Here is a 60422-nt window from a genome sequence, read left to right as displayed (position 1 = left end):
TGGCATAACGTACTCAATTGAGCCTAGAATGATGTCTGCCAAGTTTCGAGAAAATCGGTCCAGATTTAGATATAGCTCCCATATATAGTTTCGTCCGATTTCATGTAAATGGTGCACCAAAGTCCCTATATATCCTTCGATTTGCATGAAATTTGGCATAACGTACTTAATTAAGCCTAGAATGATGTCTGCCAAGTTTCGTGAAAATCGGTCCAGATTTAGATATAGCTCCCATATATAGTTTCGTCCGATTTCATGTAAATGGTGCCCAAAGTCCCTATATATCTTGCACAAAATTTGGCATAACCTACTTAAATGAGCATAGAATGGTGTCTGCCAAGTTTAGTGAAAATCGGTGCAGATTTAGATATAGCTCCCTTATATAGTTTCGTCCGATTTCATGTAAATGGTGCCCCAAAGCCCCATATATCTTTCGATTTTCACAAAATTTGGCATAACGTACTGAATTGAGTCTAGAATGATGTCTGCCAAGTTTCGTGAAAATCGGCCCAGATTTAGATATAGCTCCCATATATAGTTTCGTTCGATTTCATATAAATGGTGCACCACATATATCTCTCGATTTGCACGAAATTTGACATAACGTACTGAATTGAGTCTAGAATGATGTCTGCCAAATTTCGTGAAAATCGGCCCAGATTTAGATATAGCTCCCATATATAGTTTCGTCCGATTTCATGTAAATGTTGTACCAAAGTCGCTATATATCCATCGATTTGCACTAAATTTGGCATAACGTACTTAATTGATCCTAGAATGATGTCTGCCAAGTTTCATGAAAATCGGTCCTGATTTAGATATAGCTCCCATGTATAGTTTCGTCCGATTTCATGTAAATGGTGCACCAAAGTCCCTATATATCCTTCGATGTGCACGAAATTTGGCATATCGTACTGAATTGAGCCTAGAGTGATGTCTGCCAAGTTTCGAGAAAATTGGTCCAGATTTCTACATAGCTCCCACATATAGTTTCGTCCGATTTCATGTAAATGGTGCACCATAGTCGCTATATATCTTTCGATTTGCACGAAATTTGGCATAACGTACTGAATTGAGCCTAGAGTGATGTCTGCCTTGTTTCGTGAAAATCGATCCAGATTTAGATATAGCTCCCTTTCATTATAGATTGAGTTTAAGTAATTGACGCACCAAGGAACCAATAGGAACAAAACGTTTAGTATAACCTAACCTGTGACAAGTTTGTTTGAAATCCCCTAATATTTGGATAGAGCTTCCATATATATTTTCCCCCGATTTCAAGTAAATTGGGCATCAAAGTCCTCATGTTAGTCAAATTGACATCAAATTTTGCACAACGTACAAAATTGAGCATAGAATTACGTAGTTGCGTTATCTAGAAGTACAGACATAGTCCAACGGATGACCTATTTATATTTGTTTGAAGTCGATTTACATACTTTATGGATAGATCTAGGTACATTCACATTTAGATAAATATCACATTTTTTATTTCATTTAATTTCATATTAATAGTCCTTTTAATATACCCATAGTGGTGAAGGATATCATATAGTCGGCCCGGTCCGACTTTACTACTTTCCTTACTGTTTTTTTTTTTTTGAAAGCTTTAATTTATATATGGTCATGTGGCCTTATTCGGCGGTTATGAACAATAATTGCAGGGCTTTCTAGTCAATAAGAACCAAACTGCCAAATTTTAAGTCATTTCAATATTATTTTTATGCCCTCCAACAAAAATTTGCCATTCCATTTGATTCTGGATCAGAATAAGATTCTTTGTCGACTTATGGGCGTCCGTCCATCACAATAGAGATAGCAAAATTTAACACAAAACTCTGCAGTTTTGCTCTTCAGGATGTTTGGTATTGGAAATAGAATATATCGATTTGGTATAGCCCCATATAACGTTACTACTAAAATGCGGGAGACAACAATTGGGGTTTCAACCAAATCGGCTGTATTTTTTATATTCTCATTTGGTGTCTCAGTACCAAAAATATTAATATTAACCAATATTTCAATACATATATATATATATATATATATATATCTCGCGTCTTTTTAATACGTTCTAGGTCCTATCATAACATGTGTATTTTCCTAGGAGTCCCCAATATTTTTATATAAATTAGTCTTATTTTGCTAGGGAAAAATTAATTGAATTGATTTGTAGTTAGAATATAGCATATACCAGTTATATTACTAGTAATTTTTCATTAAACCATGCTATCAAACTTTATTAAATCCATATAAATATACCCAATTTGTTACAAATGTCTACACAAAATTTAGTATTTTAGGAATTAAAGCAATATCTATGGAATATTGAAATAAAATATCGTTTCATTCATACACTTTCATTTTCCTTTGGGTATATCGTTTTTTTTTTAACTTTTCCCCACAAAAATAATTAAATTTATTCATTCATTTACACAGTTTTCATGACACACAATTTCCATTGATTAAACATTTGCCAAAATGTATCAATGGTAAATATGTGTCGTTCTCTTTATATCTCTGTATGTGTGCAAGTGAGTGTGCAACACCTACACAATATTTCAAATGATGTCCCATAATTCTATTTAAATTCAAACAATAAGAACTGCGCCATCGCCACAACCAGAAAAAAAGGAATAAATAAATTTTTCCCATTTTTTGCCTCTAACTGATATTTAATAACGCTTTTCATTGGTGAATTATAGTTTATGTTCCGTATATTAAAGTCATATTGATGTTGATTATTATGAAGCTTTATGCCGCATAAATACCACAAAAACATACAAAACCCCGTTGTTTCAAATAACAAATGTATGCATGCGTGTACGTGTATGTGTGTACATTTGTCTATAAAAGATATGAAAGCATAGTCCATAAAACATACACCCATACACAAACGTAGCAGGCTGTGTACGTGCATTCATATCAATTTACGTCACATGGTTGAGTAGTGAGTGTATAAGGAAATATTTACACAAACGTATTGGTATAATAGGATGGAATCATGTTTTATTGTAATTAAATAAATGTTGATACAATACAACTGGGAAATCGTGGACTTTAAAATGGCATATTTTCCGGATTTGGTTGTTTTCTAGAAAATTAGTTTTTGAAAAGCTATTGCATTTTTGAAAATGATAATGTATAAATATATGGTTACAATTTAATTTAAATTTAAAACGACAACTAGGCGACCCCTTCTTTATATTTTGTTTTTTTTTTTTATTTATGAGAATTATAAAACAAATCTTTCAAACGTCTTACCCTAGTGTACAATTCAATTCATAATGCAATTTCATCGTTTAGTTGAACGTTGCCGCTGTGGCTATAATTTATGATCTTAAACCATATTTCCACACACATATGGAATGGAACTGAAATGGAAAAAAAATCGTTTCAACGAGAACTCACTGAGCAACAAAAAAGAATAGCAAAACTAAAAGGCCTGGAAAAACATAAGCATGTTGCACTTGCATCACACGTTCTCACACAATCGCATAACAGCAAAAAAACGTCAAAGCTCTCTCATTTCATTTCATTGCATGTGTATGTGTACTCCTATGGATGTGTGACTAATACCATCGCCACCAACATGCTGTCCAACAGCATGTTCGTGACTAGTAGCGGGCAACCGACTCTAACCATGTTAGATAGCGGGGGGTTTGAAGCCCAACTGGTGAGAGTATTTTAATTGGAAGATGGTGGAGCATACCATCCACCACGGCAAAACGAAACGGAAAAAGTCCGGCCAATGACAAAGCTGTTGCCATACACCTCTAAATCCTGGCATTAAATACAAAAGCATGTTTTGTATTGTCTGACTGGTCAGATATTCATTCCATCCACACTCTTTGCACTAATCTTTGCTTTTCGGAGAAAAATTTTGCATTTTATATTTTAGGCGAACGTAACGCGTCCATCATTTATGCCTAGCCACCACGGCAAAAAAGGATGCCTAACAAGAAACACCATACATTGGATGGAAGTACAAAAACGATGCGTTCATGTCATTGTAACACCGCGTATCACTAGTCCCACCACTTTAATTTCCTGATCATTTTTCAATGGAATTGCTGCCAGCAATATCTGTATCACATATTTGCGACTACACGGAAAGTGTATGCCAAATTAATGAGTGGATACTTACTGGCAAATTAATACGCTATCCAATGACAGCCAACGGGAAGTATGAAACAAATGCTTATTATGAGCATAACATTTTTGGATAGGTTTCACTGTTCGGTTAGGAAAGTGTCTGCAAAATTAGATATGTTGCTAAAATGGTTGTGTTTAAATTAATATGAAGATGGAATCTATACTTGTAACCTAAAAAACTTTTTTATTGATTTTCTTGGGAAACTTAATGTAAGTCGATTTCATATATTGATTCGGCTTCGAAATTAATATATAGTCTTGTGGCCTTATTTCACGGTTATGAACAAACATTGCAGGGCTTTCTAATCACTAGAAACCAAGCTGCTCAATTTAAAGTCACTTCGGATTAAAGTTAAAGTTAGGAGCTATTGCAAAATTTGGACCGATAGTAATAGTCTCTTGCTGGAAGTTAATCGACAAATCAAATGTCATTAGACTATGTCAATAAAGGATCAAGGAACTAGCACTAACTGACTGACTTAACAATTCATCAAGGCCTATATGAAACGGCTTAACCTGGAAATTTTGGGTGAGGGTCACTTTTGGTCCAAAGGTGTCAGACAAGGCTAGGTTTTTGGAAAATCGTACTTGAACGGTACGAAGTACTCAAAAGTATCATTTGTATTTGACGAACTGTAGAGCTAGAATTCTTAAATTTTAAATGGGCGTCACTGATGGGTTTTGAATAGATGTAGCAAAGTTGTTTTGGACATTCAAACTATAAATATACAAAAAGTAAAAAAATGTACTAAACATGATACAATTTCGAAGCATGTGAAAGGATAGAGCTGTAAACTTAAAATTTGGAATGCGAATCAAGGCTGAGAAGTAAGGTCGATATAGGCAGTTGGATTTAGAAGTGTGTTAACGAAAAGTGCTAAACTGTACTAAATTTGGTACAATTTGAACTTGGTATATTGTATAAACGGGTGGAACTGGAATCCAAATTAACATATGTAGGCAGTTTTGCAAATTTGTACTTATGTGTATGAAAAGTACTAAATGGTAAAATATTTGGTACAATATAGATTAGAGTGAACTGCATTTTTAGAATTTAGGTATGTTGATAGTTTGGGAAATTCGTACTTATGTGCACTAAATATGGTACAATTCGAATTTTGGGTGAATTAATGGACTTGGAATTCTGAATTTTGGAGTAAGGATTTTGATACGTAGGAAGTTTTGGAAATTTCAACTAATGTGTACTAAATTTAGTACAATTGAAATTCAAGTGATCTGATTGAGCTGGAATCTAGAAGTTTGGAGTAAGGATTTTGATACGTAGGAAGTTTTGGCAATTTCTACTAATGTGTACTAAATTTAGTACAATTGGAATTTAAGTGATCTGATAGAGCTGGAATCAAGTGTATGTGAGTGTATATGAGTGTAGTTTTTGAAATTTGTACTTATGGGTACAAAATGGTTCTAGTTTTGATACAATTTGAATTTAGATGAACCGGTAGAGCTGGAAGACTGAAGTTTGAAGGTATTTTGATAGTTTGGAAAATTCGTATTTATGTGCACTTAATTTGGAACAAATTGAACAAATTGAATTGAAGGTAAAATCTAGAGTGAACATCTAAAATTTTAACTCCAAAGTATAGCAGAGAACTCCCTAAGGTGGGATAATATCACTGAAACTACACTTTTTATATTCAACACCATAAAGTAGAGCTTATAGTAAAATTTAAAACACCTCGAAATATTCCTCGAAGATAACTAGAATGTTTGGTTTCTGTTATTATATGTCCATGTTTTGGTATATTTCCTATACTGCCAAATTTTCGTCATTTTGAAATTTTTAGTCGTATTTTCCGAAATTATTACAATTTCGTATTCAGAATTCGCAGTGGACAAAACACTTATTCGAAAGATATTGTCTATTACTATTACTTTTGGCCAATGAGAAACGTAACATCGAATTATCCGATTCAACCTAATTTGAAGTAAAGACCGCCTAATAACTTTAGAATAAAATTTAAGACACAAAACGATTTCTTAATATATAGGCATACTCACATTTCAAACGGTACATCATTCATTACACTCACCGCCACTACCTTCCATTCTAGATGGCAGTCTGACGTTAAAACATTCAATCAATAATTACCTGCATCCAAGCTATGAATCCTTTCAAATCATCCTTTGACAAACTGTAGGATACTGTAGATTAGTAAGGACAGGCCAGAACAACCATATCCACTTCCAACTAAATATTTCGTCATTGTCTGTCATAGCTTGCGATGATGACAGCTGCAGGTTGTAACGGCAGTAAATTTTAGTAGCAAAACATCAAGTTATAAATGATGTCAGTGGCAACAGCAACTGCAGCTCTATCACATACATAATCTTCCTCCCTCCGCCTCTCTCTCTCAAGCACTATGGTATCCCCTCGTTATGGCTTTAACAAAGCTGGCTGTCGTTGTTATTATTTTTGTAGCCATGGCTAACTAAATAACCCGAAAAAAACACTACAAATGAAAGCAATTTTCCAGCAATATCTGCTGAACGAAACCAACAACAGCAGAAGCAGCAGTGGCAACAACAACAAAAAACGTGGAAGTGAAACATAACATCATCGGTAGACAAAATAACAACCAGCAGATGCCACATGGCATGATTTCTAAAATGTATAACAACGTGCCCAGTGACAATCATGATGATGACGACGACAACAACAACTACGACAGCAGCATCAGCAACAAAAATAAATGCAACAGCAACACTAACTACCAGGATAACAACAAGGATATGGATGATTTTATACAATGGATTTTTAGTAACATCAACAAAACGAACAGCATGAACAACAACAACAACAACAACAACTTTGAAATGGGCTAAAAATCGGCCAACTAGCCAACCATCCAACCAGACAGATGCAAAATGCAATATGCCATTGATATTGCTGGATACTGCCGGCCTCCCTGCCGTTGACCAGGATGCTGATGATGACCATGATGAGACTGACAAGCACACCGGTTGGCAAGAATAACTTTGTCTCGTATATGTACATACATATATGCATGATTTTTAGGAGTATATATGTGTGTGGGAATGTATGTATTCCCGTGTTGTTAAGCCCACCGCACACACACAGACGACGTTTATTTAAATCCTACACAACAAGTGCGGCTCATCACAAATCCCCGAGTGAGAGTGTGGTGATTGTTATCCAGGATATTGCAGCACGGACGTGTATGTAATTTGATAAAGTCTGTTTTGTGATATTCCATACACAATAAACATGAGCAGACAATAAATATCCATGTAAGTCCCCCCAAAAAAAAACAACAAAAAAGAAATCACTTCCACTGACCCATTCGCCAATAGTCCAAGCTAACCGACTGACAGACCTATCAACCATTCGGGTTAAAAAAGCAGAACAAAAACATCACACAAAACACGAAATTTGTAATGTGCCATCATCACAGCAGCAACGACATAACGACAACACGTATGACACTCAACTCAACATATTGAGTTGTTACCGAGAATTTTTGATTATTTTCGTTTATCTGCAACTAATCCAATGTACATAGTCAGCCAACGTAATAAAATTATAAGAGGATGGTAAATTAAATTGGTTGAAACACTTTTGATAGCTAAATATTCGCTGAATCTTGGAAGAGGTGTCAAATTTATAAAAAAAACAGTAAGGAAAGAGGAAATGTCGGTCTGGGTCGACTATATGACTTTGGGTCTTTGCTGGAACATCGTGCAGTCGGATATAATATGTTTGGGAGCTATATATTAGGTTGAGCAAACAGAAATTGATTTTTTTTTTTTTTTGGAAATGGTTTAAAACAGTTATGGTCGATTGTTAGCACCCGGTCGATTTTTAGCTCCCATGCACACCACTCACAATTTTAGCCGCTTGGCTTGTATTTTCGCCTTTCCTACAATGAGAAATTACGAGGTCAGAATATGTCTCTTGCAATATTCGCTTGTTGAAACCACAAGTCGGAGAATTGACGACGACAGTCACCTTTGAACCAAAGAGCGCACCAAACAGTGTAGTTTTCTGAATGTAGTGGCCACTATTTAAGAACCTCAAATATAACTATTTTTGTTATTCGCAAACCCATTGAGTATGAAATGTGTTTCATCGCTTAAGAACATTTTACCGACGTTGATAACGGTTTCAGGTTTTGCGTGAGTTGGACGTTATATGGATATCGGTGTAGACCTAAATGCCGTACAGTGCCGTAATACAGTCCTTATTACACTTATAGCAGCGATACTTTCAGCGGAATGAGCGAAACGATGATACACACGCCTTACACTATTTGTAACCAATCCAGTATCTTCCAATTTATTCACTAATCTGCCAGTTGATTATGTCTTTGGACGATTATGTAAACCATAATATCTTGTGACTATGGCAGATTCGGCATGTTTCTACCCTCAGCCTTATTACTTCCAAACTTAGTTAAAGTTCGAAATTTGGGGATATCGGTCTACTAATTCTGGACTGGAGTTTCACAAATAAATAAATAAAAAATAAACCTCCTCCACAAATTAGTGAAAATTATTCCAAAAAATTATTTTGAAATATAATGCAAACGGACTATACGATAGGTCATGTCCGAAAATGGTCCACTCCTTCTCGTACCTCCCCCACAAAGGGACTGTGCACATCGTCGTATTTTTACCAAACCTAAATTAAGTTAAGAAATGGGGATGATCACACTACTGCATCTAGTACCCCCTCCCCCACCCGACAAACTGTTAAAAATTATGCTAAAGATTAATTTTATAATATAATGCAACAGAGTATCCGATTTAAATTTTGTACAACATAATATTTTAAACACGCATGTATAATGTTGGAAGATGAGACTTATCGGTCCACTTCTTCCAGTACGTCGCCCTTCTAGTATCTCTAGTACCATTAGCGATGTACAAAATTTCAAAACTTGAAAGGAATATCCAATACCATTAAAACATTACTCATGGTTATACATTTATCCTACATGTATCATGCTTAAAGTTGGGACTCGTTCGACAACTCCTTCTGCTACCTTTTTAAGATTCCTAACAAATATTATTTATAAATACATACAAATATTTTATGTTTAGTTACATAAAATATCTTTAACAAATCGACGTCTGTCTGATATATTTTTACATAAAATATAAAAAATATGTAAAAAAATTTTATGTAAATCCATCAAAAAAATATTTTTAAAAATTCACGTCACTTAAAATCCTGAACAAATAGTCCAATACCTTTGAAACGACGAAATGGATAACCATTTTATATTGAAAATCTCCAAATATATCAAACCATGGACCAAGGAGCATTATCAATGTATCTGCCAAATCACAGAGATTTTTATTATATTATCGAATGTTGAAAGTAATATTTTTAGGTTCTTACAGCATTTTGCAACCTGCTATTTTAGGCCTTCCAGTTTCTTCTAAGGCAAGGGCTTCTTCACAGAAAATGTTCCGTATAGCTCCGTGTTGTGATATAGCCTGAGTTTTGTAATCCAAGTGGTTGTAATTTGACACTTAATTTTTAATTCTGCATACTTTTCGATATAATTTCCTACCTCAATTTCAAAAGTTGATCCTATAAACAAAATTACAGTCGTACCTTGTGCCGTATACGTATTATATTATTAATGAATATATACGCAAACTTTGCTCATACGCAACCGTAATCAGTATCAATTAAATTTTAAAATCATCAAACATACAAACGAATTCTAGAACAAGAAATTAATTGGAATTTTTAATGTAATTTCATACTTAAGCTTTGATTTTTGCCAACAATTATAAATTACATGTTAAATCATTAAAGACATTCATCAGGAATGTGCATTTTATATTGAAAAACTCCTCCAACCAATGCGGCCATAATTTTCAATATATCGATAATTATCAAATATACCAAACTATGGACCAAGGAGCATTAGCAATGTATATGCCAAATCACAGAGATTTTTATTACATTATCGAATGTTGAAAGTAATATTTTTAGGTTCTTACAGAATTTTGAAACCTGCAATTTTAGAACATCCAGGTTCTTCTAAGGCAAGGGCCTCGTCGCAGAAAATGTTCGTATAGCTCCGTGTTGTGTTATAGCCTGAATTTTCCAATCCAAGTGGTTGTAATTCGACACTTCATTTGTAATTCTGCACTGTGAAATTTTACAAATAATTGTTGGTCGAAAAAAATAAAATCAGCATATTTCCTATTTGTTACGTTCGATTACATAGAAAACTCCAATATTTATTATAATCGGTAGATGTTCAAGATATGATATATGCATACAGTTTTGATCTGTAATTTCTTCGAATCATGTGTGCCGAGATGGGTGCGAAATTAATAATTCCCTTGAAATAAGTCAATATTTTTCACAAACGACTTTGTGAGTAGAATAATTAATTCTCAACTACTTTGAAGAAAAGCGTCAGAGAAGCAAGAAACATTGGCGTGATGGCTACCATGCGAAAACACAAATTTTCTTTTATAACAAAATCCACGCATTGTTCCTGTTCTACAAATTCAAAACGTTCTCACCCACAAATTGTGTATGGTATCTATTCCTTATTGACCGATAGTCTATTGTATATCTCCTTTCTCCAATTTGAAGTTCTCCATTATAGTTGCATTGCTTTTCTCATTCTGTTTTGTAATAAATACTTAAGAACATCAACATGAAGTCTATTTATTACCGTACAATTCCATATAATATTTACTAAATATAATATTGTGGATTAAATTTGTATACTTTTCGACATAATTTCCTACCTCAATTTCAAAAGTTGATCCTATAAACGAAATTACAGTCGTACCTTGTGCCGTATTCGTATTATATTATTAATGAATGTATACACACACGCAACCGTAATCAGTACTCAATTAAATTTTAAAACCATCAAGCATACGCACGAATTTTGGCAACAAGAAATTAATTGGAATTTTTAATGTAATTTCATACTTAAGCTTAGATTTTTGCCAAAAGTTATAAATTACATGTCAAATCATTAAAGACATTAATGAGGAAAGTGTATGCACACACACACAATCACACAAATAAGGTATACATTACCAATACGTAAATACACACAAACAAATTTATAGTATATTATTCAATTAAGTATCTTTGCATGATATTCTTTAGATGAGTACGACAATAATTGCATATATGTATATCGCATAAGATATTGCAAAGTTGTATTTCAATGATTATTGTGTGTGTGTCAATGATTTACTCGTGCATTTGATGTTGTACACTTTTTGGGGTTTTGCAATAGAAAATATATTAAATGTCAAACGTTCCAGAACAGGCAATATTATTTTAGACCGCAAACATTTGGTTGCATCATTGGGGAGAGGGAGACGAAGATAGAAGACTGTAGTTGTCACCAATGACTTTTATTAATGTTAGTTATCAATTAATGGAAAAACAGATCAGTGCAGCCCTGTAGATGTTTATGTCAATTGTTTGGTAATGCCTAACATGCAAACAAGCTGCAGCAGCTGTTGCATAAATGGAACAGCAAATATTTTCATATTATTTCTATATAGCTTACTTGAAAATTGTATTTTTTGTTATATAAAAACTCTTTATTAATGTAGGAACTATCAATATCTAAATCTGCTGAATTACATATTTGTTTATTTCTGTTTTTGATATTAAACGAAATTAAATTCAAACGAATTCGATTCACGAACCACAAACTTTGACAACAATAATAATAATGATAATTACAAAAACAACAAATGTAATTGTTGTAAGTAATTGTTGATATGTTGTTTGAGAAAATAAACATTTACCACAACAGCAGCAGCAACAACAACAAGTGTATGTTCAACCTGAACATTGACACAGATGCCAAGTTATGTGCAAATGCTACCCACATCCATAGATATACCGACAGCGCATACATACCCAATGAACGAATGAATCTGCACATTTACACATCACAAATTATGCACATTTGTAAAATTGCATAACATTTGGTAAATGTTTTTGAATATTTCATTTCATATAAGATATAAGGCAATATAACAAAATGAAAGGTTGAATTGAAAAAAGAACTACATATTAATTGTGAGAAAAATGTCAGTGACAGTAGTTCTTTGATTTAAGGCAATAAATCTAGAGGACAGGTGACACGTGTCTAGTTTTCAAACAGTTTTGCATAACATTTGGTAAATGTTTTTGAATATTTCATTTCATATAAGATATAAGGCAATATAACAAAATGAAAGGTTGAATTGAAAAAGAACTACATATTAATTGTGAGAAAAATGTCAGTGACAGTAGTTCTTTGATTTAAGGCAATAAATCTAGAGGACAGGTGACACGTGTCTAGTTTTCAAAAAAAGAAAAAAGAATTAAAAAATTAAGTAAATAAATAGAAAATAAATTAATTTATTAAATCATTTTATTTAAAAAAAGTTTTGAACAGTTGTTTCAATAAAAAAAGTTCCCAGAACTGCAATCATATTAAAAACAAAAGTTCTGTCAGTATTGCCTACAGACATATACCATCAACCTATGAGATATCTTGGTGTAATATACACTTGTCCTGACTCCTAAATGGGAGGTTCCAGCGCCCTATATAACCTATAGTTGCACTTCAGTTTAATTCGGAAACTTAGTGGTAGATGTAAAAAAGGGATAGTGAAATATGGTAATTCAAAAATTTTTATAAAATCAGACTTTCTTTTTGTTTCATATGAACTCCTTTCAACATGTTTGTTGAATATTTTAAAAATTCTTAAAACCCCTTTACAAATTCAAAAATACAGTACAAAATTCAAGTAGACGTTGTATCTAGTCAACGACAGATGGCAGCCTTATCACCTAGAATAGACTATAGCAGACCAATTATCTACTAATTATTCAAGGACCAATAATGTCAGTTGGCAACTTGAATTTGTAGAAGCTCTAAAGAGGGGTAAAAGGCCACTACCAAAAGTGGGATGATATTCCTCATAATCGATTTTAGAAGGTGTTGTTTCTCAACAAGGATAGATGGCAGTCCTATGACCGGCTACTCCACTACTACTACTTTGCAAATCGAATACTATTTATCTGAAACTTATTTGGTAACAAATAAACATTCTTCATAGCAAAGTGTGTAGACCCTTATTACACTGTGCGGCAAGAAATTCCTATTGGGCATGAAATACCTATGCTTTATATTTTCATTTGAAGCTATTGTCTGTGAATTTTGAGATTACATTTCTTCAGTCAAATCAAATGAGGAAATTTTTTGTATTTTTTTTCGGCCTTCTAACTCCATTTCTAGTGTGCCCTTTCCGTCCATTATTTATGCAATATTTTATCCACGCATAATTCCACAAAAATGTTGCTCATAAGATTTTTTGTTGGAGTTCTCAAAGACAAAGAATCGATATTTAAGGTTTTAATGACCAATTCTCCATCCCTTACCCGTTTTTTGTCACTAAAACCCTATACTCGTATGTATGTCTTTAATAAATTCATTATACATTCCTTATTATGTTGAACTACCGGATTATTCCGATTTATTTGTTAAAATCATAGCAAAATACGCAAAAAAATCATTTGAGGAAAAAAGAACCGGTTTTTCAAATTTTTGAACCGGATATTCCAATAATAAAACCAGTTTAAGTACCTTATAAGCGCATCATTAGAAAGCTAGTAAGCAAACAAACGCGTAAAAAAACAAAAAGCATATACTGAAATTTAATTTATTGAGAGGCAGCGACTTGAAATTGCAACTACTAATATAAAAGGTTTAAATTTTCAAACGGAAGGATGTGAACTCAATAACGATCTGTCACGGTAAATGTTACAAATATTTACCCTTTTTTCACTGACCAACTTAACCTAGTTGTTAATTATTGACTTTTGTAATCTATATTCCATTTCTACTGATCAGTTACATTTACACAAAAGCTGCTACATTTGTTATAAAGACATATCTCCTAAAGGTAACCTAATCAGAAACAACCTAAATTTCCAGCTATCGAACAAATACACAGTTAACTGGCCCCCATTGATTGGTTGACCCCATAATAACAATCTTTACAAATATTTTCCATCGACAGCATTTTCTCTTCTTACTTCAAGTTCTTAAATTCACAGATGCACGTTTGCCCAGATAGCCAGGTATATTTCATTGAATCATGGTATGTAGGTGTGTGTGTACCAAGTTCATGGATATGGTCATTTGAAATTAAAGTATTTGTTGTTACTATTCACTGTTGAGTGCACATCTGAGCATCAGCAAGCATTTCAATGTATAATTTTGTAAACTAGTTAACGCAAACACCATAAGAATATCAACACAAATATGTACACAAGCACATAGACACATACACATACCCACACACACATACGCATGCTGCAACATAAACCACAGCAATGGCACGCACACACATTATGACCATATAATGATAATGACAACAAGTGCAGCATAAAAGTAGCTAACTAAGCAATGTCCTGTAAGTGTCATTGCTATTGTATATGTCTATACTACTTGGAAGCCAGGATTCAATGCATTGAAATACGCACACAGACATACACATATAAACATATAGAATTATTTTAAAACCTTGAATAAATGTATGTGTTTCTGTGTGTGCGTGTGGTACTTAGTAGTTTGTTGTTACAGTATAAGAATTATACACTACATAAGCAATTATCACTTACAAATAGCACACAAATAACAAACATGTAGACTAAACACACGCACGCACATACATGCATAGAGACAGACAGACAGACAGCCATGCATGCAGGCTTGGCTTAACACAATTCTCTGTAATAGCAAATAAAATTATTTGTCCACACCAAACACATATAAATTAATGTGTTATCATTAAATTTAATATAATAACAAGTACAACACTCACTCGCAGCAACAAAAACAACAAGCACAACACCAACAGCTAGATTTAGTATTGCATTTTAAGAGCTACAGAGTCTTAAGATTTGCGTTTAATTTTCAGGCCATAACAAATTTGCTGGAATTAAAAATGTTCATATTTGATTGTCCAAAAGTCAAAAGTTCTACCACATTAGAACATAATTTAATGAATGATTATTTGGAAATAAAATTTACCTCATAAATTGCTGTGGTGGGCTTTAAGGAGAATTCGATTTCATTTGGCTTAGTTTTAGTGAAGTGACGTTTTACAATTGGGATTTAACGAAATTTAAATGTGCAGTTAATGAATTTATTTTTGTCAACTTTCAGCAGCATGGACTTGGTATACAAGAATTGATATAAAGTGTGTATCTTTTAGTAAAATTTTAATTTTTTGTAAACAAACTAATACAAAAGTGAACAAACTAATACTAAATAGTCGTTGCCGATAGAAAAATATATTTTACAGAAGGCCGATAAATATATGCCCCCATCCTATGGTTTGCGAAGGTTTTAGTATATGAGGTATATGTTTTCAGCAAAGAGGTTTCGGATTAGATGTTGATCAAATCGTTTATTCAATTGGCTTCAAATTAAATTTACAAGCTTATGAAATTGACCCTTTGTGGGTGATGTTTCAGAACGAGTGGGCCAACGGTTCCCATCTTCAGACTTTATCTAGGCTTGGTAAAGATAATAGGTTGTACAATGTTAGGTCCACATCGGACAGTCCGTTTGGAAGACATATTACGATGTACAAAGTTTGGTGTTCAGTGTATATACCCTCATTAGCCACAAGGCTATTGACTTGATTCAGGTTTGATAAAAATATTACAATATGCAATGTTTGCAAAAAATCATACACTCCATTCACTCTATATTTGTTTTACATGTTTTCAAAATGATCAGACCATGTGTCAGGATTTGGAATATTTGGATTAAAAGAACACATCAATACTTTTGATTTTGCGTTTAGAAATTTTCAAAATGTGGAACTTTTGTGGAAAGTGGACTGATATTCGAGTTTGATTTAGTTTATATAATTTGGATTTGGCTCAAATAAACTTAAGGTCTAAAACCAGTCAAGTTGCATTAACAAGTTTTCTCAACTCAGTCAACTATAAACCTATAAGTGAGCAAATCAAATTGTGTAACACAAATATCAAATTTCAATCTAAAAGAACGTATAGGAGGGATTTTGGAACGGATCGCATATAATGGTACCGCTACACTATGGGGAGATATAGATTAAGATATAGTTTCGTCCGATTGTATGGGAATGATGCACAAAACTCCCAATGTGTGTTCGATGGAGACAAAATTTTGCACAGCGTACTGAATTAGATTCATATTTATGTATACGATTTTCGTCCGATTTTATGTGAATGATGCACCAAACTCCAAACTATGCGAAGTTTTGTTCAAATCGGCTCAGAATTAGAAATAGCTCCCATATATAGGTTCGCAACATTGTATGTAAATGGTGCACGAATATTTGCACCAATATTTATCAGATTTGGATACAATTGTGTAAAGCGAATGCAATTGAGGCGAGGATGATGTTGTTTAAAGCAGAGGGTATTAAATTGAGGTTAGAGTGATGTGTATTAAAGTTGCAAAAATATGCAACGGTTGCTCATAATTTTGATCAATTTCATACAAATAGTACATCAAAGAATCCAAGTCTGTCCGTTCTACATGCAATTTTTCATTGATTTCAGAATGGTATGTGCACGAGATTTTTTAATTGGTTAAAATATCTACGTAGATACCACATTTAATTCCGCCCGATTCCATCTCAATTGTTCTCCAAAGATGCTATGTCTGTTCTATTCACAGTATATTGTGTATATTAGCACCTCATGTACGTACCTAAAGTGGTGAAGAGTATCATATATTCGGACCCGACTGACTTTTGAACTTTCCTTCATTTTTTTTTCTCCCCAGTTGTAGCAAAATGCTTTCCTTTCATTAGTCTGACCAAAACCTTCAGATTCAATCGAACTTGACGTGTTTTTTTCTCTCTCTTCTCGATGTTTCCATTGGGATGGTTAAGATTTGTTTTCAATGTCACAGCCATAAACACTTTACTTCCCGCCAGTTATGACCGTTTGAGGTTATCAATGTTTTCGGTTCGGTTTTTAACGTGCTCGAACGACAACGAACATCGTCATTAACATCTTCTCGACCTTTCTTAAGAATTGAAATTCTGTTCATCTTGTGGCAAACTCGCCAAACGTTATAGTTAATATTACAATTTTCCATGGCAATTTAATTGTATTTTTTTACACACAACTTAGTACGGCTTCAGATATCCATTTAAATTCGTTACTCAAGAAATTTGAAAGTAATTATGGTTCAGACCTCGTATGTGCTCAGAGTTTGATCTGTTCATTGTTCAGTGTAAATATAATTTCTATTTTTCAGGATATATAGAAAAAAATATGTGTTTCATGCACCGCTTTCCGGGCAGATTTTATTCGGTATCATCCAAACTTAAATTCTCACAATTTAGTCAGCTTAACACTTCCTATCGGAATAACATTTACTGACATTTTACCATACCATGTTTTTGGGAACCGATTTCAGTTCATTTCGTCCAGATTTTGTATATACTTTAAAAATTCTTCCATTCAAATAAAAAATTGTTAACAGACTTATAAAGGTAAAGGTTTTAGACTTATTTTATTACCAATTATAGTTTCTATATAACTCAGTTTAAGATTTTGTTAATATCTTCTAATATTTACATTTAAAAATAAAATTTAATATTTACATTATTATAAGATTTTATTTGATTATCAATATATATATATATATATATATGTGCGTATATTCACACAATCAACACTTATGAAATTAGGCCACGTTTTAATTATCTTCACTTCAACAGATTTTTTTTTTGTTGAACAATTTCAATAATGTCGATTGGGCAATTGCTTGATATTTGCCGAACACAAATACAAACAAAACCTTCCCACACACACATGATAATATATTTATTCGCAGTAATAATCATCGTAATATCATCTTCGGAATAATTAGTAATTTTTCATGTTTGCTGTGTAAAGTCTACTTGAAAGTAATTAATAGAAAAATGTCGACATACAAAACTTATAAATATTTGTGCTTGGAACTTTGGTACTTATTCCTCGGTATAATACTAACTAATAATTAGTAGAGATAATTTGTATTTAAACTACTAGAGAGACAAGAAAAGAAATAATGCTATGATATATGACTTGTATGATATATGTATTTCATCTACTACCAAAAGCAGATTTTCTGAATTTTATATTTTGTACCTTTCGTTCAAGGTCTATATATTAAAGAAATAAGTGGGAACTACTCATAACCGAGCAATTTCTTCTTTGGATTGCGATATTTGATTTGATAATAGAAACCACATCTCCAATATCATTTGAAGTTTTTTTTCTTAAACTGAAGGTTTTAAATATTTTCCCACCGGCTTCTTCACCATATCTAAAATGTAATCTATTAGCTTACTTTAATCTGAATCTCTATTTCATGTATCTTTTATTTATAAATTTTATTAAAAACTAGCTTTCTAATATATCTCAAACACAAATATTTAATTAAATCAATTTATATATGAACATACAATTCCTTTTAGGCATTTGTTTCTCCACACAAAGTACACAAAAAAATATTTCATTTATTAACAAAATAAAAATAATTGTTGTTGTTCCTCTTTAAAATCAAAACGAATTTTCTATTGCAGCCTTAAGACTAATGTGAAAAATTTGTTACAGTCATGGAAACTGAAAGACAGGAGCAACACAGAAAACAAAACAAAAAACCCAAATTCTCTCTCAAGAGCAATATATCAAAAAGATTTCAAACATGTTTTTATTTCCTTTAAATTTTTTCAAAAAAATAACATAACCTCTTAGTTAAGATTGTTGTTGTTCTTGTTGTTGGTTTTGAAAAATAATAACAACAAAATATCCTCAAAAACAAGTTTTGTAAGTAATTGCTTTTCAAGAACATTCTTTGAGAAACTGAAGTACAAAAAAAGTATAAACATACCCCTTGATTCGGTATAGAAAGTCCAGCAACAAAATATAAATGAATTTTTCAAGTTGCTGCTGTTGTTGTTGCTGTTACTCCCTCAACAATACTTATAAATCATTTGTCTATTTTTGTTGAAAACAAAAAAATAATGAATGGATTTGTATGGTATCTGGTATCGCATCATGTCCAAATCTATCCAAAATGCAAGAGTGTTGTTGTGGCTATTGCAACCACCACTACCACTGCAACTGCTGCTTATGGTTTGCTAGCTACACTGCACTTGATGATTGATTGCCAAGCATGTGATGATCTTCCATTGCAAAACACTCTTTAGTGTCAGGACTAACGTGTAATGTACATCCATAAAAAGAAGACCAACCTTGTTTTCATTTGGGCGATTGCTGCTGCTGCTTCCTTTCACACAAAACCGTTGAAATATGTATTCGTGTGTGTGTGTGTGTGTGTGGGAAACATTTAATTTCAACCACACTGATGTAATAGCTGTAGTGTTTCCAAGGAGTAAAATAATATAAAATAAATAGTTTCTTATAAATTTTTAAAATTATTTCATAATATCTAGTGACACAAAACACTGTGCCAACTTAATCCATCTTGAAAACTATGTTTTTTTTTTCCTAAGAACTACCTATGTTTTTCAACAAGCAGGTATATTCTCTTTGACCACATAAGTACTTTATCTATTCATTTTTAAATTAATACCGATTTTTTGGAGAATAAAAATAGCTTTTATAAAAATAGCTTTATTTTTTTAATTTCGATATATAATCAGTAAGTAAAGTAGTAAAGTCGGACGGGGCCGACTATATTATACCCTTTACCACTATGTGTATATTAAACCGCTGCATCCTAATAGACGTCGATCAATCCTTAAAAATATCATTCGTTTGTAGGACAAAATTATGTAAATCGATTTAAAGCAAATATCAGTTGAAATCCCGTTGAATATTTGAAGCCCAATTAACACGAAGTCGGTCGGAAATATATATGGGATATGACTGTACTTCTACAAAAACCAATTAGGTCATGATCAAATTTTTACGTTGTGGAAAATTGCATGTCAATCTGACAAACATGAGAAGTTTGGTGTACCATTTACTTAAAATCGGACGGAAATATAAGTGGGAGATATGAACCGAGTTTAACAAAACTATATATTAGGTTATATTAATTTTAGTACGTTTTGTTCTTATCGTCCATATTTGGATGCTTGGTGCACCATTCACCTAAAATTGCATGAAAATATATGGAAGATACATCTAAATCTGCACCATTTTCACCAAAACCTGACACACGTTAAACTATACTAGATTCTGTACGACGAACAAAATCTTATGCCAATCGGTCCAACTTAGCGTTTATGGTGTGCCATTTAACTAAAATCGGACGAAAATATATATGGGACCTACATGTAAATCTAAACCGATTTCTCAAAAACTTGTGCCAATCGGTTAATTTTATATCTTTGGTGCATTATTTACCAAAAATCTGACGAATATATATTTGGGAACTATATCTAAATCGATCGACTGTCCTAACTTCACTACGTAGTGCAAAGTATCGTGTCAAAACGCCTAACTTTGACTCTTTTGTGCACCATTTGCTCAAAATCGGACGATAATGTGTATGGGTATGGCCCACGTTAAGCTATACTAACTTCAGTACGATATGAACAATTTCGTGCCAATCGGCGTAAATTTGATTCTTTGGTGTACCATTTACTAAAAATCGAACGAAAATATATATAGGAGATATATCTAAATCTTAACCGATTTTCATGAAACTTAAAACACATCATTCAAAACCCATAGCAGTACGCTATGCCAAATTTCGTCCAAATAAAATCAAAATAAAATTTGACAACAATATATATGGAGCTGTATCTAGATCTGAACCGATTTCAATAAAATTGCAAAATTTCGTCTCCAATAGGCGCTTTCCATAACCCAAATCTTTGGCGTTATTTGGAGGGGTGTATGGGTCTGACATTGTTCCTATCCTCGTCTGACTTGTATTGCTTTCCTTATCATACATTTATATTTATTTTACACATTATTATTTATGGATCTCATTAACTATGCATTGTGCCATTCTGTGAAAAAAAATAATAAAATATTACAAAATGTTTCTCCAAAAAATTTAATTTTGTGTTGATTTTTTTTAATATTATGCTTTTGAAGCATTTTGCATAGCAATTATATTATTAAAAATGTATTTGATATATTGCCGATATATTTAGCTCACGAAGCTTCCAATATAGTCCAGAATATATTCATATTATTTTCTGTCTTTCAAATTTATTGAAAACGAATTCAAAAACAATAAGAAATTATAACCATACAAAAAATATTTTTTTCCAACAAAAATTACTGTCATCGACCGGAAAATGCATTTAAATTTATAAAAATTGTACAACAAAGTTATAATTAAAATTTTTCCTTTTTTGTCCTTCTACGTATTTTCTATATTTCATTTTATGCTTCAGGCTATAAAAAGATGATTGTATATTATAATTTTAATTTTCTTAAAACAAACATTTACATTGTCCCCTGGTTTTATAGAAGAACAAAAAACACAAAAAATAATAAATAAATAAAAAAGTATATGGAAATTTTTATGAGAAAAAACAAAAAAATATTTTTCCCCACCACACCACAAATCCCTTAAGAACTTTAACTCTTTCTGCTGGCAATGCAAGTTAATTTTTTATGTCTTCATTTCTTTTCTTTCATTGTAGATGTGGCGAATTTGGAATATGAAAAAATCATAGCAGAGGCTGGCAAAAATGTAACCATACCCTGTCCGGGTGTTACCGAACATTCTCTGGTGGATACATTGGTATGGAAAACAACCACAACGACGATAGCTCAGTTTGCCAATCGTATACCCCTGCTGCACAGTCCCCGGGTAAGTAAACGACAATTTATGTTTGTGTGCGTATATGTGTCCGTTGCTTAGGTTCATGGGAAGAAATGCTGCTCGCACTCCATAAATTTGTAACATTGTATGCGTATGGTTCATTTTTTGTGTGTAAAATATCTGTCTGGCTGGTTGACCTCTTCCAATAATATTTATCTGCATTTGAGACTGTGTATAAAAATTCGTCATTTTTTTGCAATGCATTTTTATGGGATTTTTTCTAATTTATTTGAAAACAAAAAAAGGAAATCTCCCACATGGTTAGTAAGGCCAACAAGTTTTTATTTTACTTCATTGGATAAGTTAAAGTATCCATTGTCTTCGAATCAATTGTTTTCTTTTTTCTCTATCTCTCTCCCTGGTGAAAAGAACCCTTAATATGGCATAGATTTTGGGTATCCAGTTGAAATAACTTCAGAATAATGACAGAGATTGGATGAGGCTAAATGCAGAGATTTCGGTTTTGTTTGCCTGGTTATTTTTCATTCTTTATGAAATTACAATTTATTTTCGATATGTCTATTGCAATTTGAGGTATCAAAAGTATACACTAGAGTAGGTTTTATGAAAATACTAGAAATTCCATAGGGCGTATGATTTACATATAACACTTATACGTCGTAGAAATATTGAATTTTTCGTTTTTGTGGTTGTAGGTTATGTATGTATGTATGTATGTAAGTGAGTAGGTTGAGTTTGCGGTTAAAAATAAATATTTATTTATATATATTTTTTATTATTATTTACAGAATTCAAATAGAAATATGTAATATTTTTGTTTATTTTTATTATGATTTCTTAATGAAATCTATAACTTCACAATGTATTTGATGAAATAATAGTTGTTGTTTCACTCTTAGAAATTTTACATATTCTTTAATGGCAACTCCTTGCCATTACGGAATGTCGGTTTTAACAGGTGGTTGATCGAATGTCAGTTTCAACAACATAGTAGATATTGTATTAAATAAAAATATTGCTTGTGGGATTTAGCTATCATACATGTAATATTGTTGTCGAAAATTTGACTTTAATTTAATCAAACAAATAACGTTTATATGTATTCATTTTAAATAGAAAGTATACAAATTATATTTTAGATTTAGATGTCAGGAAATTTTTTCTGTGAATAACAATATGATTTTTTTAAATAGTGCCTGCAGTAGTTACCTGCAGCCTATTACACATGTAGTACACACATAACAAGGCTTATATATATTCGATTTTGGTTAAAATTATAAATAAAATTAATATTACCAATTTTTTAAAATTTTCAAAATATCGACTTTTTTGTTTGCCTAGAACATTAACGATTTTTGGTACATACATAGGGAAAAGTATCCTGACCCCGAATACTTTCGCAATTAAAATTGTCGTTGTTAGGCGTAAAAAAAAGCGTTCATATATGACTTCCTTTTTAAACATGAACATTAATATTATAATAATCCCGAAAAAGTTGTACATTTTCGCGAAATATGAGAAAAGTAATACAATTATAGGAGATTACATCATTATTTTAATTATATTAAAGACATATATCCAGCTAAAAATTAATTGAAAACTATCTACAAACCACACTGAGTCAAATAATATCAAAATCACATTAATCTGTATAACGGATACATCAATAACAAAACATGATATTGAGGAAAATTATTTGGTTTTTAGTTCGAAGAATAATGTCATCATATTTACTTTTTAGTTTCCGCAAAAGGTCAAAATTCGTATCCGGTTATTGAAATGGAAATGATACACAGAAAATTATTTTAGGTTCTCAACCCTTATCCATCAGGAGGGGACAAACCTGATACACCCCCCCTTCCTTGTTGATGGTGTATCGTGTTTCTTTTTGTACTGGGCCAACAATTTTTTTTGATATAATTCGAATCTACACTAATTAATGAATGTCCCCACAAAATTTCAAGTGAAAATATCAAGAACTCTTGAAGATATAGCCGAATTATTGTGTCAGCATCAAGTGACGGCTAAAGGGCTTCTCAAACTTTAATCGCGTTTTTCTCTTTTGCGAATGGCGGGCACGATAACTCAAAAACTAATAACCCAATCGATTCCAAATTTTTACACGTTTCTCTGTGAGTGTACAGCTATCGTATGAACTATGATAAAGCCAATCGGTGAAGATCTTCCTTATTTTTTAACTTGGTTTTTGGTAAAAAATCGGCGATTTTCCAAAAATATTTTTTCAAAGGTCCGCCATTTTGTTAATTTTAGAGCGAAGTCAATAATCCTAGTTCATAAGAGAGACTGACATGTGCTTTTTCTAACAACGTTGGAATTTTCGGATTCCTATGTTCCAGTGAGGAGTTATCATGCCCGCCATCAAAAATAAGGACTTTTCTTTAATTACAAAAAACAATAACAAACATTTTTTGTAAATTATATTTCTTCTCTTTTAAATTTTCAAATATATATGTGCAAAGTTACAAACCTTAACAAGCATTGGTACTGATTTAACAGCCCATTGAAAATCTTGAAAAATTAAAATCGAAAATGGGTGGGGTTCCGATATTTTCAAAAACATTTTGTCTATGTTTTTTTTTTTTTTTTTTTTTTTTTTGCCAGGCCAGTTTTCATCGGAACTTTAGAAAAAGCTTACTGATCGCGGGTACCCATATAAATGAAATGACAGATATAGTTTTTTTTTTTTTTAATTCGATTACATAATTTTTTAACTTTGTATGCAGATTACTGTGAAGCTGTGTATATTACCCACCTAAAATATATAACAAATTACTAATATTCGCGAGTACGTATCCCGTAACTTTTCCTATTTTGGGCATCCGCCCCATTTTCTAAAATGATTTTCGAAATTTCGTATACTCAGAGAATAAAAATCTGCAGTCATACAATTTACATTATGGGTAGGTACATCTTTCGACGTAGTCCCAATATAAGGATCACGCTCAATTTTGACATTTGGACTATGGTGTTGGAGGTTATACAACTTCATCCATATCGAATTTAAAGAAAGTTGCCTTGCTGTGCATCTAATGAAAATAAATTTCTATTGAATGACACGCTAAAATTAGGTTAGGTATTTTTTTAAGAATTTTCAAGGCAACATCATATGATAAAATATATATGTCAAACTAATTAGAATCACTAGTACAACAATCCTATAACCAATTTTTGTTACATCATTTACATGAAATCGGCCGAAAATATATATGGGACGATTTTCAACAATTAAACAGTAAAATACGTTTCCTCGTATACGGTAAAATAATGAAATATGTATGCTATGTCCGATTATTGCAAAGCCATAAAACATAGCAATCTGGCTAGCTAGTTTTTGCAAATTACACTAAATAAGTCATTATTTATTACAATAAATCTGTCGCACAATTGACAACAGCTAGCAAAAAGCAAATAGAATTTAATAACTTTCATTGTGGGTAATGCAGTTTTTTCTCATACACCAGTAATAAGTCAATTGTATTTACAGATCGTTTTTCCCATTTTCAATTGTATTTTTTTGAATTGTTTCAATGAACAAAGAAAAAAAATATGTGTCATATATAAAAAAAAAATTATCACAAGAAAAAATGCATTGTGCCTAAAAAACAGAGTAAAGCCAAATTAATACCGATATAATTCAATATACATTTCCTTGACATAATTTTGTTGTTGTTTTTTGTAACTAAAGAAAAGTTTTCGATGGTGAACATGATTTCCGACTACTGGAGCATCTGAATAAAAATCGTTGCTTTCCTTTCTTATCACCCTGTTGCAAATGTTCTTAGGCGTTTGTGCGTAAAACGGAATTTTACATTATTATTAATAATAAATTAATGCAATTTTTTTTATTTCAGAAATTGTTTAACAAATATTTAATATATACACATATTAATAAACGATTTATAGCATTACATATAAAAACACACACTCTCACACGCACATACAATGCTGCTGTTATTCATTCATTCCATCATTCATTGGCATTCATTCATTGTTCACAAATGAGAAATTGTTGGTGTTTTTTTTTTTAACGAACTCGTTTGTGGGAGTTTGGGAGATAGTTATGTTAGTGTAAGTAAATTACTATGGGAGTTTGTGTGCGTGCGTGTGTGTGAGAAAATGCATTGAAAAACCAACATACATAAATAGTTCAAAATATGCAATCAACAATGCTGCATATTACAACATTCGACCATGCATGACATTCTGGAATTTTTAGCCAACAATTTGTTGTTGTTGTTTTTTTTATATTTCGCAGTATACGCCGAGTAATGTTGATTGCATCAATTTTATGATATTACATAATGTGATAATATTGAAAACGAATATAAATTCTGAATTAATAACATTTAAAAATAATAATAATATTGAAATATTTTGAATTCTCAGAGCCGTCGTTTCAATGAAATATTAAATAACTGAAATTAACAGCCACGAAGCCGTGTCGAACGTTCGTTAACCGCATTAAAGTAATTGCACTGTTGTGAATGTAATTTCATATGCATATATGTTATCTTATCATCAAATATTTAAAATCGAAGACAGCAACAGAAATATAGCAGCTGTGAATCAAATCCCATTAAAGGCTGGAATTCTGAAAATGGAATATTCAAATTTGTAATACCCTTTTCAACGTCTCTAAATATTTGTCGGAAATTATATATGTTCGTGATCGCAATCAAATTGTATTTCGAAATGCCTTGTCTGTTGGTTCAAAACACCAGGCTCGCAATATTTAAGATAATACCTTGAAGTCGGTACTCTCTTTTTTTATAGTCTTTAAGAAAGTGAGGTACTTTATTATATCGAATCACCTCTAACTTGGTATATTGGTTATATATCTATCTGCAAAAATTATTAATATTATATATATTCCCCTATATAAAGGTACCCGGAATTTCGCGTACATTGAAGATTGCAGACACATTCCTCAACCGAATAGGGAAATTGTATTGGGTGTCAAACCTTGTTGGTTTTTTTTTTTTTTTTTTTGGTTTTCAGTTTTTGGAAAAAGGGGTGAACTGAAGCAAAATTCCACTGCTTTTTACAGTTTTTAGATAAAGGGTGATAAAAATTGTGAATGATGTTTACGGTTCCGATACTGTAACAGTCAATTATGTGCAATTTCGGTTTCGTAGATTCCGTTCAGGAATTTTTGATGTTCAATATGCACTTTGCACAGGTAAAGAATCGATCAAATAATTTCGGATTTATGCTCGTTGGAAGGGTTTACATACTGTCACAGCCATAATTGGCCAACAAGAGAGCTGTCGTGTTCCACCAAGACAACGCTAGGCCACACACATCTACAGCGACTCGTCAGATACTTCGGGAGTTTGGTTGGGAAGTTTTAATGCATCCGCGATACAATCCGGACTTGGCACCAATCTATTGGTATCTAGATATCATCTCTTTTTTGGAAATAGAAAACAGGATTTCAATGAGAGAGGAATTATGAAGTTACATTAAAAATGTTGAAAGTATTATTCTAGCTCTGCTCCGTGGATTAAAGGAAAGACGTGTTGTGCTCTGGCTGGTGGCTTTATTGAGAGTGATTATCAATACCTTACACACTAAACAAGAAGACTTACTACTACGAATATTTACATGGTGGTGTGTAGGTTACACTAGGCGAACTCATTGCAATTAGTCAACGCATGTATGTTGTGTGTTGGAAGTCCGTGACGAGGACATTCAATAATTACAACAAAAAATGGTAACAAATCATACAAGAAATCGGAGCATATTTGGCGCAAATCGGACATGTTAAATAAGGTCTTATAATTCATATACAAATAATGGATATCTTTGTTCCCCAACCTAATATTATCATATCTTTTATGTACCCAAATTGGTGAAAGGTATCATATATCGGCCCCGTTCGTCATTTGATATTTCCTTACTAGTTTTCTACCCCAAATAGTAATATTCTTTATCAATTTTTTGACGTAGCCCCCGTTTAAGAGTCCTCATCGATTTTTGGTTATTTTGAATAGTGGAATGTTTAAAAAAATTAGATCTGCATCGCCTTTTACGCGTATTTTCCTAATATTTAAATTTCATAAAACAAATTATTTTAAATATAATACCATTGCTTGGTTTGTTAAATATAATAAAATATTTAATTTGTTTGTTATCAAATCCACCTCCTTGTTTTGAGTAACCACTCAAACCCTTTTTGTGTACCATAAATCTTAATATTCATTATTTCAATGATGTCCTTACAAAATTGTTACTTCAATTTATGATCCCAATTATAATCAGCAAATATTGAATGAATGCACCCCGGGGAGGGGCGGAGAGCGAGGAGAACGAAAAGTTATTAAAATCCTATTACATATTTTCCATTGAATACTCTTGTAATGAGGACTAAGGGGAATTGTAAGAATAGAATATCGTCAGCATCAGCAGCAGCATCATCATCATATCACCATCAGGCAGCGTTGCTGTGTCAGCAAACGTCAGACTCCAATTCCAATGCAGGCAACTAAGGAGACAGACCGAAATACAACACAAAAAAGTACATAGAAAATTATGAATTTAACATTTGCTCAGATTTAATATACAATTTCTAGGGGAATTCAAAGCATTTACATGCTGTTGCACTTGTAAATTGTATTGAGTTAATATTTATAGAAAATATTTATTCATATATGTATATTCACATGTTGATTTCGGCCGCATAATTAAAAAAAACAAGAATTCTAAAAAAACAATTTTTTTAAAAATTTTTGTTTATAATAATAATATTTAATATTTCATTGTCAATATTAAAATATTTAAACAGTATTTACAATCGCTAAAATTCCATTGCATTATTGCCCAAAGGGCAGCCGGCAAATTTAATTACAATAATATTAGAACCATAGAAATTTTTGCAAAAATTATTTCTTTTGAATTATTAATTGCAAATAAATATTTTTCAATAAAAATAATACTAATAGTAATTTTTCGGCTAATTACAGTACACACAAAGTTTTAATTAGTTTTTAAATTTAATTATTAATGAGTGATATGAGTGTCGTCCCGCTCGTTGTAATGTATACCGTTAGAAAAATTCACAAAATTTCGTACGCAAATTACAACATTGTGGTTATGGAAAATAATTTCAATACCATGTAAATAAACGCTTAAGTCCGCGGGGTCAAAAAACTTTGCAAGAGCTTTTCTAATTTGAATATAATTAGGGATTTTTCATCGATAAAAGGCAGATGAAATCTTCTTAAACTCCATTCCGGAGTTAAATTGTTATTCTATATTTTAGACCAGAGACTTTAGGTATTGAGTCAGGTCCTTTGGCAGCGGCAGGCAATAAATAAATATTATAGAGCCTATATTTGAAAAATAATAATAGAAAAAATATGACACTGTTAATAAGCAGTATCTTATTTTTTGAATAAAATATTTTCTCATAGCCATCTGCATGTAATCATACAAATTGTTACCCAAAAGGGTGGTTACACAGATTTGTCGAATGGTTGGAATGGTGTCAAAGACTTATCTGCGAAAATCTTATATAGTCCATATTTTGTAATATATTTGCTTATTTTTTATAGATAATGTTGAGTCAGTCCAAGAATTGGTTATTATCATTTCTTCGTAGTTGATTTGTTCGGTATGCATGTAGCGATCAATTTTTCAAATTTTATCAATAAAATATTTAAATTTCGACATGGCTATATTCGATTAATTTTGAGATGACATGTACATAGTTCATCCGGATACGGAATATTTTTCGCTGAAATTTGGTATAATGGGTTCTTATTGTATATCAAATTGAACCATTAAAAATTATAACCCCCATATAACGGTACTACCCACTTTCAGCATTTTGGGGTTTTCAAGCGTATTTTCCGACCAAATTTGCTGTAATTTAGTACTTCGTGTTTTTATTGTGTAGCAAATCTCTCCACCAAAAAATAATAAATATAGGTGATTTTTTGGGAAGCTCCCATATTTTCCGTATTTTGGGGTTCTTGGGCGCGTTTTCCAGCCGTATTCGCTGCAATTTGTAGTCAGTCGTATATGGTAACGAAATTCTTTCCCAAATATTATGTTATTAATATTCGCCCCTTTTAGGGATGGGAACTATCCCTTTTTATACCCTTCACTACACTGTGTTGCAGGGTATTATGTCGTTGTACATATGTTTGCAACAGGCAAAAGGAGACGAGATAGACACATGATTCCTTTTGAGAATATGCATAAAATCACTTTCTGAGTCGATTTATGAATTTTCGTCCACCGTCTGTTTATGTTAAATTTTAAACAAAGTACAGGCCACATTTATGATACGTATTGGATGAAATTTGTCACAGCTCATTAATTTGGCCCAAAGACGAACCCGATTGAAATTGAGGAAAATCTGTTCAAAAATAGCTCTCATATATATTTTCGTCCGATTTAATGTAAATGGTGCACCATAGTCCCCATATATCTCATTTTTCACGAAATTTGGCATAGCGTATTGAGTCTAGAATGATGTGTGCTAAGTTCCATGACAATCAGTTCAGATTTAGATATAGCTCCCATATAATTTTCGTCCGATTTTATGTAAATGGTAAAGCGAAGCCTCTATATATCATTCTATTTCTAGGAAATTTGGCAGGACGTACAGAATCAAAAACTGGAATGATGTAGGTTAAGTTTCGAGTAAATCGGTTCAGATTTAGATATAACTCCCATATACATTTTCGTCCGATTTGGACGAAATTTGGCATAGCTACTGAATTGAGTTTAGAATGATGTGTACTAAGTTTCGTGAAAATTGTATTTAGGTATAGCTCCCCCATTTATATTTTCGTCCTAATATTTGTCAGTGGATTGACACGAAATTTTGCACAACGTATTAAATTGAGACTAAAATGACGTATTGATTCCATATATATATTGAAAGGGTGTCTGATTGAGATAAATTTTTTAACCGTGCGGCATGCTGAATAGAGTGTAACAAGTTTGCTATGAATCGATGTCCATAAATACCTCCCATTGTACTCAAAACACTCTAAAATTACACGAATGAAATTAAATTTAGCATAGGTTTCAGTAAGGCATGTGTATGTTCCCTCGGGGGAACACGGACATGACATTGTTAGGATACATGTGTACCATATACCCAATGTGGTGAAGGGTATCATATAGTCCGTCCAGTTCGACTTTACTACTTTCTTACATTAAAATAGTTATCTGATTTGTTCCCCGGAGATAATAAAGTAGAACGTCAGGTTCGAGAATGAAGTATATAATACAGACGCATACAATTATTTTCTGTAATGACAGTTTTCATATTGAGCCATCAGCTTCATATTGAGCCTTGCAGTTCACATATTATTACACCTGGAGCAGCTCCCCTATCTAGCCGAACATTGATGATAATTAGTCTCTATTTAACTTCACACTATGCTTCCATTATACAATATAAATATTTACATTGATTGGTACAGTCTCGATAATTATTCCAATATCCAAAGCAAAAAAAATTAAAACTTCCTCCTTCATATAGATTTATTAAAACTTTAAATTTTGCATTAGAGAACGAATGGACACTAGTCTCCTTTCAAGCCGATGAGTGTGACAAAAATCCCGCCTGCTCCCCAGATTTATCTTTTCGATGTCTGGCTAAATTTCTCATTTGAAAGTTGGCTCAAGTTAAAAATGGCTTGGATTGTTTACCGACCATATTTAAACTAAAACCAGCCATTAAACTGTCATCAGACACACGCATGAACAGCCATTCCAAATTGTTGGTGGAAGGACACCATTAACTCCGAGGGAAACTAAAGAGTCTAAAGCAAATCACAGTTTTATGCAATGTTGTGGGGGTTTAAAGATTTCTTCTTCCTCTTTTTTGTCGGTTTTCGGATGTTTTGCTTTTTTTATCCGGTAACGTTTCTCACCTAAATGGATTTCTTTTCCTGCTAAGACTCTGATGCTGCTTCTTATAGATGTTGTTGTTTTTGCTCATAAAGTACGTGTTGTTAAAATCAAGGCATAATTTTGAAAATTTTGCAATGAAAGGAAACTATGCCACATACACACACACACCCGCACGCTGAAACTCCGTCGTAAGCATCCACTTAGCAGACTCTGACTGACTGGCTGGCTGAATGCTTTGCTATACATAATGGCCACCGACGACCGACCCAGAGGAGGACCAAATGTTACAGAGTAGGAAAGTCTTTTTGAATGACTCTTTCACTCTCTTTCGTTTAATGTTGGACGTGCAACAACATGCACCGTACGGAAGAAGACATGTTCTGCTTGAGTTGGTTGGAAACTTTCAACTAGAACATAAATTATGTTACGTGCAACAGAAGCAAACCAACAGCAACAACAACAACAACCACAACACCAACGCCAATAATATTGGTACAACAACGCAAGACGAAGCAGCCAGCAGAAGAAGAAGTATTGGTGTCGGCCAACTAAACTGAATAAACATTACAGCTCCTTGTCGGGTAATTGGGGAGTTGAAAATGTTGAAATGTAATGCCAAATGGCAGAATATTCCAAGAATCCTTTAAAGTAGGTTGCTGTTGTTTTTGGTGTTGTTGTTGCTACTGCTGTTTTTGTTGGTTGCCTAATACAAATGAATGTGGCCCAATAACCATTTGTGTGGCAGTGTACATCTGTGTGTTTGCCACTGAGTATCTGGGTGGAAGATAAAAGTGAAGAAGGTGTAAACTGACTGCGATTTTAGAACAAATGGAATTTCATGCTGTTCGTGTTTTTGTTGCTGTTGTTGTTGTTGTTGCCATCGTTGTTATTGCTCTAATAGTTGGCTTGCGTAACTGTAATTGTAGGAACTGTTGTAGAAACTTTACCTCAGTTCATTTTGAGTTCTATCCTCAAAACCCGAAAACTATTTTAATGTTGGGTAATTTGGTTAAACGACTTTAAATTCTTTGAAAATGTTTTTGTGTGGGAGGGGAGCTGTAAGGGGGAATGGGTCATGTAACCAATACCTTAACCTAATCGGACATATTTAAACATGGACTATTTGTGGTGTTGTTTTTAAATCTATTTAATAAATAATAAAATTAATTTAACAACAACATAGATTTTTTGTTTCGTTTTTTAATTCACCTAGAAAAGGATTTAGATTTCCAAATGTAGAAAATTTCTGAATATATCTACGACTTTAAATTCTTTGAAAATGTTTTTGTGTGGGAGGGGAGCTGTAAGGGGGAATGGGTAATGTAACCAATACCTTAACCTAATCGGACATATTTAAACATGGACTATTTGTGGTGTTGTTTTTAAATGTATTTAATAAATAATAAAATTAATTTAACAACAACATAGATTTTTTGTTTCATTTTTTAATTCACCTAGAAAAGGATTTAGATTTCCAAATGTAGAAAATTTCTGAATATATCTGCCAATATTCTATTGATTTATTCTACACTGAAAAATATTATAAGGACTGTGGAACAATATTTTGGAGAGTGGAGAATTTTTTATGTGGATGATAGATTTTTGCGATTATATTAAGAATCCAATGGACAAATTCGATACGAAGAAAAACCTTTTATTTTAATATTTCAACCGAATATTCAGTTATTTGGTACTTTTGTACTTTTGCGTTTCATTAAAAATTATAAATTTAGGTCCACTTTTCCAGTAGCCCCCCATAAGCGATTTTCAGTATTTTGAGGGCTTTGAGCGCGTTATTCAATCGAATTCGCTGTAATTTAGTATTTTGTAGTCGTATTTGATAACAAATCTATCTCCCAAAAATTATTTGTATTTGTCACTTTTTGGTGGTAGTCCCCATATAACCCCCTTCTTATATTAAAATAGTTAACTGATTTGTTCCGCGTAGCCGTATTCCACCATAGTATGAGGATATTACGCACTAGAAATTGCCATATAAATTATGGAATTCTAAGACGATTTAGTCGATTTAGACATCTGTTGTAATCATTCTACCTTCGGAGGATATCGAGATCAAAATCTAGAACGTCAGGTTGAAGATTAACCTATATCTGCCCGCATTTAGGTCTAAATACCCACCAATTTATTATATAGGGTGCAGAAAGTTATAATATAACGAAAATATTAGGTTTGAAATTAAGCTATTACAATTGTCGGTATAAATCCACTTTTTGGTATATTCCATATATCCCCCATTATTCCTTACATCTGAAGTTACGACAGTATGTCATAGTTCCTAGTGGGGTGGGACGCGTCATTGCTATGATATGTCAATACTATGTAAGTATTAGGAATTATTAACTTTTTTGACAGTAATTCAATGTTGCTGGTCATCAGTAGTTTACAATATATCTATATATCACTTATATGTAATATACCCATACATTTGGGTTTACATCGGATGTTTAACCACACATCCCGATGTCATTCTCTATAGTATAGTTCCACTTGGGGTTGGATCTTTAATTTCAAGTATGATGGATGTTATCCAGAGTTCGGAATTAACATTATCTTTAATAAAATGTACTCGCGGGAGACAGCTCCGATTGCAAAAAATTGTAAACCGCATTTTAAGGAAGTACCTGTTTCCATCAACCGATTAAACTTATATGTATATCACTTGAAAAATGAAAATGCTATTTCATTGAATAAATTCCTGGCTAAAGATTTAACTGGGTCCGATATTAGAATACAAATTGGCCCATTTCATTTTAAGTGTCAATGCTAAAAGCTCAATTTCTGTATTTGGGTCTGCATTGAAAATAGATTTTAAGAGAATTATTTAATTATTAACATAGCTCCAATGTATGTTTTTGATAGATACCAGGGAGTAATAAAAACGATGTGAATGGACAACAAAGTTGTATAGCATACCATGTGTTTTCCCTCACGATTCGAATGGAGGCTAAATATATTCAAAAATACCTTCACATATGTGGTTATGTAGGTAATTTGTAATTTAAAGTAACACACTGTATTAAACATCGATTACATATCACACATACGTTCACTCCCACACACACTAACACATGAAATATAGCTTTCCAATATTAAAAATTGTTTAATTTACTAACATGGCGTAAAGTTTCATTCTTTGGCAACTATTTGCGACGGGCGTTTCTGCTTTAAGTTTTCATACTGAAGTTGATGGCAGCTCCTTAAATAAATGAAGATTGTTGCCTTAGCCGTTGAACATACCGCCACAGCCAGGCTTAACTAAGACGAAGAACTACAACAGCAACGACAACAACATTTATTTATGTATCTTAACTTCTAACAAGCCATCCATCCAACCAGCCAACCATCCATTCATTCAGCAAGCAAGCCAGCCATCCAGCGAAAGATCCAACCAACCAACCAAGCATTCACTCAGAGAGCCAGTCATTCAGTCAGTTATTCATTCGTTCGTTCATTCAGGGAAAAGTTTCAAGTGGCAACACGTTCGAGTAGTACTTTTTTCACTTTGCTGCTGCTTTATTTTTGTGGTACCAGTTTCTTTAAGGAACGCTCGATGAAAATGTGTTAAATAGCAAGCCGGGACATTTTTAGAAAGGAAAAAAATCGTCCCTATATTTTATTGCACGTTGCACATTGAACATTATTCACGATTTTAGGGTGTTGGATTAGAAAGGTATGGGAAAAAACTTTAACACATTTGGTGCCACTGTACATACAAAAATACCAAATATGTTCCAATATCCCAAATATATAGAGTTATCTTTATAATCGGATTAAAAACTGAGGTTTGGGTCAGAGTGTACATCAAATTATTTTTACAATAATTACAATTGTAATTCCCTTAGATTTTGGGATAATTGATTTGTAATAAATTATTATCCTTACCATAATACATTTTTAATACATTTTGTATAACATTTACCTTAATTAATTTTAGTAAAATTTGTCCCAAAGTATTTGTGTCCTTGTCACCTACAAATAATTTATAAATTAAGGTTTTTTAATCCAAATTTAATAATACATAAAATAGTCAATATTCCAAATTTCCCATACCTCCCTCCTAATCTTAAAACTTCACAGAAAGTTTTTCTAGAAGCTTGTTAAGTTTTAACACCAACAACATTCTACTCCAATTCTGAGGAGTAAAGTTAAGCCAAATTAAGAATATGCCTTCATTAGTTTGCCGTAACAGTAACAACAAACATCACAAACACCAACACCCAACCACCACCTTCAACGAGGGAGCGAACAGTAGACGAAGTAAAACGAAATTGAGAGAAGTAACGAAAGTAGGAAACTTTCTCAAGATTTTTACCACTATCATTAAGAAGCGAGAACCAAGTATGTAACAGTGTTGGATAACTATACCATATGTTGCGTGCGTGTGTGTATTTGTGAGTTGATATGTACATAAATAGCGAACATCTTGAAACACTTGTGAGAACATGTGTGACTGTGTGCGTGTGTATCTGAGTGCGTACGTTTATAAGTGAAGTGTTTGCTGTTAACTTTGCTTCCCCTCCCCTTCTCAGTTGGTTGGCTGGTTAGTTGGTTTGTTTGTTTGGGCCATTTACTTTCAATGTTTATTTTATGTTTTCAACTTAAGAGATTTATTAAAACTTTTTCTTTTACATAGATTGTTTTTGGTGTTGATTTTTTTTTTTTTTTTTTTTTTTGCTAGCATTCTCTCCTTCTTTCCTTTTTATGTTTCAAATAACTAATTTCTTTGGAAAATCTCACGCATAGTTTGTCTAGATTTATTTAAAATTGGAAGTTTTATTATTTACCGTAACTTCGTTGTTTGGCACAAATAGAAAACAAAATAAATATCTAATTAATGCATGCATTTCGTGGAAAAGACAGCAAATATATAGATTCACGAGGATGTGGTAATTTGAATGCATTTTTTTAATGAAATAAGGAATATTTTTTTAATTAGAAAATTATATTCAAATTACACAATCTGAAAATTAACAAGTAAAAAAGCGTTAAGTTCGGCCGGGCCGAACTTTGGATAACCTCCACCATAGATATACTGACAGGTACTAGAAATGAATATATAGGGAACATACCAAAAAGTGGACCTATACCGATATTTCTAAAAACGAATTATGTAAACCATAATACAAATTTCAGAAATTTTTAATGGATATTTATACCCTCAGCCGTAAGGCTAATGAGGGTGTATACACTTTAACACGGTGAAAATGTGCCTCATCGAAGTATTGGTTCTAGACCCCATGTTTCTTTTGACCAAATCCGTTTCAGAAAATTTAGATTTCATCCGAACTTTGCCCATCTTATTATTTCTTCCAAGCTTAGTTCAAATTCTGGAACTTCCAATCAGGGGCTAGGTCTAAATGCGGCTATAGTTCATTATCGAACCTTACGTTCTAATTGTTTATCTCTCTATCCTCCGCAGGTGAAATCAGATAACTATCTTAATATAAAAAAAGGGGGTTATATGGGGACTACCCCAAAAAGGGGACGAATATTAATAATTTTTGGTAGAGAGATTTGTTACCATATACGACTACAAATTACCAAATTGCAGCAAATTCGGTTGAAAAATGCGCTCAAGAACCCCCAAATACCGAAAATTGGGGGTACCCTTATATGGGGGCTATCCGAAAAAATGGACCTATATTCATAATTTTTTGTGGAGAGATTTGGAACCTATTAAGAACCCAATGTACCAAATTTCAGCTTATTCGTTTGAAAAACGCGCTCAAGAACCCCAAAATACCGAAAATTGGGGGTACCCTTATATGGGGGATATCCGAAAAAATTTACCTATATTTATAATTTTATGTGGAGAGATTTGGTACCCATTAACAACTCGAAAAACTAATTACAGCCAATTCGGTAGAAAAATTCGATCAAAACTCCCAAAATACTGTAAATTAGGAGGTACCGTTATATGGGGGCTACCAGAAAAAGTTGACCTATATTTATAATTTTTTGTGGGGACATTTAGTACCCAATAAGAACCCACTGTACCAAATTTCAGCGTATTCGGTTGAAAAACGCGCCCAAGAACCTCAAAATACCGAAAATTGGGGGGTACAGTTATATGGGAGCTATGTCTAAACGTGGACCGATATATCCCATCTTCGAACTTGACCTGCCTGCAGACAAAAGACAACCCTATGCAAAATTTCAGCATCCTATCTCAATTCCTTCAGAAGATAGCGTGATTACAACAGACGGACGGACAGACGGACAGACGGACGGACGGACGGACGGACGGACATGGCTAGATCGTCTTAGAATTTTACCCTGATCAAGAATATATATACTTTATAGGGTCGGAAATGAATATTTCGATGAGTTACAAACGGAATGACAAAATTAATATACCCTCCATACTATGGTGGAGGGTATAAAAATAAAGTTTTATAGCAAATAAAGTTGTTGCTCTTGAGAAGAGAATATGCAATTTTCATGGCTAGGATTTTTATTAATGTTTATGGAAACTATGAAACATAAAAGATCGATATCTGATTTCATCTGTGTTCGGTGACATCATGCACATGAGTTTTTAAAGCATATAGACACCCAAGAGTAAATGCGAATTATGAAACTATACAAGCTACAAACAAAACTAGGCGTTATTGCCCTAAAAAGGCATTGTAAATACGAGCAATATTCTAACAACTTCTACGTGCAAAACCTGTTTTCTTAATGTACAATCATTCTGGGCAGACTCCCAGGAACTGGAATGGGAAACAGTAAAGTTCAATGCTGTTATATCGCAATCTGATCTGTTTTTATTTGTTCTTTATGATGAGTAATATTATAAACAGGATATATGAAGTCACCAAGGAATAAATTCGGAAAATACTATTTAGAATACAAATTTATACCTATACAGAATAATGATGCATAATGTACACACCATTATAAGGCTCTTCCTCTATTCCCGTTAGCAAGAAATTTAAATGTAAATCTAACATTGTATGAGGGCCCTACAGTACATAGATGAACTCACGTTTTTGTATGGCGATGAAGTATATTTCTAACACACTATAAAAAAAACTATTTTAATGAATGCATTCGTGAACGACGCTGGCTTAAAGGCGAAAGTCGTCCAAAACTGCATAATGCAAGTCACGTGACATACGGTGAGGTACTAAGCATTTCTTACTCTAGCATACATTTTATATTGAATACCGCACAATTTGAGAATCACTGGAAAGATATGATCGCTGTGCTTCGCAGGACTTTTATATATGAGTATGAGACCAAAATAAAACTGTAATCGACCGCTTAGGTCTTAGTCTGGACAATACAACACAATGTGTTTACCTGAAATCTTGGGAGAAAAACATGAAGAACTGAGGAACTATTTTATACTCTCGAGACTTCTGATGTAAGGAATAATGGAGAATATATGTAACCTATCACACCGACTATTGTTCCACGAGAATGTTGTAAGCCATAGTTCACACGAATTTTTGATGGAAATTGTCATAAAATCTCAAACCCCATACCATGGTCCGATATTGATAACACATTGTAGAAGGGAATATGTGTATAAAATCCCCACAATACTGCAATTTAGAGGGCAAATTTATATGTGGGCCTATATCTAAAGGTGGACCAGTATTCATTAAATCGTGAATTACCAAACATTTGGAGTTATCAGGAGTTAAAGGGGCTGTGCCTAATTAAGGACCGATGTAGCTCAATTTCGATCCTAACATGTTTGCATTACAATATCTTTATTCGCGCTAAATATTAAAAAATACCGATCATTCATTCATTCTCGAAACTGATGTACTAGTTTTTTATCTCGATATATTCCGAATGTAGAATGATTGCAACAGATGGCTTAATCGTCTTAGAATTTCATACTTTGTAGGAAAAGAAACTGACAATTTCGAGTACAGTATATCCCTTTTACTATGGTGGAATTCGCCTTTATGAGACAACCCCAGAACGCGGAACATGGAGACTACCCCCAAAAAGGCGAATATAAATATTTTTTTTCCTGTTGAAAATCGCGCTCAAAATACTGAAAAAGTGGACTTATATTTTTCATTTGTAGTGAAGAAATTTGGTATCCAATAAGAACCCATTGTACCAAATTTCAGCGAATTCGGTTGAAAACGCACTCAAAACCCCCAAAGTACTGAAAATTGGTGAGTACCATTATATGAAGGCTACCATTTACCTATATGTAATGTTTAATGAAGAAATGTCGTACCAAACAAAAACCCAATGTTCCAAATTTCAGTAAATTTAGTTGAACCAGTAAGGAAAGTAGTAAAGTCGGACGGGGCCGACTATATGATACCCTTCACCACTTTGAGTATATTCAACAAATGAATCCTAACAGAAGTCGTATGTGTCAGTCTCGTTTCCTTCTGCCTGTTACAAACATATGCACAAAAACATAATATCCTGTGCCAGAAAAAAAAATTGGTTCAAGAACCTCAAAACCTGGGGGCTACCAAAAAAAATTGACCAATATTTATAGTGTAGATATGTGCTACCTAATAAGAACTCGACGTACTAAATTACAGTCAATTTGGTTGAAAAATACGATCAGAACCCCCAAAATACCAAAAATTTGGGGTACCGTTATATGGGGACTACCATAAAAACTAGACCTATATTTATAATTTTTAGTGGAGTAATTTGGTACCCAATAAGAACCCAATGTACAAAATTTCAGAGAATTCAGTTATAAAACAAGCCCAAGAACCCGAAAATTGGGGGTACCCTTATATGGGGGCTATCCGAAAAAATGGACATTTATTTTTAATTTTTGGTAGGGAGATTTGCTACCCAATGAGAACACAAAGTACCAAATTTCAGCAAATTCGGTCGAAAAATGCTATGAAAACCCCCAAAATACCGAAAATTGGGGGTAATCTTATATGGGGGCTATCCGAAAAAATTTACCTTTATTTATAATTTTTGGTAGAGAGATTTGCTACCCAATAAGAACTCAATGTACCAAATTTCAGCGAATTCAGTTAAAAAACGCGCTCAAGAACCTCAAAATACCGAAAATTTTGGGGTACCCTTATATGGGAGCTATGCCTAAACGTGGACCGATTTTCTCCAATTTCAATAGGTTTCGTCCTTGGGCCAATTAAGTGACCTGTGCCAAATTTCATCCAAATCGGATAATAAATGCGACCTGTACTTTGTTAACAAAAATACATGGACGGACGGACGGACGGACATGCATAAATCGACTCAGAAAGTGATTCTATGCATATTCTCAAAAGGAACCATGGGTCTATCTCGATTATTTTTGCCTGTTACAAACATATGCACAAAGACATAATACCCTGTACCACAGTGTGGTGAAGGGTATAAAAACGTGACCAAACACCTAAAATACCGAAAATGGAGAGTTTTGTGCCCTTTTGTGGGGGTATGTCTGCCATTTCGAACTAGACCTGCCTGCAAACTATAAATTTTTATCTATAATTAAGCCCTCCAATAAAGTGCATATAAACTTGTTCATTTCATTTGTCATATTTCATCTCGAAATATTTACCTAATACCCCATATATTATAGATATTCGTAAGCAGAATAAAACTAAAATCCATTTTTTATTGAAATCGGGATAGAGATCGCAATATTTATGATAGATATCTAGTATTGGAAATGTGATAAATCGGCCTTCTCTTCAATATTAACCCCATGTACCTACCAAAAATGAACAATATTTGCGGACGGATATTTGCAAATCGACTCAAACATTTCTAAAACCGATTTGGTCCAAAGACACGAGGGATCTTAAAGCAATATATCGATGAGACACATTTTTTGCCGTAGCAAAGTATATATAATAATACAACTTTCATATTAAGGCAAAGGTCGATTTTTAAAAGATTATGTATTGTTTACATATTTTATGTAATGGAGTTACAATTAGTAATACTTGGGATCTGAAATTGTCAGTTTTGTTGTTACAGTTCTATTGTTTCAAATTCATTATAATCAGTTCCAATGAAAAAGTCTACGACAATCCATATGAGATTTGTATGTCTCAGAACTTTATAAAATAAAAAATATTTCCAACAAATGGGAATATATTGGATCACATTAACGCATTTCCAAATTATCAACATCAAAATGTATCTTAAAAAACCTATGCACATAGGATGTAATGTGGTGCCTCCTTAAACTCTGATATAAATATTTCTGTGCGAAGAAATTAATACTACATGCTATAAAAAATATAAAAATCTTTTGTAATGTTAATAAACCTCTCTGTGCTGCCATATATTGAGCAATAAAATATCTTCCATAACATATTTATAACAAACTGCCAACAGAACTCCTCCTTGATTTCACATTTAAATGGGCGATTTCTTTTGCAACAAATTCTTTCCAGCTTTTAATGTCTCAATTTATTTCCAATTTATATAATTTACCGTTAAGTTACCTAAAGCCATACTGGGCAATGTAAACACACTTTATGCTAGACACAACTCCATTTACTCCGGGGGTATTAATAACTCAGTTTTACCTTTCTGTACAATTACGAGATTTCATGTAACGGGTTTTCCCACTCTTTTTTTAATTTCGTATTTTCTCATTCTCATACTTCGTTGTGCTTGTATTTTTTTTCAGATCCAACTACTGTCGGAAAATTTTGCATTACATTTTGCCCCAGCCTTAGCCGTGGATACGGCTGAATATATTTGTCTGGTAAATGACCGGCATATACCAGAAGCAATTGTTGATTTACTGGTACAAGGTAAGTTTTGTTTTTATATTGTGGTGGAAGAGAGTGGTAGTGGCTGGTCATGTGCAACAGGGTGGCTGATGGCAGGTGACCCCGTTCTCGGACACAATGTGACACAACAATGGCAATGACTCGCTAAGTGTACCTTTGTGTGGCCGTGAGGCATGTTGTTACTACTTCAGCTGCTGTTGTTATTGCCGGTTACTTTATGAAGGACAATAAAGAAAACGGCAACGGTACAACATGGTGGCAACATTTTTATGTATTCGTAGCAACTTTTAACCATTATTGTCATTTTTTTCTGTATTTCCCTCCTTTTATGCAACCCATTAAACTGCGACTACTTTTGCTGGCGGATGTGTTGTACGTGTGCACCGAAAACCCCAAACCAGATGTACCAGATCCACCTGAACGACCGTTGCTGATAAGTTTTACTTCACGTTCGGTTAACTTATCGTGGGCCCATTCACAGCATCCACGAAATGCTCCCGTGACGCATTTCATTATTGAAACACGGTAAGTGATGAATAAAAATACAAACACATACACAAAGGTACATATACTGAATTATGTGGACAGTGGAACTTGTTATTGACGGACAAGCATTATCACGGAACCGTGATAATAATATTCATGATATTTATAAAGGTACATTTTTTTAGTTAGTTTTTCCTTTTCGAGTCGAGATTAATGATTGACGTTTTTGTCATGAAAAGGAAGCGTCATTATGGTTCTGTACGCTAAGTGGGAACATTCGTGTTGATTAAGGAACCTAGGTTCGATTTACAGCCGGATAATTTCCTCTTTTTTTATTTATTATAAAAAAATGTTTATTTCTAAGTAATAGGTTCCACTGTAGAATTTAACATACACACTCCAGATACGTGTGTAGTTCTTATTTTAGTTATGACTGCCCCACGAGAGAAACAGGATATATGTGGGCTAGTCTTCAGTTACCTTTAACAAAATATATGGGCGTTATTTTCATGAAAATTTCCATGGAAAAATGTTTTAATGATCGCCGCAGAGTACGTCACAAAAAAACCCAAAACGAAGAACTGGCAATTTAGTTTAAATTCCTCGATTATTTTGCATTACTCGATATTAATTGAAATATGATATATGTGGAACCAATTCCAGTTACCTACTGACAGAGAATTTGTTATAAAAAATAAAAAGTTCTTTACTCATACTCAGATTCCATTATTAGGAAAAAGTCAAAATGTATTTATTTAATACCTTTAAGAGTGGGTTCTAATACCCTCAGGCTTATATACACTTTGCTTTGGCAAAAATGTGTCTCATCAAAATATTGGTTTTATATCCCATGTTTCTTGGATCAAATCCGATTCAGATAATATTTATCCGTCCGTTTGTCTGGGCCCACAATAACTCTCGAAGGGAGTAACCGATTTCATCCAAACTTTGCACATCATAACATTTCTCCCAATCTTAGTTTAAGTTCGAAGATGGGGAATATCCGCCCACTCCTTTTGGTACCTCCCCCACAAAATGTTCAAACTTTCAAACATTTAATTTTATAATATCATGTGAATGGGATATTCGATTAAAACCAAACTGTACAATCTATTATATTTACAAACCTAGATTAAGTCCGAATATGGGACCCATTGGTCCACTTCTTCTGGTACCTCCCCACAAATTGTCAATATTTGTTAACATCTATAAATTTAATATCAGACAAATGTAGTGTCTGATTTGACCCAAACTTTGCACAATCTAATCCAATCCTAGATTATTTCCGAAAAATGGACCCATTGATCCACTCTTTCTATTGCCTTCCCCACAACTGTTCAAAAATTTTATATATCAGACGAATGGAATGTCTGATTTGAGCTAATTTTTTGTACAACCTATTAGTTTTATCAAGCCTAGATCATGTCCGAAGATGGGACCCATTGTTCCACACATTGGGTCAATATTTTATAAACGTTAAAGTTAATTACAGCGCACTGTATAATCGATTTGATCAGCATTAAATCCGAAACCTCTTAAAAAAATAATAATAAATACTTGTGTGTAATTTCGAAGACATCCGCAAACCGTAGGCTGGGGTATCAATCTCTCGGCAACACCGACTGATACTTTGTTACTTGTTATATAATTTTTTAAGAATTCACTGATTTCGAAGAGCTCCACAAACCATAGGCCGCTGGTATAAATCAGTCGGCAACATCGACTAATACTTTTATACTTTTCTATAATTTTTTACGACCCTCACAGCTGTGTGATAAAATTTAATTTACTATCTGTCCAATACCATGGCAGCTCTATTTGTCGATTTTGTCCTTAGGTTGTTTTCCTCGACTCCCCGTTAATGGGATCGGTTTCAATAATAGATATATAAACCTTCGTTAACTCTTCCCTAAAAAATATATATTATCTTGATAAGAAATAAAATCTATGTCAATTTAACTTTCTTCAATTCAAGTTATTAGTTTTCATTTCAAAATCCACAAATTTAGTAATAAGTAGTATCAATCTCATATTCAATTTTTATTGTTCTATTTAACAATTGAAACCTTATGGGTGTTTAAATTACCTCATTTCAATAATATTCCCCTATCAATCTCCATTATTTATAACATCTCTCCCATTATATTAAAGTCGAAATGGTTACAGAACTTTTGATCCATTTAATATTACTATTCAAATAAAATTCGCAATGCATTAACAACACCATTGAAACTGAAGAGTAACTTTTAAGTGCTAAATTGAAGTTGACGAGGAAAAACTGTCACAACAAACTCTATTGAAATTTAGCGTGATGCGCGAACAATGGATTTTTTATAAGCTTCCCCTGTCCACAAAATTAAAACTTTCTCAGCACCGCCATGGATTTTATTGTTAGAGTGGAGTAAAAGTTGTTTGTTCCGTTTTTTTATACTTCATGAGAAAAAAAATCAATACAGCGATGAAAAATGAAACGACATTATTAAATTATTTTGTTTTTGCAGCAATAAAATACGTTTAAAAATGTCTTAATTTTAAGAAGCAATTGTATTTGCAAGAATTTTCAGCTTGGTAGAATATCAATCATTATTCTCGCGCCTCTTTCAAGCAGACACTAAAATTGTCTAATGTAAAGCAATGCGAAGCAAGCAAATGGATCAATGTGATTTATTTTTAATTTTTATGTCGATATGGTTTATCTTTTATTTCATTGCTAGTAGAATCATCACAGTGGCATACAGTACATATGTCATATTATTGACGCTTTTTCAAAATAAATATCATACGCCACATCATCCCTCTTACGTATACACGGTTTTGTAACATCCGGCTTAGTCTATTTGCAATTTAGTTTTGTTTCAGGGGGAACGTATGAAAACGTGAAGAAAAACTTTACTTTTACCATTTTTGCACAACAAAATATTTTCCAAAAGAACAAAAATATTACTACATATAAAATATTCTGTTGTTTGTTTGTCAATAACGTCATATATCTGCAAAAAATAAACAAAACAAAAAAAAAATACACTAAATACTTTTTGATAACGTCAACGAAGATGTGCGTAAAACTTGTTGTTGTTGTTTTTTACTGCCATTGAATGTGAATTTTTAGAAAACAACAAAAATATATTCTTAGAATCTCAAAAACACAACTAAAAACAGAGTTGATACCTTACAACAACAATGATGACGATGGCGGCAAATATGATGCTGATGATGATATTGAATGTCACAAAAACGTTCAACACATCACACACATATACTGATACATGTGAGCCAAACAAAGATTCATATGTGTCTTTGAAAGCATAAAAAATAGTAATTGTCATTGTGACAGTTTCTCACGTCGGATGTAGGTAATAAAGTGGATCCATTAAAAAAACATCAAATTCATTAAAACTCTCAGTGAGGTTTTAAGGGCATTTTCCCCGAGCGTGGATTTTTAATAATAGTAATTACACCTTCATCTCTTCTAAGCTATAAATTGTAATGTGATTTTTTAAGACTTTTACCAAGGCGGATTTTTTTTTAGAACTAAGCTTGATTTTTTATGAAATTTAGTTTTACTTGAAGTTGTGGAATTTTGAAGATTTTTTCCAATACATATACACCACAAACATGGTATCACTTTAAAGGCCAAAAATTCCTCTTGGATATACAATCAATTTATCGGGTATATTTCCTTCAATAATAACTCTATAAGCTATAGAATGCAAATCTTGCTATTTTTCACATAAAAGTATGAGTCATAAAAAGAGCCATGCTTGTTCCTTGATATCGTGATGTTCGGGTTATAGTTGTGGCTTTTAGGGCCTCCAGAAAAAAGATAAGAATAAGGTGTTTGGTCTATTTCATCCCACAAATTTTCACCGATCATTAACAAAAACAATAGGGGTCTCCTTTGACAAGAACGAATCAAGTCCTGGCCAGATCCTACATGGGACATTGCTCCATAACTGTAGCGTGTTTACAAATTATAATGGACAGACGGATGGACACACATGGCTAGATAGATTCAGCTAGTCCAGATATGACCATCGGTATACTAAAATGTGGGTCTTTTGGTCCACACAAAGTTATAATAGTTGTGTTGGGTATAAATATCAGTACTGACCAACCCTATGTTCGAGGTGGTAATCATATTTCGGTTTTTGGATATATGGGTACGTTTTTCAATCGAATTGATTCTAATTTGATATTTTATATTATCATTGTGTCTGAAATGTTCATATTTTGAGGATGTCAGTATGTCCAAGGTCCTAGATTAACATTTTAACCTGAGCATCTGTGGTTTCATATTTATTTTTTTTCCTGGCAGTAAATTACCATTAATGTAGACCTCATAGTGAAGGGTTAAAAAAGGTTCGGCCCGGCCGAACGACCTTTTTCGTTTAAGAATATTTTTCCAAAGCTCTGACGTCAGGAGGCTCGAATTCAATATTAGATCGGATGATGGAATTTTACCCCAGCTCTGACGCCAAGGGACTCGAACTCAATATTAGATCGGATTATGTCATTTCTATCCAGAATACGAACAATGTAAGCCAGGATTTTTTCAAAAACTGTCAAAAGTAATTTTGTTTGTCAGGACATTTCCATTAGGACTACCATTTCAATTAGTGTAGATTTTTTTTCAAAACATATTATCAAGGACATTACTTGACAGGAATATTCATAGAAAATACTGTCCAGTACCTTTCAAACACTATGGCCGTTAATATTCTACAAAAAAAAAAGGAAATATAATCATCCGAGACCAAAATATCACCTCTCATAATTTGTTTCAAAATACATATGTTCCCACTCTATTACATAATATGTAAAGGATATTTGTTTAGTCATCCATTTATTTTTCTTACAGCAAATTGACATTTTATTGTCAGGAAATAAATAAATATGTCACATAATTTATTTTTCTCAAAGAAATGTCTATTCTTAGATCAGTTCTCCTTTTTGTTGCTGTTCTTCAAACGTAAGCACAAATACAGACGAAATCGAACTCGCACTAAATGAACTGTGATTTTCAAACAAAAAATACAAAAGTACAGTTCATATGTATTGAAGATGGTTCTCTTTCATCATAATCTATAACTGATTGTGATCTACAAGTCTCGATCCCAAATTGTGTTTTGTCTTCCATATTTTCTGGTACCAACTTCTTCAATCCAGAAGACAGTCGTCCCCTTTGAACATTTGTGGGATACCTAATTTATGATGCCAGCAATGAAATTCATTTCACACCGGTCTTATAAGTCAATATTCTCTCCCCCGAAAAAAATCGTTTTCCAATAAATTTTTCCCTTGAAATTACAAGTGATTTATCGATTGCGAATCCCGATACACCCACCACATACACATAATTTCACTTAAGTGATATGCATACAGGCGCATGCAACATGCGGCAGAGACAAGAAATAGACCGTGTCGGCAAGGAATTGTAAATATAAACTATGCTTCTGGACAGGAGGCAGTGAAATAGTGATAGTCGTCGGTTTTAATGGATCTTAACCACAAACTAAGAACAGAGAAAACAGAATGAATTCACAATGCAAAAGCAAATAAAAACCAGGAACCTGGTAACTGAAGACAAAAATTGCTGCAAAGCCATTTCGAAGAGGGCGTATTCGCCCCGCTTTCGTTTTTGTACAATTTCAATGGTCACACATGAGAACGCAATTCCAACCAGCAGCACACTCACTCACCCATTATATTCGTACAAGTGAACATTTGCACATTCCAAGAAAATCTGGTTTATGCACTGCAATGTCACTGAGCCGTCTTTTTGGTTAAAATGCATTCCGGGCGGCGGCATTGTTATTCGAAGGCGGTTGACGTGTTTTTAGGTAAATTTATTGAAAAACTTTTCATTGAATGTATGTGCGAGTGGGTGTGTTTGTGTGTGTGTGATGGCATGTAGTCGTCTGCATCCGTATCCGTATGGCCATAAATGTTGAAAAGGGATGTGGCCAGAGGGTTGGAGGTAATGCTTGGCTACATAGATTCATAGCATCGATACGTTTCAATGCTTTTTCTCTTTTCACATTCAAATTATTGAAGTGCCACAAACAACAGGAGGGAAATACGCTCGGCGAGTGATAAACAAAATAGCAGCAGCAAAAACAACAACAACACACATCGCACACTAACTGCAAAACGTAACGCCAAGACAATCCGCATGGCAAAGGAAAGCAATTGAAATACCATTGAGAGGAATACGCCCAGAAATGCATTTTCTTCCTTCGTCTACAACGGTTGTCAGACACACCGTTACTTTGGACCACACGATAAAGTGAAAATAACGACAGTTGTTCAAGTTTTAATGGCATCAGGAGAAAATGTAAGCAACCAAATGAAGAAAGTAAAAAACCCAACAACAAAAACAAAACAAGCAAAAAATATGCAAGCGGAGGCGTTGAGTGAATGGCATAGAAGCTGAACGAATGAATTTTTGAAAAAAGAATATTTAAGACGAACAGCTCAATTTCGAATTCACATGGAATGTAGATTTACTTTTAGATTTGCAAGAAAACGTTGTGTCGACGACAAAGTGGTCACCAGAGAAATCGTAAAAAACGTAAATACGATGTAACTATAACCGATTGCATAAAAATGCAGCAAATGGGATGCCATTTAAGATCGATAAATAGAGGGTTGGGGCTTAAGGAAATCTATGGTTTCCCGATTACTTTCACTCTTATTTGCGAGGATTTTTAATAATAATTTCTTAAGGACATTCAATGCCATCAGAATGGATTTTAAAACATATTTTCTCAAGGACTATCACTAACATAAGGGTGGACTTTTAAATATATTTTCCCAAGGACAATATCTGTTCAAACTATATATTTTTCTATTATATGTTCCCAAGAACTATGACTGCTATGAGAGTGAATTTTGTAAATATATTTTCTCAAGGACTATAACTGTCAAAAACATGGATTTTTTATTATAAGTTCCCATGGACTATGACCGCTATAAGCGTGGATTTTTTATATCCACGCCTCAGGCGTGGATATTTCCAATATATTTTCTCAAGAATTATCACTAACATAGGGGTGGATTTTTTAAATATATTTTCTTTGGGACTACCACAGACATAATCTTTGATATTTCAAATATATTTTCTTAAGGGCTTCAGACGTGATATTTCTAATATATTTTCTCAAGGACTATTGCAGACATAATCTCAAGGACCGTCACTAAATAAGGTTGGATTTTTAAATATGTATATTGTCTGAAGGACTACCATGGACATAATCTTAGATATTTCGAATATATTTTTTCAGGGACTACCGCAGATATAACATCAAGGGCGGCTAATGCCTCAGCCGTGGATATTTCCAGTATATTTTCTCAAGGACTACCACAGACAAAATATTTTAATAAATTTCCCATTGCAACAGTCGTTCACTTTTTACAAATATTTTGAAACTCCTTATTGCTCTCAACCGGGCAATTACGATTGTATGTATACACATACCAATACTGTACTAAATGTGTAACTTAAGCTTCAATTCTTGTTTTGGTTTAAATTTTCCCTGATGTGGCAAAATGCACCGAAACATCGAAAAATGCATTAAGCCAGCTCAACCTCCAGCAATTTCAAACAAACAACAACAAAAAGAAAATCCAAATGAATATTTATTTATATTTGTCAAAAAAATAAATAAAAAAATAACGAAAAAAAATGTGTAATGCGTGTGAGATTTTTACATGAAGGAATATCAGGATTTAAATCAGATTTTTATTTATTATTTCTGTAACGAAAAAAAAACTTAAAACAAAAACCTATAAGCCGAAACCGCGTGACATGGCGATTGATATAAATGTTTGTTGTACACATCATACAGTTGACGAAAATTCAAAAGAAAAAAGTATTTTATGAATGTTGGAATTCTACAAAACCGGATGGGAGGTGTAAAGATTTATAAAGCAATTAAACATACAAATATTAAAAAAAAGATTTGATTATTTATTCAAAAACTTGTAAGCCCGAATATTATAAAAATGAGGACTTTCAAGTTTACATGAGTATATTTTTATACCCTTCACCATACTGTGGTACAGGGCATTATGTCTTTGTGCATATGTTTGTAACAGGCAAAAGGAAACGAGATAGATACATGGTTCCTTTTGAGAATATGCATAGAATCACTTTCTAAGTCGATATATGAATTGGATGAAATTTGGCGTAGGTCACTTATTTGGCCCAAGGACAAACCCTATTGAAATTGGGAAAAATCGGTTCAGATTTAGATATAGCTCCCATATATATTTTCGTACGATTTAATGTAAATGGTGCCTCAAAGTCCCTATATATCTTTCGATTTGTACGAAATTTGGGACAGCATAATGAATTAGGTCTAGAATGTTATGTTTTAAGTTTCCTGAAAATCGGTTCAGATTTAGATATAGGTCCCATATATATTTTCGTCCGATTTAAGGTAAATGGTGTACCAAAAGTCCCTAATATGTTTCGATTTCCACGAAATTTGGCATAGCATACTGAATTAATTCCTGAAAATCGGTTCAGATTTATATATAGCTCCCATATATATATTATCGTCCGATTTTATGTAAATGGTGCACCAAAGTCCCTATACATCTTTTGATTTGCATGAAATTTGGCACAGTGTAATGCATTATATTTTCGTCCGATTTTAGGTAAATGGTGTAACAAAGTCCCTTACTATATTTAAGTTCAAATAATCAACGGGTGTCCGATTGATATTTGTTTTAAATTGATTTACATAATTTTGTCTCATTGTAACAAGCAACTCTATATCTGACCAATTTCGTTTTACAAGTTCTTCTAAAATGCAACGTCTCTTAGGATTCATCTGTTGAATATGCCCAAAGTGGGGAATTAATATTGGATTGGTAATGGTATATGCGCTCAATTTTCTACGAATTCCATTCCATTTTACCAATTTCCAAGCTCTTAATTATGGATATGTCCTATTATTAAATTTCAGAATCAAAACAATTATGAAATATTAAAACCAATAACTACGCAAAAGTTTAAGACCAACATGTCACCTTCACTCACCCAACATCACCACCTCACACGCCCACAATTCATAACCACATGGTGAATTTAAATTTTAATGATGCTTAAAGTAAACAAACAGCAGAATTATGGTTATTTGTATTGGCATGAGTTGATGGCCTATTTGACAACACTGCCAACACTTCGTTGGCGACCTTACTACTGCCATATTTCGACGACGATGATGATGAACTGAACTACAGAAGGTGTGCGTTTCCCTTTCACTCTCTCCCACACTTCCTCTTCACATTTTTATTTATGAACATAAATTCAATCAGAATTTATGGTTGAGTATTGGTGGTAATTATTTGTTATTGCAATGGATGATAAAGCCGAACGCTGTTGTTGTTTTTGTTGCTGCTCTGTTTTCTTGTATTAAACCACCGAAATGAAAATCTTATTGGAACGTGCAGTGATTAAAATTCTGAAATGGCAGTGTATTAAAGTTACAGAGAGTGACTGTTAGCTTAACATTGCTTTGTTTATTCAATTGTTGTTATTGAGTTGTTTTTGTTGTTGTTGATATTTATACACAGCGTGACATGGAAATTTAATTCAATGGCGTTTAACAATCTGACCACTTTGGTTTGATGCAAATAAAAGATTAATTTAAGTAATGATATCAATTTTATGTTTCGTTTAAGCACGATGAAGGAAATGTGGGTTAAGGTCGATTAATCATGAAAGGTAACGGAAATTTAATAGAGTTTACTACAGAATTTTAGTAAAATATTAAAGGAATTATTTATCAAATCCTAAAGTGGATGCATAGTTATAAGAAATTTGTATATTGGGCAATTGGAATATATTAGGTATATATCCATCAATATAATGTTTACGTAATAACCTTCACTTACGTGTTTTTGCGTACGTCAATTTCTATGTTTTTTTTCGTAACACAAATCTCCTTATGTCTGTTTCTTGAACTGGAAATCAAAAAACAACAAAAGATCAATAGATTTCATCACCGAAGATGTCTCTATTAATCAGCTGTCAATTTACATAGACCTCTAAATAAACATGAAAAATCATTGAAAGCAGACCTTGGACATGACACAACAACCCCACAATATGACGACAAGGTCTGTGTGGTGCTAAGAAAGTTAGAAAACTCTACAAAGCCGAAAAAAGGTCACGCGCCATTGTTGGCTAGACGTTTATGGCTTAACTTACAAGCGAGTTTGAATGTCTTTTGGTTTATTTGCATGTCAATGTCTGGCAAACAAATCAAGAATTAAGAAACTTTTATTCTTTTAAATGATTCGAGAACAGAAAAAAACATTACAATTGAAAATATTGACAAATATGAAGAGGATACATACATACATATATATTTTGAATTTTTAATCAACACTCAAGCTATGAATATTAAATAAAGTATTATGACGGTTTGAACTTTTATTTGACATCAGACATATTTTTGATGTGTTTAATAGTGCTGATATTGATAATAAATGTTAAAATGAAGACGTATAAATGATTTTTATTAGAGCTCTTAGTGACGTTTATATTATGTTCTCAGGGTGGCGTATGAGGGTTATTCCCGTTTGTAGCATGAGTCATACGCCCTCATTTACCCACAACAAGATTATTTTCTTAATGTTACGAATAAAATTTATTCGTAATATTATGCATATTTTTCTAATATTTCATATCTAGCTTTATAGAAGACAATTCTGAGGTCTTAGGGATAAACACGCAATCGGTTGATAGAGCTCCCATATATGTTTTCGCTGATTTTATGTAAATGGTGCACCAAAATCCGTATATATATTTCGATTTGCACGAAATTGTGTATAGCGTATTGAATTTAGTCTTGACTGTTAGGTTCAGATTTTGATATAGCTCCCGTATATATTTCCGTCCCACTTAATATAAATGGTGCACCAAACCCCCAAGGTTTGTCCTATTGAGACAACATGTATGTGAAGTTTTATTGAAATCAGTTCAGATTCAGATATAGCTCCCATATATGTTTCCGTCGAATTTCATACAAATGGTGCAGCAAGGAATCTATGTCTTGTGTATTTTTGTTTGAGTTCATGCAATTTGTGCCGCAGCATACTAAAAAGTGTAAGCCACGGTTCTCCAAAGTTATATCTACAGGATATTGTACATATGAGCATCTTTTGTATGTACAGAAAGTGGTACATAAGGTAAGGGTATCGTATAGTTTGTATTCGTATTTGGTAACAAAACCCTCTAACAAAAATTATTAACATTACCCCCTCTCATCGAAATAATCATTTCCCTATAAAGTATATATATATTTTTGATCAGTGTAAAATGTCGACTGACAAGTGGACATGCCTCCACTTGTCAGTCTGTCTGTTGTAATCACTCCAGCATCAAAACGAATTGAGATAGATCCCCAAAATTTAGCATAGAGCCGTCTTTTGTCTGCAGGCAGGCCATTAAAAATTGCTGAAATATATATTAGGACTCCAATTATCACAAGATGTGCTTTTTCATCCTCGCGGATGTAAGAGGGCTGATCACAAAATGAAACTTTGTTTATTCAATAAAAACTGTCCTATCTCCATTTAAAGAAATTCCACTCACATATAATACCCTAGTTTACATTTTTCTTTTATCTTTTTTCCATCTCGGTGTCTTCAGTTTTGGGATGAGTAACAAATCAACGGAGACAAAATCCGGGAATAAGGTGGTTAAGGCATGTTAACATTTGTTTTTTGGTAAAAAAAAACACACTTACAATGGTGCAAAAATAATATTTGGTTTTTCCAAAATTCTATGCGTTTCCATAGACCAAACGCCGCGTTACTTCAATATAGTATTCCTCATTGACCATACGACCTTGTGGCAAGAATTCATTATGCACCACCTGATATGCTTATCGACCCTTCTCAAAACCTCTTATACGCATAATAGACTCGCCAAACTCCGCGGTCTTCATTTCTTCACTCAGACTTATCACTGAACTAATTTGCGTAGGTCGATTGGCCTACGATATATCATAGCCGAATTCCTGAACCAAACATGGCTCAAGCATATAATCAACATTTTGTAGTTTTTAATAGTTCCACTTGTAGATTCCACTTAATTTGCCAAATTTCCAAAAAAAAAAAAAAAAATACCTTATAGTGTCAGGTTTATCAGAACAACAATTTTTTTTAAACATCCTGTATAAATGACCAAACCTATAAACTAATTTTCCACGGCAATTCTAAATTATATATGTACGTATATGTACCGAAATTGTATTCAACATTATTTATACTCTTTGAGAATTGCCTTTCCAAAAGTGACCATTTACATTCGGCAAGAACCCACTTGCAAACAATTGTGTCGACCACAGTCATTTGTTTGAGTTGCTAAAACCTTTGAATAAAATCCGAAATAAAACAAAAACAAAAAAACCTAATGTAAACAAAGTAGAACAAATGAAGTTTGCTCTTTTTTGTGGGTTTCTTCTTTGGGGTATTAACGATAAAAAGAGTTGTTGGCCTTAAATGTTAGCATTGTTCTTGTCATTGTCGTTTGTTTTTTTGCAAAGTAAGTTATACAATACATACACACATACATATGTAAGAGATAAACATAAGAACTAGGTATATTGTGGTGTATCGTCATACCAAACTTGTATCGGCTGCATATCTCTCTCATACACAGACACACACTCACTTATAACATGAAATGAAATTCATTGAGTTTGTGTTAGGTTAGCAAATCCCTGTTGATGTTAGGTAAAGGGATCCTTCGACAAAGCAAAAAAAAATGCAAAAACAGTCTTACTTCAGCCATATTGGTGATACCGTAAATGATATGTTGATTTTTTAAATTTTAACAAAAACACTTGGCAAACACAACCTTTTCGTTTCCCATGGCTACACTTGTAACAGAGGGCCTATGGCCTAACATTTTCTGTTATCTTTTATTATTTTGTTGATACTTTTGTCGGTCATAGTTTAGATGGTTTAGTATTTTATTTTTTTTTTTCTTCTTTTCGGGGGCCTTTGTTATCCCCATGAAATGTTTACTGTTTGTCTGGGATTAAAGTTTGTGTTCCTTTCCATTGCCATTTTGTTGGCCACCTTTTGTCGACATTCGGAATATTTTTGGGGTGGCCAAAACAAATTCATGCTACATTGCAAACAATTCGGAAACGGACGGTCAGGTTAAAAAGGGATTTTCCAAATAAATTGTTGTACTTTTCCCCAAAGGTTTAAGTTAATCAAGGGCAGCCAGAAAAAAAGGTTCACCCCCCAATTTTTCTGCTTTGTGTAGTGCTTTTTGATTGTTTGTTTTCTTAAAGGATTATTATCCAAAAAGATTTGCAAGATTACCATTCCAAGAATAGTCATCTTATATGAATGGAATTGCCGTTTGTAAAATCCTGTTGCTTTTAATAATATTTAAAATAATATTTATATTTCACAAAATTCCATGAAAAGTCCCAAGAATATTTTATATAATTCCTAAAATATTTATAACAATTATATGTTAAAATGTACCAGAGCTTCTTACATAAAAATATCAATGGTATTATTATGAAATACATTGTATATCCCAAAATAATGGCTATGTTTAAGGTAAGGAATTTTAATAAATAATCTTAAAATGTGACATAATTAAGAGAAAATTGAAATATTAATATGGAAATTGAAAAAATTATAAAAAATAACCTTTATTTTTAATTGAATATGGAAATAATTTTATATTATTTTGTTCCCCTCAAAGAGGTCCCCTTAGATATAATTCACATATGCCGGGTTTTTGCTCAAAATTTAGCATTTTTGGAACACGCTTCATGCGTAAAATATGCATAAAAATTGATCAGCATGAGCCGAACGATATACCAATATCATCAACGATTTCCCTTTTATCGATTTCACCAAAATCATTTTCATCGCTAAGTTTTCATCGATTGTTGATTTTTTGATCAGGCCACATATCCAAAAACTCCCCTGTGCAACTAACAAAGCTACTAGGCCTCACTCACTCAAATAAATATATTCAATTCTTGCTGTTGTTGGACCGGTCAATGCAGAGACGAATGTGCATTTAAGTGGTTATTTCTTAAGAACAAAACAAACATTACATTTCAACTTTCTTTCGAAAAGAGGGTGGGGGAAAACTCAAGTTTATTTATAGATGAATGTATGTAAGTGCATGTATGTGTGTGAGTGAGTGCCAGTATTTGTCAAAGTCCTTCGAATGGTCAAAAGTGTAAAAGAAAAACCGATTGAATTAAAACACAATTCATGATAAACAAACACACTATCTCTCACACCAGGGACGTACGCAGGGGGGCGGCCCAGGGGGCCCGGGCCCCCCCGAAATGAAATTTTTTCACAGTAAATTCATGTCTGTAACAGCGAATTTTTTCATTTTGTACTACCGGGCCCCCCCCGAAATGAAATCCTGTGTACGTTGCTGTCTCACACACACATAAAAGGCTTCTTCACCGGGGTTCTTCAATCTTCATACGCCTTTTCTATCTCTCTCTGTAAGTTCTTGAATTGCTGAGTTGAGTAAATATTATTCTTTAATACATTCTGCTACTTTGCCATCAATTTCCATTTGCAATAACTTGGATCCCGTTTTTTTCCTATTTTCTATTTACAGAGTGGGCGAGAACGGTCAATGGGATGAAGTGCCACAAATACAAACAAAATCAAATGTGACATCGTATCAAGTCACCGGTTTAGTACCCTTCACCGTCTATAGCTTTCGTCTGAAAGCAGTCAACAAGCTGGGCATTAGTCCTCCATCCAAAGAATCCTACTACATAGTGACCTTGCGTGAGGGTAAGTAAAAACATTACAAAATGGAAGAAAACAAACACCAACAACAGACAAGAAATATGTATGTCATCATAGATTCTAGTCGATACATTTAAGGTTAACAATGGGAAACAATTATCCAAGTGAATGGCTTCCGCTTATTTTTTTTTTTTTATCAAAGTAGCTTAAATGTTTGGGGGTTTTATAAGGTAATGTATTGGTTACTTAATAACATTGCTTATATATTAATACTATAATACTGAGAAATGACGGGGTATTGTACAAAAATCATTGAAACATTTATATCAATTCATCATTGTAATAACGGAAAACCAAAATATCTAAAAACGTGCTTAAGTTAGAACCTGACGAACATTCACGCCATCCACCATACGGTGTTTATTAGGGCAATGTTATTGTATATTGTCAATTAGGAACTTTAACATAGCAAAAATGATGCCAAGAAAAATGTGGAAAAGCCCCTCAAACTACCGAAAATTAGAAAAAAAATTTCTATGTCAAAACATGGCCCCATAATGATAATTTTCAAATATTTATCAGCCTCCAATCACCCCTAAAAAGCTGATGTTAAGCCCAAAATTATAGTCTTTATATGGGGGTTATGTCAAAACATGGATCTGGAAATATTAATTTTCTGCGTAGATGTATGCCAGCCTACAAAACATCGAAATAACGATTTAGAGCCTTATCGTTAGACAATTCGACTAAACCCTTTAAAATGTCTGTGTCAAAACATATACCTATAATGATAATTTTCTGCAAAGATGTATGTCATAGTTCAAAGCCCCGAATTGCCAAAGTAGAGCCTTTTCGATTTGGAAAATGCGCTGCTGACTATACTATTAACTGTCAACGTGCACAGATTCTACTTGAATTCGGCATGCAATGTTGCCAACCTTTACAAATATTCCTATATAAAATTTGACAAATAATCGAACGGACAGACGGAAAGTTCAAAAGTCGGACCGGTCCGACATTATTTTTTCTTTGGAATGCTGCAGCACAATGAGCTGTCCACAATTTTATCTCGTGTATGTGGAACAGGCGTACGCTCGGTGCACCAGCAATCAAACGAAAATACATATAGGAGATTTATCTAAATCTAAACCGATTTTTGCAACATTAATATACATCACTCTAAACTCATCTCTGCTAAATTCCATGTAAATCGAACAAACATAGGCTCTTCTGTGCACCCTTTAAATAAAATCGTATATCTGGACCTAATTCAGTTCGCTGCGCAAATTTTGGTCTAAATCGGACAAATATTGGGAGTTTGGCATACCATTTACATAAAATCGAACAAAGCCTTATACGGGGGTTATATCTAAATCTAAACCGAATTCAACGAAAGTTCACATACATCAAAATGGACTTGATTCAGTACGCTGTGTACAATTCTGTCTCAATCGGACAATCCTTGCGGGTTTGCGGCCCCATTTATTACATATCAGTCTTCAATTCAGCGGAATTTTAATCTTTCCAAAGAAAACTGAGAAAGTGTTTACCAGTATTTGAGTAGTGTAGCACCCATTCTTCGAAGACCCGCCTAATATTGGAGGCTAGAAAAATCGGCCAGTCAAAGCTAGTGTTTGAATGATTGATGTGTTATAGCTTGTAATGGCATGGTGTGCTCTCTTGTTCGTTTTTCGAATTGCTTCGAAGACTACGATTGTGGTTAACAACTCAGAAGCGGCCGTCGACGCTGCTCAAGTGGAGCAGTCGCCACATGACCAGTTATGCTGAAGAAACTTGTGACTATTTTCATCGAATAGACAACATTTTTTGGGTTTGGCTCGTCTTCAAATACCCACACGGTCTATTGATAGATGGTTTGGGGCTGAGACACACAGATCTGCAATTACTCATTACGATATGATAGAATTCTCCTTTTTAGCGAATTTTCAATTGTGTTGTATCCCACGACAACTAACTTTTGTTCGGACATGTTTTCATGCAATATCGAATGTGTGCTGAATTAAGAAATCCCGCAAGCATCAATGATATGGGACACAACGGTAGATCGTGCACTTTTGTCATGATAATACACATAGATACCACCAAAACCTTCTTCATTAAATTTATTTATTTTTTTTTTTGCAAAATGGTTAATCACGTCACTGTAAACAACAACAAAATTTATGATACTGAACTGAATATTTTTATGCATCAAAATGTGAAATTCTGCAATGAAAAATGTATATCGCTCATTTGCTGCAATACCAGCATAAATCTAAAATCATGTTGTCATATCAGATTAAGAGACTGTAGAATTTCATCTTTATTATTTAAGGTGTGAGTAAATTGAAAACTCAAAACGCGTTTTGTGCAAAACCGATTTTTTGCATTTGTACCGGTCTTGCAGCAAATGAGCTCTTACAAATCATCTATACCACCTCAAAGTATTTGTAATTTCATGTCAAAAATCTACGCTAACTAATTAAAGATACAATCACACACACACACACGTTTTCCCATTTACACATTAAACATAAACCAACAATTTAATTAGAAAGTGAAAACGTTATCATATCAT

The 60422-nt window shown here is 33.2% G+C and overlaps 1 protein-coding gene across 1 annotated transcript; it reads left to right on the top strand.

Moving 5' to 3' along the window:
- Positions 1-7048: 7048 nt before the first annotated feature.
- Positions 7049-57889, top strand: LOC133331982 (protein sidekick-2-like; the record flags this gene model as incomplete). Its single annotated transcript, XM_061540368.1, has 5 exons — positions 7049-7136; positions 21826-21995; positions 42481-42607; positions 42988-43111; positions 57708-57889. Coding segments are annotated over exons 1-5 (691 nt in total), but the record flags the coding sequence as incomplete, so codon positions are not given.
- Between the last annotated feature and the right edge of the window lie 2533 nt (positions 57890-60422).

The sequence above is a fragment of the Musca vetustissima genome, unplaced genomic scaffold (assembly GCF_032173495.1).
Source record: "Musca vetustissima isolate MV318-11 ecotype Yass unplaced genomic scaffold, APGP_CSIRO_Mvet_v1 utg5344, whole genome shotgun sequence".
Lineage (NCBI taxonomy): Eukaryota > Metazoa > Arthropoda > Insecta > Diptera > Muscidae > Musca > Musca vetustissima.
This window is presented reverse-complemented; position numbering and strand designations above follow the sequence as displayed.